Here is a 72089-nt window from a genome sequence, read left to right as displayed (position 1 = left end):
TTTCATGAGATAGCAATGCAAGGGCACTAACACAAGTCATTCTAATCACAGATTGAAAAACATCTTACCCAAAGACAGGTAACGAAGGAAGTATTGTGACCAAGAGAGCAAAGTTTCCATCATTCCAGAGGGCAAATGCTGACAGCCCTGCACTGTTCAACCCTGTTGAATGGCAATAACATGGGTTTTTCAAGGAATTGAATCTTAAAGAGTTGGAGCACTTTTCCAAGAAAGCTGAAATTTCGCTGTATGGTTGGAATTCATCAAATAGTCAAGGGCTGTTGTTAATTATGGCATTTCAGCTGTACGTGTAAAGTTCAAGGTAGTATTTTAATCACACATCAGCAAACAGAAAAAGCAAGCAAGTGGCATTTTTGTGTAATGTGTAATGTGTTTTTATACATGATGGAGAAAATCTTCATCCCAGCAGAATAAACAACTCAGGAGCTAAATAATGACAAATAACTTATACGAGAAATGCAATGCATTGGACATAGAAAATGTATGTCACAAACCAGAGGTTTTGAATAAGGAACTAGCAGAGGGCGATATCAGAAAGACTGTGGGGTGGCAGAGGAAGGGACTAGTCAACCATTTAAGCCCAATACAGCAAGAAAGGTGTGTTTAGGTGTCTCTGTTTTGCAGGGTTGAGGGAAAGGCCTGCTTATATATATATATATATATATATGTGTGTGTGTGTGTGTGTGTGTGTGTGTGTGTGTGTGTGTGTGTGTGTGTATAAATTGTTTTCTCAACTGATTTAGAATATTTTTTTCTTAAATTAGGCATATTTATTTAACCCTTTAAACTCGGATTAAAAAAATATGTATCAAAATATTAATAACTGCAGTCTTGACCAACACAGAAAAGGTATCGTTTTAAAGTGTAGAAGCTCTACTTTACAATGCAAGTAGGCATTATGACCAAAACTAAACAAGTGCTTTGAAATTTGCAGACAAATCAGAAGTGTTCCGTTTTTATGATTTATTAATAATTTTGCACTGTACATATTATTGTAATCTGTAAAATCATCAAACTGGTCAAATAGCCATATGTCATATGTTATTGGAAAGCTCTCAAAGAGTATAATACAACCAGCCTATTTGTTGTGCTCACAGGAAGAAATATAGCAAGTAATAGCTTAGTACATGTCTTTGACATACATATTACATGTAAACAGGTGTTGCTTATGTAATAGTAGCCAGCTGGTAGGTAGCTGTGCAGTGTATAAACCTCACTCCCCTGGCCTCAAGAGGCGCAATAGCGACTGACGCTATAGTCTTTAGTATAGGCTGTATAGGCCGTAGTATTTAGCCTCCTCGTTAGCGTGCCCGCCTCCCATGCCAGAGGCACCGGTCCGAATCCCGCTCAGAGCAGGTTGAGCAGGACCGGTTACAGTGGTGCTGTGACCCGGATGGGAGTGAGGTTTAGGGGGATGAGTGTAATGTTAGCTAACTGGTAGGTAGCTGTGCAATGTGTAAACCTCACTCCCCTGGCCTCAAGGGGCGCAATAGCGACTGACGCTAGGGGCTGTAGTATTTAGCGTCCTCGTTAGCATACCTGAGGTATGCATTTAAGGGTTAGATAAAATTTTTAGGTGGCATTTAAAACATTGAAAATGTATATCTTCAAGTGTTTTACGAAATTCACTGTATGATGTGTGTATATAACCTGTAATTGTTTTTATGTATATATATATATATATATATATATATATATATATATATATATATATATATATATATATATACTGAAAACTTGAATTACATTGAAATTTAGAAAGTATTCTCAATCAATTCTGAATGGCGTACAATCCTGTTGTTTTGCCCATTAACTTCAAAGCAAAAGCCATGGCAAAGTGGCCTTCAGAATAGCATTTATTTAAAGAGAAAAGCAGGTGGAAAACAGACACCATGCATGGTCAACACAAACATTTTGATATTTAAAAATGAACTAACAGATGATGAATGCGCGAACAAACTTAGAACACTGGTCCTTGGTTGAGCAAATGCAGATTAAAAGCAATCTGTGAGACCCTCAAATTATTTTCCAGATCAATATGGCTTTATTTAGTGTGTGTATTAAGATTAAAATTGTTTTTTAGAATCTAGTTTTCCAGCCATTATCTCCTCTCTAAGTCTTCTATTGTAATGAATACAAAATGATCTGGAGGCAATGGCCAATCGATAAAGCTCTGCCTGATCTCTCTGCTCCAGTGAGGTTTATTTAAGGTCAAAGCACTTACAGGGACAAGCGCCAAAGCCAGTGACCAAATAAACCTCCACACTTAGGTGTATTTACACAGGACAGTAGTGAGCAGAATATGTACCGAAGCTCTTTTGTATTTATGCCTGAAGAGAGAGCTATTGATTAGATTAGCCGGTGGAGAAATATAGCCAGGTCCACTGCTGCTCAAATGAATGCCTTAAGCAAAATTGCACTGTGATGCCCCTCCAAATTCTATGAACGTTAAAATAAAATGCAAGGTTTAATAAAACAGCCTTTATTTTTAGAATGATATAATAGTGTTAAACTATTTACAATTTAGTAATTGTAAAAAAAATAAAATAAATACATCACATGTAAAAGATACACTTACTTAGCACTTTATTGGTAACACTACAGTCCTAATAAAGTGCCAGACGTGGTTTTCTACTGTTGTAGCCCATCTGTCTCAAGGTTTGACGTGTTGTGCATTCTGAGATGCTATTCTGCTCACTACAATTGTTCAGAGGGGTTATCTGAGTTATGGTAGCCTTTCTGTCAGCTCAAACCATTCTGGCCATTCACCTCTCTCATCAACAAGGCTTTTCCGTCTGCAGAACTGTCACTCACTGGATATTTTTTGATTTTGGCACCATTCTGGGTAAACTCTAGAGACTGTTGTGTGTGAAAATCCCAGGAGATCAGCAGTTACAGAAATACTCAAACCAGCCCATCTGGCACCAACAATCATGCTACAATCGCAATCACTGAGATCACATTTTTTCCCCATTCTGATGGTTGATGTGAACATTAACTGAAGCTCCTGACTTGTCTGCATGATTTTATGCATTGCACTGCTGCCACATGAATGGCTGATTAGATAATGGCATGAATAAGTAGGTGTACAGGTGTTCCAAATAAGGTGTTCAGTGAATGTAAATAAAACATTAAATGAAATAGCAATAAATTAAAATAATAATAATAAAAAATATATAGGTCTAGGGTTCCCCCTCAAGCATCTTGCCTCTAAAATAAGGACAATAGGTGTCCCATATATGATGATCCCCTTGCAAGGATACCTTTATTAAAAAAAGAAAGGCAATTTTGTATTATCATGTACAAAATTTTATTGATACTGAGTGAGAAAAATAGTGATATTATAGACATGTCATTTTTATATTGTTATTGTACTAAAGCCAAAAGAAAATAATAAAGTGTTATCTGGAAAATATTTACTTTGCATTAAATTAATCAAAAACACCTTTTTATATCCACTATTAGAGTAACATTACAGGTACTGTATATATTTGAAAGGAAACAGTTTCAGTTCAATTCCAATTTATTTGTATACCACTTTTCACAAAAAATATTGTTCCAAAACAGCTTTACAGATAATATTGCCTTATAACCCCCAGTGAGCAAGTAAAAAGTAACAATATTAATCTCATGATTTCTGACCAGTCTTTAGAAAGCAAAATGAAAAAGTTATAATGTTAAATTATGTAAATGTCAACCTCATTACTTTATTTATTAAATTTTTTTCTCAACTATTATTTTCAGGTATTTCTGGTCTATCCCCAGTTTCAAAACTCCTGCCCCACGCAACTGACACTTAAAATAAATGGGAGAAATTGGAACACCCAATATGGCAGGTGCAGAAAAGGAGGTCCCGCCTTACAGGTAAAAGAGCCAATCACCTTTTAAATCAAAAATGTGCATGCGCACATTCTGTATGATCTGCATTTAGGTAGTGGTGGCCCTGAATATTGCAATTGGTTTGAGCTGATTAGTCGTCTCATTCTTGCCTCCTCTCTCTTTCTCCCTTTTGGCTCGTCTACTGAGTGAGAGAGGTGGCAGGGTGAGTGGGTGCACAGCAGATGATAAGACAGGGATTACATCTTGTAGCAGAGACCTGAGACACTATACTGTATAAAATGAGATGCCAATGTGGAGGTGTGGGAGAAATGACTATGAAATAGAAAAAAAGAAAAAGAAAGTGTGAGAACCATAGAGATCCATTCTTTATCAAGAACCTTGATTCTGCAAAGCTGTAGCTTTCAGTTTGTATACCCACTCACACCCACTTGACCACTCCAGAAAGCATTTCATTGGCTTAAATGGGTCAAAACTTTTCCTTTGTTGTAGTCAAACTAAAACAAAGAATATAACGCATGATGTTTTATAAGATGAATTTCAGGGAAGTACTGTCAAAGCCATCATTATAAAATGAATAGTTAATAATCTGGCACAGTCTAATGTTTGTCATCAGAATAACAGATAATTTGCATGTCCATTTTCATCACCATTACATTTTAATGGATTATATAAAATTATTCAAATTCTGCCCACATTTTGCAATTAATTAATCTGTCTGAAATCGGCTTGCTTTTCTGAAATGCTTTAAGCATTTTCTGAGAAAATTAATAATTTTTTCCTCACTGTCTGAAGTGGGAAAATATGATTTCTTGTTGATTAAAAGTGTTAATTTGGAGTGATTATTTATATAAAAATAATGCATTCAAAAATTAACGCAATTAATCATGCCCCCTTACCTGTACGTAAATTCTGTAATAAAAGTACATATTTTCCTACCATCAGAGCAGTTCATTCTTGGAGCACATGTAACTTTGTGTTTTTATGAGCCACATCAACAGGGGGCAGTCAGCATGTCTCAACAAAACGTACTAGCAGCACAGACACAGAATGAGAACCAGGACACGTTCTTTACAGCTGGAAGAGCAACAACAGAATTCAGGGATCTCGAGGTGAGATTTTCAAAGTTAAACTACTTTTAACTTGACATAGCATCCTAAAAATGTGGTGTTTATGATGCCAAAAACCAGTGAGATGCTCCAAAAGTGTCCGTCTGATGCACATGTACATAAACCGACAATTAAAATAGAACAGACGTAACTCATGAATGCATCCTGTGAGAATAGAACAGATTGACAAACTTAATTTAAATTGTTCAGTGATATGGGAATAAATATAGACCTATTGACTTATAAAGAAGTTTTTTTATTATTATTATTATCTAATGAATGTTTTCTTGTCTGCTACAATAATGAAATATATTTCAATCTGAATATATTTATTGTGTTGGCTTGACAATTAAAGCCAACATACTGTTATTCTACAAACTTTTTCAAAAAGTTTTTTTTCTAAATCCCTGAACAGAAACCAAACTTTTTAACAATAACTCTTCCTACAGCTTTCAAACAACATCCACCAAACTTGGTACATACCTTCAGACTGTTCTGGAATTGAGGTCTTTGTCTTTACTATCTAACCGGGATTACGGTTTTTGCACAGCAGACAATCAAAAATCTGAAAAATCCCATAGACTTACATTGATGGAATTTTCAAATGGGCCAAGACAATTCAAACTCAAATTCAAATGTAAACAAATCACTTGCAAGCTCAGCAGTGATCTTTTCAAATTATATGATAATGATAGTAATATAAAAAAATTGACATATCACCATCAGTTAGAGTAAACTATCTAACAGAAGAATTGTTTATTTTTATCACTATTGTTAATAAACTGAACTATTTATTGAACAGTGAGGTCCTTTTATTATATTGCTGTAGTCCCAATATTATGAAAGCAATAAACCCCTTGAAGCAATGCATTACAGTTATTTTACCACTGTTACAGTGGTTTTAGGCACTTCTTGGCTTTGTGTTGTTCCTAATAACACTGCTTAATCATAGTAAAATCATAGTAATACACAGTTTCTAGTGGTGTATTGCTTTAGTAGCCCCTTCAGACAGATCTCATATTGAAATTTGGAAACAGAAAGTTGACATTTCTTGAGCTAAACTGTGTTTATCGAAATTCAAAGCAATGCCCCCAGTGGCCGAAGTGGGAGCTGTGTTTGAACAGCAGAATTTTTTTTGAGTGCAAGCCATGCCCTTATTAACAAACTACTGGCAGGCTTATCTTACTGTTTGTCGGCATTGTATCCATTCATGATCTTTCTGGAGTCTAAACTATTTACAGGTGACTGCATGATTGAGATGACCAGTGAAAACTTTCCTGAGGTTTTAGTCGTGATTGCGGGGCGTGGTTTGCGCTCAAGTGGTTTTGGGGGAAAAAAATCACACGTTTGAACATATGGGCATGTTTGCGCTCCAGTTTTTGGGTGAAATGCCCATAGAGGGGGACAAAAAGCAAGTTGTAAAGAGAGTTCTTTTTAACTGTAAAGGATGTGTTTTTAACTGTAAAGGATGTAATACAGTGAAGAGGAATGCATATATTATGAACTGTACCCCTAATAGTCAGTGAAGTAAAATTTTAATCTTAGAGGGAAAATGCATCCTTCAAATCGTGCTCATCACTGATTATCCAAATGTGATTACTTCCTTGTTTCAACGCGGGATGAGAATCCAGGTGTCCCACGTTGCTGACACATTGCACTGTCGGTCACATCACAGGAGAAGGTTAACACACTTAAACTGATACAAAAATGTCTGATGTGAGATAGCGCTTATCTGGCTCTTGGGGCCGACGTCAGTGTACTGGAACATTCGGAGGCAACATTCCGACTTCTCGTGTGATCATGTTGACCCCTTAGCAAAAGTGTCCATTTAAAAACATCACTGCCTGGGATGACTTTGGGATTTTGAATTATTTACACACAGAGCCTCTTAATTCAGGGTCAAACATCTGTCAATCTTGAGCAATTTTCATTTGATAGGATTATGCATTCATCAACACATGGGAAGTTGACATGTCCTGTTGTGTGAAATGCTGTACTGTATCCAAAACTATTTTAAACAGCATTTTGCAAATTCTTATATAGCTTAATTTCTATGCATGCAGTTTTCAGTCCATATTAATTGAGAGACCACATGGATAATTTCGTAATTTGTACAGAAATTTGTGACACCGCATTTGTGACACCAAAAAACCAGTTAAAATAAACTAATCAAGGTAAAAAGGTGATTCCCTTTCAAGTCGGTAACTTCAATGCTGGGTCAGTAGCTGATGCTGTGGGAGCTCTTCCTAGGAGCTTTGATCTTGAAACCCTACACCATGACACTGATTTGATTAGCTGGTGATGCTCGGCGCTCCACCCCCATGTATTCATCTTCAAGAGCATATAAGCCCAGCAACACACCATCAGAATTTCCTTCTTTCAGGAATGTGTAGACATCTCTTGTGCTCTGGAACCCTAAACCAATGCTTTGCTGTTCTAATTTGCTGCTGGGCAGAAAGCAGAACTCCTCCCTATGTGCTCTAGCAAGAAAAGTGTATCCTTTAAACATATGTTATTGTATTGTTTGCATTGTGTGCTTTGTTTTGTTTTTTTCAGTGAAAAGAAACGAAAAGAGTAATTTGCTTAACAATGTCTTTTTAAAGATTACGTTTATGCAAATGTTTTCACAAGCACATGAAAACGAGTGATATATACCTCTGTCTGATGGGTATGAGCACTGTTTTCTAATCAGTGCTTGTTGAGACTGATTACGTTTCGCATCATGAAACACATGATGCTTGGAAAGCCGAAGTCACTACCCTGTCCTCCCACTAATGCTCCTCTGCAGCTCCCGAGGGGCCTTTTGAGTGAGACACGAGAGGATGGGATACAAAGTGTGGAGATTTAGAAGCGTTTGTCACTGGCTCAAGCCTTGGGTGCTTCCTTTGCCCAGGAAATTGGCAGGTCAATGGGTGGCCCAGTGTCCATGGAATGAAATCCCTGGCAAAAAAAATGTCAGGAATTAACTTTTCGCTTTTCCTGCCACTGTGAGATTAAGGCGCTTTGATGTCGCCTAACAGCCTAGGGTCCCCCATCACGCTTGGCGACACGGTCACCTTCGCCTCCGATTGGCTCTTCACTGTGTAGCCACACAAGCTATTGGAGGAGATCTAAGTCTTTTCCACCAGTGTAAATAAGAGCATTCAAGCAATGTTTCACTACCCTGTTGGCTAGTGTCCTTGTACCAAAGCCCTTGGCCAAGCGATCACCCTGCTCCCCTCCTTCCCACTAAATAAGATGTTTTGAGACATTGGACCACTACCTGGTATGGCCGGTGTCTCTGTCTTGGCATCAAGCCATATGGTTTATTGTTCCTCCACATTCCTTCCTATTTTTTGTATGAATGGGGTGGCTTTAGCAATGCCTTTGTACTACACTGTTGGCTATAGGGAACTGCCCTATCAGTAGCACAGCATTATGGTATATGGCTCACACAGCATCAGCTACTGACGCAGTGTTGAAGTTATCGACTCGAAAGGGAAAGGTTACCGATGAAACCTTGGTTCCCTGAAAGGAGGAAACAAGGCGCTGCATTGCTGTGCCGCACTACTGGTTTTGCTCTGTTAAGGGGCAGAGAGATGCGCTCTCCTTCCTTTAGTCGGAAAATCCTGATGTTGTGATGGTGGGCTCCTGCTTAATAGCCCACAATGTATGCATAGGCAGGGCTCCAGACTAAAAAAAAATTACTGATTGAATTACTATTAAATCATAAAGGAGCCAAATAGCTGTTTTTAGTAGCCAAATCAGATTTTCTCGATTTAGATTGGCTTTCTATCATGTTTCTGAACAGCAAAGAAAATGAAGTCAGCTGATAACCCATTCATCGAATGTTTAATAAATAGTATATATAGTTGAAAAGATAAGTTTGCATTCCCTTTTGTGTCATAAATGTTCACACCCTTTTCATAATTTATACAAATATAAGAGATAAAATATTTTTATTTAGTACTGCTCTTTAGAATCTACATTACAGATATTTGCATAAAGTATCATATGCAATAGTAGTGTGTTGTCTTCTTGAGCATCAATGGATGTTTGCACCTTGTGTAATAGTTGTGTACAAGTCCCTCAATTGTCCTATGTGTCAAAATCTTGATTTTATATATATATATATATATATATATATATATATATATATATATATATATATAATCAAACTTTTAGCAGTATATATATAATTTTAATTGTTTTAAAATATTTTAAAATGTAGTCTTTCCCAGACACAGAGACTACAAGAGTGCAAATTGAATGAAATCCCAGATGCAGTGTATTGTGCTACTCCAATCCCAAAAAATTATTACCAGAAGAAAAAAAAGTGGTACACAATACAGGATTTTAATTATAAGAAGCCCGAAATATGCATAGGACTCTTATTTTGAAATGTCTGTGCTCCCATTTGGGACCTCACTGATGGCTGATTTGCTGACAAAGTGAATCAGATTCAAACTGCTAACCTCAGCTCCTGAGTTCAAACCCTCAGTACTTTTCGGGTGATTCATATAAAAGATCCGGTTCAAAGGAGTCATTTGTTCAAGACTCTCTCACGCTGGGTTTGTTGTTGCGTGTGGTGCAGTGAGCTCGTCAGAAACAGAACAGGTGAAAAGTGGCGCGAGACACACTGGTTGTGCGCATTCTAAAAATATATTCAATAACTCACAAGATGATATCTGACGAAACTGCATATGAACGCACACAACCCGAATGTCGCCAGTGTGGACTAGATTTTAAATTATTGTCGCTATCAATTCATTTTGGTCACATTTATGACCATTTTAGTCACAGTCTGGAGCCCTGATAGGGCGGACACCAAGTGTCGCCAGCAAAACAAATTGGCTTGATGGTGTAGGGTTTCAATGTCAGAGCTCCTAGAAGGAGCCGCCACAGCATCAGAATCAACCAAACCAAGGTTATGTCAGTAACCGAGATGTTTCAAATTCAAAAGATTTTGTGACAAATCACAGCACCTAAAATATACAATTTTCCTTATGCTACAGAATGTCAACAAACCACATATTTTATGCTGTGAGAAAATACTAGACATGGTGGAAAAAATTGATTTTAGTTTCGCCGTTAGGCCTCAGGAATCCATGGTTTTCTATTTTCTACACCCTTAAATGGCTGACTTCAAGGGCTTTGGTGGGTAAGGGTGTGAGAACAGCATGCAACCATCTTTGCTAAAATGATCCATTTGGCATCAAATACACTCCGATATGATCAGACATGGTTTGAACCCTCCACATTAAAGCATTATGATGCCTCACAGGCAGCTCTATTCTTATTCCCCCCTCATATCAGGGATTCCATACTCTAATAATGTTCCTACAAAGAAACACTCCCTCCTTCTTAGCTCCCTCGCAGACCGGATCCGCCTCCTCTCAATACTCTCTGATTAGGTTTTTCATGTGCTGAAGACACTCCATAATGTGTGACTTATCACAATGAGATGGCACTGAGTGAGCCACCGCAGACAACTGGAGAATAAAAAAATAAAGCTGGCCGTCAGGCCCTGAGAACCTCATTGACATTCTGTTAATAAAAAAACATGCACATATGTATGTATGGGTACACCTGTATTAGAAGATAATCTTGGATGGACCACTGCACTCATTGACCTTTTGACTTCTGTAGCAGCATAACTGTATATTCAACTGGTTAAATTTAGTTTAATATGACGAATATAGAAAATGATGCGAGTCGCATAGACTTCACTTTTATGTTACTTTTGCATCCTTTTTGAAGCTTGAAAACAGAGTCACTATATCCACTGCCATTGTATTGAAAAGGACATCATGGGCATCAATTTGTTGTCGTCAAGAAGTGGTGAAACTCATGAATATTATAATATTATATGTGTGTTATAACAGGTGGCAATCCAGCTCTGAAGTTTGTTATTTTTAACATTATGATAAGTGCTCGACTGCTCATTATGGCTGCTGAGTGACAGCGGGCAGCGATGTTCTCTCGTGCATCCAGACGCATTCTCTACTAGCGCCACAGCTCATGCTCCTTTTCAGTTAAATCGCTTATAACACACATGAACAAAATAGAAACTCCTGATCAAGAACTGGAGATGTTTCTTCTGCTTTAGAGACTTAGCTGATGGGTGGGGACAAAATTGGCAAAGGCAAAAAGTGGTAGGGACATGTCCAACCTGTAAATTATGCCTCTGTAGGACATTCTTCAAAAAAAAAAAAAAAAAAAAATCCTTTTGTGTTTCACAGAAGAAATAAAGTTTTATGGGTTGGGAATGACATAAGAGTGAGTCAGTGATGACAGAATGTTCATTTTTGTGTGCACTAGCCCTTTAAGTAAGATCCTCAACACAGTGTCCACTACTTTATGCCATTACATGTTTTAAAACAGGCACAATCCCACAGTGATGCAGACCGCCAACCAAGCAGACAGCTCTGGTGAAGATGTTTCATAGTAATCAAAATATTTGTGCAATTTCAATGCATAGGGTATAAATAGGTAATGAGATAAATAAAAACCCTTCAGGCAATGTTCAGTTCCTGCAGCGCAATATCAATGAGCAATCCCTGCAGAACCATAATCACTTCATCTCAACTCCCTCTGGGAAATGCTTTTCTTGATAAAAATATGACAGGCCACTCATTCTTCAGATTTGGCTAGTCTGACCTTCACACACAATAGCTGACAGAGGAAAGGTAACCATAAAGCTGAGATATTACAAATAAAAGCAAATGTCAACACACACATCCTCTCTCACACCTACACGTGCATACAGTGCATGACTACTATATGGCCAAGAGTATGTGGACACCTGAACACCACAACCACGTGTGCTTGTTGAGCATTTAATTTCAAAAACATTGGTATTAATAGGGAGTTGGTCCTCCCTAGTAGCTTCAACTCTTCTCGGATGACTTTCCACTAGATTTTGGAAGACGGCTGTGGAGATTTTAAATGTATGAACATTCAGAAACACTCAGATGCCATCAGAACATTTGATCACTCTCAAACATGCAATCACATACATTTTGTGACTTTAACAGAACACTTTTAATGACTGTATTCCTTGTTCACAGTGTGAGCAAAGATCTGATCAGCAATAAACCCTCTAATTGGATTAGAGCAAATTAGCATTTGTATAGTCATGATGATAATCTTCTGATCTGGGCAATGCAGAGACATTTATCACTACCAAAGACAATGAACATGGAAAAATATAACATGGTGTCTACAATTTTCCACTGGATTATCAGATTACATCTGGGTGATTCTCTTGTAAACGTGTCCAGGTAACATTTCACATCAAAAGAAAAAGAAAAAAATAAGAAAAAAAAGCAATTGTAGACAATGAAAAAGAAAAAAACATTTTTTAAGAAAATAGTCAGCACACCGCATCTCCAAGGAATAAATAATTGAATAGGTGTAATTATATGTTTATGTAGTATGTTAATTGAGAAGTGAAAATGGAGGGAAATTTGTACTATATATACAGTATATATATATTATATATTATATACAGTTGTGCTCAAAAGTTTGCATACCCTTGCAGAATTGGTAATATATGTACCATTTTTAAAGAAAACATGAGTGAGCAGGCAAAACACATTTCTTTTATTTCTTATGGGATTCATATTCAACTGTAGGTTATAACAGAATGGCACAATCATAAAACACAACAATGAAAAAAATGAAATGACCCCTGTTCAAAAGTCTGCATACCCTTAGTTCTTAATACTGTGTATTGCCCCCTTTAGCATCAATGACAGCGTGCAGTCTTTTGTAATAGCAGTTTATGAGGCCCCAAATTCTTGCAGGTGGTATAGCTGCCCATTCGTCTTGGCAAAATGCCTCGAGGTCATGCAAAGTCTTTGGTCATCTTGCATGAACCGCAAGTTTGAGATCTCCCCAGAGTGGCTCGATGATATTAAGGTCAGGAGACTGTGATGGCCACTCCAGAACCTTCACCTTTTTCTGCTGTAACCACTGGAGGGTCAACTTGCCTTATGCTTAGGGTCACTGTCGTGCTGGAAAGTCCAAGAGTGTCCCATGCGCAGCTTTCGTGCAGAAGAATGCAAACTGTCTGCCAGTATTTTCTGATAACATGCTGCATTCATCTTTTCACAAGATTCCCCGTGTCTTTAGAACTCACACACCCCCAAAACATCAGTGAGCCACCACCATGCTTCCCAGTGGGGATGGTATTCTTTTCCCTAAAGGCCTTGTTGTCCCCTCTCCAAACATAGCGCTTATGGTTGTGACCATAAAGCTCTATTTTGGTCTCGTCACCCCAAATTACAGTGTGCCAGAAGCTGTGAGGCGTGTCAAGGTGTTGTCGGGCATATTGTAACCGGGCTTTTTTGTGGCATTGCCGCAGTAAAGGCTTCTTTCTGGCAACTTGATCATGCAGCTAATTTTTGTTCAAGTATTGTCGGATTGTGCTCCTTGAAACAACCACACCATCTTTTTCCAGAGCAGCCTGTATTTCTCCTGAGGTTACCTGTGGGTTGTTCTTTGTATCCCAAACAATTTTTATGGCAGTTGTGGCTGAAATCTTTCTTGGTCTACCTATATATAAAACTGCAATCAAAATTATTCAAGGCTACACAAGTAATTGTTTTAAAACAAAATTAAGCCATCACTCTACAATGGCACTTATTTAAGTTTTAAAATTTAAGTTTAGCATTGTAAGCAAAAATGTATTTCTATGCAAAAAATTTAATTAAAAATAAGCTGGCACAAAAGCTAATAGAGATTATTTCATTACACAAGAAAGATCATGGCTAAAAGTATATTTCCAAGGCACTTCAATTTCCAATAGACAAAGTTGGCAGCACCATTCATACATTTTTTAAATATGATACAACAGCAAACTTCTTGGGTGTAGAAGAAACCAAAACTTCACCAAGGGAAATATTGACTAGAATATTCAAGAAGGAAGTCTTGTGGAGTCGTGGAAGAAGGTTTTATGGACGTATGACACTAAACTGAAAACGAGTTTTGACCCATGGGTCAGCAGTACATCTGGAGTAAGAAAGGCAAGGTAAAGGCAACAAGAACGACACCATCCCCACAGTCAAGCATGGAGGTGGGTCAGTCCTGTTATGGGGGTGTTTTGCAGCTGCAGGAAATGGCTATGGATTCTTTCAGGTATCAGGCCATTTTGGCAAAAATGTTATGCCTTCAGTGTGTAAATTGAAGCTTGGTGATCACTGGACTTTCCAGCAAGAAAATAACACCAAGTATATATCCAAGTTGTCCAAAATCTGGTTCAGGGATGGGTCGTGGAATGTCCTTGAATGGCCCTTTCAGTCCATCATTAAAATCCCATTGAAAATCTTTGTTTGGAATTCAAGGAAGCAGTGGCAGCACAGAAACCAAAGAATGTCAATGAGCTGGAAGCTTTTGCTCATGAGAAATGTGAAAAGATTCCAATAGAGAGGTGACCGAAGCCTGAGAACACTTACCTGAAACATTTATTTGATGTTATTAAGGATAAAGGATGCTCCACAAATGATTGACTTTGGGGATTGAATATTTTTGACATTTGTGGAGAGAATTAGTTATTTTCATTTAAAAACGTGGGTAAGCTGAACACTTTGTTCTCAAAATTACTCAAATGTGTATTAAAAACGTACTTTGTTTATTGGGGTTTCAGTTGATGTGTTTTAATTCACATCACCAGAATGTATTGCTGGTCAGGTAATTGAAAAATTTTGATTGCAACTGTATATATGTATGTACAATATAATATATATATATATATATATATATATATATATATACACACACACACACACACACACACACACACACACACACAGTATACAGTTGAAGACAGTTCACATACACTTATGTTTAAGTCATTAAAACTCATTTTTTAACCACTCCACAGATTTCATATTAGCAAACTATAGTTTTGGCAAGTCATTTAGGACATCTGCTTTGTGATGACATGAGTCATTTTTCCAACAATTGTTTACAGACAGATTGTTTCACTTTAAATTGACTATGTCACAATTCCAGTGGGACAGAAGTTTGCATACACTGTGCCTTTAAGCAGCTTGTAAAATTCCAGAAAATGATGTCAAGCCATATATATATATATATGTTTAATTAAAATAAAATAAGAATGCAAAATACTCTTAATGATACTAAATATAGGCATTAAATTCTTTAAGCAATACACAATTTCTTATTCACCTCTTTTTAATTTTGGGGTGAAATCTGTCCCCAACATGTTCTTGACAGGTTTCAACAGATTCACCCACTTAGTTCTTTAGGAATACCACCTTACTTACACCAACTAGTACAGAATGACGAAATAATAAAAGACAAGGAGACAAAGAGAAGCAAGTAAGCAAGAAAGAAAGACACTGATTCAATCATTCCTGCTTCGACTGTCGAATTCTGATGTGGGTTTTCCTCAGGTTATCTCTGATTCAGCCTCCTGACACTTTTGCTCAGGATCAGAGCAGAGTTTTCAAGATGGAATAGACGAGTCCAATCAGAACACTAGCATTCAAGATACACCCTCCAGAGCTCAGCCTATCACCGTACTGGTTCAGCAGCTGCAGAGCGACGCCATTGGTCCATCCAAATCCCAACTATGACCAGAAGTGAGGAACAAGAGTCAGTCACCATATTGGTGCTTTTTTGGACTGGATCTTTACATTTTCTGAAGAAAATGTGAAAGGTGCTTGCTTTTGCAGAACTTACCACCACAGTGCTAACCTGTCATTTACAAACTAGCCAGGACATTGTTAGGTGATTGCCCTGTGGTCCAAGGTGGTTGTTAGGTGGTTATTGGCCAAAACCAAAAATCCCATCCTTAAGGTTTTATTGTGTGTATTTATTATTTTTTCCTTGCTAACTGCAAATTCAGTTATTATGCACTAACATATTTACAGGAAATTGCACTTATACCATTTGAGACTTTTCACTGCAAAACAACACAGAAAAAGGCTTCAAATGACATTGCAATTTTTGATAAAAGCAGCAGGAAATTCAGTCATTTTGGTCACCAATAATCAAGATAAATTACAGCAATATCCTGGTGGGACTTCTTAACAAACACTACTAACAACATCTTAAAAGCACATGCTATTGAAGTTCACTGCTGATTTAAAAATTTTTAATGATACAAATGTACTCTGATCTTGGAATTTCAATATCTGGGCTCAAATTATTTTTCTCTTCCTTCTTTACATTGGTGAAGGAAATGAGATTCTACATTTCAAGAATGGTTCTGCTGGGTTGAAAAACTCTAATTTAACCCTAATTCCTACAGAGATTAAAATGTCTCAGAAAAACGGTGCCCAGCTCGGAAGCGGAGTAGAAATTTGAATATGTTAATATGAACAGACCATTAATACCTGAACTTCATACTCGCCACCTCCTCCGGGCTTTCCATCACCGTTGACATCATACTGTAAAAAGAACATGGGGTGAAGAGAATGGGTGAGCAAAAGAGAGAGAGTGAGCAAGAGAGAAAGAAAGAGTTAGGTAATGCTAAGTTAGAACATGGTTAAAACAGGATTCCTAAACACATTAACTGTTCTGAAAAATGGATAGTCCTTAAACCAAACTCATGACATATGTGGCTACTCCAACCAAGGTTTGGCTGGTTAGCATGGTCAAGTTAGACCCTGCTGGTAGATGCAGTAACAACACCATTTTAAGGGCAGAAAGCATCTTTTTTTTTTTTTAATTGACAGCCATTCAAATGTAGCCATGTATTCAGATTAATATTTTTTTTTCCAAGCAAGATATAAATCGCAAATATTTTATTACATTATAATATAATGTATGTTTTCCAGTGATACATTTTTAGAAGGCTTCTAAAACTGTGAAATGGATTCTTATTTTTCCCTGTCTGCTGCCTTTGAAATCACAGGATAGTCGCTAGTGAAGGGCTTGGGACTCTGCGCACAGTGTTTTCAGTCTTTAGGCAGACCACCTACGAATTGCTTAATTATTGCACATTAAGCTGAGATCAGAGAAAGTATTTTCCATCGCATCAAACTAATGAAAGTATAAGAACTCAAAAAGTGATGTGCAGTTGACCTTCTCAAACATGGCCTCATATATGGCGTACGCCCGCCAGTTGGTCTGAATCCACCATTGGGCCAGATCGAAAGCGAGCTCTTTAGCGTGGGCTGAATCGAGCCCCGAGAGCCCTGAAGAGAAGAGATGATGGATGGGGTGAGAAGTGGGCTGGTCATTTAAATGGCAAATTCACCAACTACTGAGCATCATTAATCACATCTTAATAGCCTCTTCCCAAACTCACAGACAAGATGTGGCAGCAGGTAAATTGAATTTTGACAGGAATAATGTGATTTAATCCACACATTTAACAAACTGAAGTCTGTCTATTAGCATTGCTTCTAAGTTATAGTGGCTGATGTGTAAAATGTGTATTTGATGCTGTTGTATTTGATATCTGCCAGCTTGTACCTTTGGATAAGCAGTAAACCACTGGCCCAAGTTGTATTTTCAGAAGTAGGAAGATAACCAAATGGTTATTTTAAGGATATTTAAGGATCATGCTGTGTTTCCATTTTTAAGTGGTGTTCTCTCTCAGTTATTTGGTTCTGGGATCTGACAGATGATATGCATTTACACTGCATGCCCAATTATTAGGCAAATTGTATTCCTTAGGATTAATTATATTGTTGAACAAACACAATGCTCTCAGTCAATCCAAAATGTTATTGAACCTCAAACCTGAATGTTTAACAAAGAATAAGTGAGTTTTGTCTTTCTCAGGGGAATATATAAGTGTGCACAATTATTAGGCAACTATTAGTGCGCACAATTATTAGGCAAATAAATTACAAAAAGAATTCCTCCCAACTCAATTGTTTATTCTCAATTTTTAGAGTAGGTGCTACAAATAATTAACACAAAATGACAATTAAATAACATTTTTGGCCTTTCAAAAATATTCAGTGACTAATATAGCCACCCTTCTTTTCAATAACTGCCATGAACCTTCCATCCATGGAGTCTGTCAGTTTCTTGATCTGTTCACGATCAACTTTCGCTGAAGCAGCAACCACAGCCTCCCAAATGCTGTTAAAAGTGGTGTATTGTCTTCCCTCACTGTAAATCTCACATTTGAGAAGGGCCCACAAGTACTCAGTAGGAATTAAGTCAGGTGAGGAAGGGGGCCAAGTCATTATTTGGGCATCTTTGAGGCCCTTGCTGGCTAGCCAAGCAGTGGAGTACTTGGATGCATGTGATGGAGCATTGTCCTGCATAAAGATCATGGCCTTTCTGAATGCTGAGGAATTCTTCCTGTACCACTGCTTGAAGAAAGTACTTTCCAGAAACTGGCAGTAGGTTTGAGAGTTGAGTTTCAGTCCATCTTCAACTCAAAAAGGTCCAACTACCTCATCCTTAATGATAGCAGCCCATACCAGTACCCCTCCTCCACCCTGCTGACACCTGATTCGAAGTGGTGCCCTGTGTCCATTAGTGATCCAGCCATGGGCCCATCCATCTGGTCCATCAAGAGTCACTCTCATTTCATCTGTCCATAAAACCTGTCTTCATGTATTTCTTTGCCCAATCTTGATGCTTCAACTTGTGAATATATTCAGTGGTGGTTGTGTTTCAGCCTTCTTGACCTTGGCCATGTCTCTGAGCACTTGACACCTTGTACTTCTGGACACTCCAGGTAGGTTGCAGTTCTGGAATATGGTAGCATTGGAGGATCATGTGTTCCTGGTAGCTTCACGTTTAATTCTTCTAAAGTCTTTTTTGTGCCTTTTCGTCTCCATGCGTTTTTTGCACCCCGGTTGACTATTCGGAACAAAATGTTTGATTGTCCGTTGGTCATGCATCAATAGTTTAGCTATTTCAAGAGTGTTACATCCGTCTGAAAGGCATTTTACAATATTTGACTTTTCAGTGTCAGTTAAATCACTTTTTTGGCCCATTTTACCTGAGGTAATGAAGCTGCCTAATGATTATGCACACCTTGATATAAGGTGTTAGTCACTTTCACCACATCCTCCCTCATTACATAAATGCTTATTGGATTCAATCATTTTCAGGTGATATATATTTAAGTTTATATGGTTTGGAGTTGGAAAATATGCATGGAAATAATGATAAGATCAGAATACTCACTTGCCTAATAATTGGGCACGCAGTGTAAATTGCTACTGTCAGTCGATTAAAAAATTGAAACACGATTAATCACATAATTTTTCATAGTCAATGCGATTAATCGCAGATTTTGAAAATGCTTACATTCCACTCTATACAGTGCATTCAGAAATTATTCAGACCCCTTAATTTTTTCACATTTTGTTATGTTGAAGCCTTATGCTAAAATGCTTTAAATGATATTTTTTTCACATCAATCTACACTCCATACCCCATAATGACAAAGCAAAAACCAGATGATAACTTTGCAAATTTATAAAAAATAAAAAAAACTTAAATATCACATTGACATAAGTATTCGGACCCTTTGCTATGACACTTGAAATTTAGTTCAGGTGCATCCCATTTCTCTGGATCATCTTTTAGATGTTTCTGCACTTTGATTGGAGTCCACCTGTGGCATATTCAATTGATTGGACATGGTTGGGCTCCACCGATCTGGGAGTTATGGCAGAGTGGCCAGACGGAAGCCTCTCCTCAGTGCAAGAAATCAAAAAATCACCTAAAGGACTCTCATACTGTGAGAAACAAGATTCTCTGGTCTGATGAAATGAAGATTGAACTGTTTGGCCTCAATTCCAAGCATCATGTCTGGAGGAAACCAGGCACCGCTCATCACATGCGCAATACCATACCAACCGTGAAGCATGGTGGTGGTAGCATCATGTTGTGGGGGTGTTTTTCAGTGGCAGGGACTGGGAGATTAACAGGGTTGAAGGAAAGCTGAACACAGCAAAATACAGAGATATCCTTAATGAAAACCTGGTCCAAAGCACTCAGGACCTCAGACTGGGCCGAAGGTTCACCTTCCAACAGGACAGTGACCCTAAGCACACAGCCAAGACAACACAAGAGTGGCTTAGGGACAACTCTGTGAATGTCTTTGAGTGGCCCAGCCAGAGCCCAGACTTGAACCCAATCAAACATCTCTGGAGAGACCTGAAAATGGCTGTCCACCGACAGTCCCCATCAAACCTGACAGAGCTTGAAAGGATCTGCAAAGAAGAATTGCAGGAAATTCCCAAATCCAGGTGTGCAAAGACTGAGGTTTTAATCGCTGCCAAAGGTGCTTCAACTTAGTACTGAATTAAGGGTCTGAATACTTATGTCAAAGTGATATTTCAGTTTTTTTCTTTTTAATAAATTTGAAAGGTTAACTATAATCTGGCTTTGTCATTATGGGGTATGGAGTGTATATTGATGTGAAAAAAAAAAGAATTTAAAGCATTTTATCATATGGCTGCAGCATAACAAAATGTGAAAAAAATTAAAAGGTCTGAATACTTTCTGAATGCACTGTACATATATTACATTTCTTGTTAAAATGCATTTATTTCCTTTTTTAGGAAAGAAAAAAAAATTAAACAATTAGAGCTGTCAGAATGAATGCGTTAACACATGCATTTAATTTTAAAAGTTTTATGCGTTACTTTTTCTTAATCGCGATTAACTTATTTATCATTAATGAAGCACAAACCAGCAAAAACACTGGTGGGACTAAGGCGAAAACTTTGCGATGTGTCCGCCTGTAGTCATTACACTGACGCACACACCACAACACACACACACACAACAGCGATGGGAAAGAACCTCTTAATGCTATTTGTATGTACAAAGCAAGACTTGTGACAGAAAGCAAGTGTTTTGCACCCTTTGCAAGGTGCAATTTAATTACCACAGAAGCAGGTTAAGTTTGAACTATGATGAAAAACGCAGAATGAGACATTGTCTGCAAGCGCTTTTCATGTGGAATTCAAAACGATGCTTGACGCTGGAGTTGACGCCATTATGCAAATCATGAATGCGGCTGCACAATTGCTGTCTGCTGGCTGATTAACATTGTGGAGAACAGCGTTTACAAGATTTAATGCCCATTGCAATGAATTTTCAACCTATGTTGGGACTATTTATTTCAATTAGTCAACATCCCACTTAGACTTTGGGAAACGTTTAATGTTACTTAAATTGGTGCTATTTTAGTACATTTATATCTTCATACTGTGGAAGGCTTTGTTTGGAAAATGTTAATAAAACACTATATTGTAACATATTTTTTTGTTTTCTTTCCTAAAAAAGGAAATCAATGCATTTTGACAAGAAAAGAATTGCGTACTGTATAGGGTCAAATTTCAGCACTTTCCAAATCTGCGATTAATAGTGATTAACTACAAAAAAATTATGAAATTAATCGTGATTTAAAAATTGTAATCGACTGACAGCACAGTAACAATATAATGCTTTATTAACATTTTTATTTTTATTTTTTTATTTGACCACAAATCTTTTTTCTACCCACTTTTAATGTAATGTTACAAGTATAAACCTAAAAAAAAGATAAAGATTTTCAATTCAAATCTATTTAAAATCATTAAAAACAGAATGCAATTGTAATAATGTCAAATTTGGTAAATGTTTACTTTTTATATATATTTTTTAATGCTTTTTTTCTCTGAAATTTCCAGCAGACCACCTAGCACTCCCTTGCGGCACCCTGGGGGTCCCCAGACCCCAGTTTGAAAACCACTGACCTAGGTGTCTTCAGTCAAAAAGAAAAGTCATTTTAGAGTCAGAGCAAGACGTGATGTTTTTATGAAAAATTACGATTGGAAAAATTATCATCAATGAACATTGGGGATATGATATCATCCATTGATTGGGTATTGATTGGCCGTTACATACTAGAATGGAGTCAGGTGGTTGTAAAGGAATTTCAATAGTAAGAGGAATTTGTGGCATAAGGCAAAAACTCTTTCAGAGGTGGAACAAGACATTACAATTTGATAAAAGATTATGAAGAAAATAAATAATGTAATGTAAATAAAATAAAATACAAATATTTCCTTTTAAACAATGTTAACCAATTAATTGTGCATGGTAAGGAGACCTTATACCTTTTATAATCATGTGTTGAAGAGGAGGCCAGGCATTAGGCATGTCCCACTGCTGCCCACTCTCACTCAGAGAGGTGGGAATCCCATTAGGATAGTCCAAACCTCCACTATCCTAAACAGAGTGAGAAAGAGACAGAGAGTCAGGAAAGGTATTGACAAAAGTAAAAAAATATTGTGCATAGAGTGCCATCTGCTGATGAGCAATGAGTTTTACTTAAGTTACACCATTGCTACCCCCCTCTGTTTGCAAAATCTCATGTTTCCTGTGAAACCTAAATATACATTTTTCCTGGTTATCTAAAGGTCTTTACAAATTAACTGGTGAAACTGTGAAGTGAACAGAAGTGTTGCTCAAGAGGGTTTATTAGACAAAGAAAATAACATTTTAAATTACTCGCAGTGTGTAAGAATAGTGCTAATTTAGGCAGAATTATGTCACGTGATGAGACATCTGGAGTCTGTATGTACTAATACAGTGAGTTGCACATGGTGTACACAGTCTAGGGGACTTCTTGAAATCTGCCCTTTATATTACATTTGATATATAAATGTTAGAAAGGTTAAAAAATTTAATTTGAATGGGACAATATTTTTAAAAAGATTTATTTCTGACACTGATCAGCAGTAAAGATGTTTTTTGATGTGACAGACTCACCCTCAGGTATTGTACAGCCTGATCAGCCATCCCAGGTCTAGAGTAACAGTGTGCCCAAATAGGTGCCAGGTTAGATGGGTAGAAGGCTAAGTGTCGAGTCTTGGTTACTAGGCTGAAATCAAACCAGGCTCCTTTCTCTGTGTCCCACAGTAAACTTTCAACTGCCTTAATTCTAGCAGAAAGTGCTTGCTCATATTTCACTGCCTGGTGCTCATTACCTACCAGAAACAATCAGGTCAGACAATGTCCTAAAGCTGTTGACCATATACCACGGCCTTTCAACATTACCTACAGGAAGCAGAGCTTAGGAAATATCCTAAAGCACTTTTGTTTAATATACAATACAACAAGCACCGAAATACAGATGCAGTTCAATGTGTCTGATAATGTTTGCTAACTGCTATGCCACGGTCACAACTGGACCTTTATATTTCGCTTTTTTTAAATGTTTTAAAATAGATGTGTTAATTATTACATTAAAATTAGGGGTTTTGTGTGCGTGTTTTTTCTTATACCCAGAATCCTGTTGAAGGACTCTAATAGATGCTCATTGCGGCACATAATGGCATTGAGATCAACAGGCAGGATGGAGCTGGTCTGTGTGTCATGCAGAGTGCCATTGTTTAGACCCTTGCTGTCAATATACCAACGAGAAGAGAAATCCCAGCCTGATTCCGCTCCGGTTTTCAATTCTATCCACAATTTCTCCTGAGCATCTACAATACACAAACATATTCATGCACATACAGGTGCATCTCAATAAATTAGAATGTCGTGGAAAAGTTCATTTATTTCAGTAATTCAACTCAAATTGTGAAACTCGTGTATTAAATAAATTCAATGCACACAGACTGAAGTAGTTTAAGTCTTTGGTTCTTTTAATTGTGATGATTTTGGCTCACATTTAACAAAAACCCGCCAATTCACTGTCTCAAAAAATTAGAATATGGTGACATGCCAATCAGCTAATCAACTCAAAACACCTGCAAAGGTTTCCTGAGCCTTCAAAATGGTCTCTCAGTTTGGTTCACTAGGCTACACAATCATGGGGAAGACTGCTGATCTGACAGTTGTCCAGAAGACAATCATTGACACTCTTCACAACGAGGGTAAGCCACAAACATTCATTGCCAAAGTAGCTGGCTGTTAACAGAGTGCTGTATCCAAGCATGTTAACAGAAAGTTGAGTGGAAGAAAAAAGTGTGGAAGAAAAAGATGCACAACCAACCAAGAGAACCGCAGCCTTATGATTGTCAAGCAAAATCGATTCAAGAATTTGGGTGAACTTCACAAGGAATGGACTGAGGCTGGGGTTAAGGCATCAAGAGCCACCACACACAGTCAAGGAATTTGGCTACAGTTGTTGTATTCCTCTTGTTAAGCCACTTCAGAACCACAGACAACGTCAGAGGCGTCTTACCTGGGCTAAGGAGAAGAAGAACTGGACTGTTGCCCAGTGGTCCAAAGTCCTCTTTTCAGATGAGAGCAAGTTTTATATTTCATTTGGAAACCAAGGTCCTAGAGTCTGGAGGAAGGGTGGAGAAGCTCATAGCCCAAGTTGCTTGAAGTCCAGTGTTAAGTTTCCACAGTCTGTGATGATTTGGGGTGCAATGTCATCTGCTGGTGTTAGTCCATTGTGTTTTTTGAAAACCAAAGTCACTGCACCCATTTACCAAGAAATTTTGGAGCACTTCATGCTTCCTTCTGCTGACCAGCTTTTTAAAGATGCTGATTTCATTTTCCAGCAGGATTTGGCACCTGCCCACACTGCCAAAAGCACCAAAAGTTGGTTAAATGACCATGGTGTTGGTGTGCTTGACTGGCCAGCAAACTCACCAGACCTGAACCCCATAGAGAATCTATGGGGTATTGTCAAGAGGAAAATGAGAAACAAGAGACCAAAAAATGCAGATGAGCTGAAGGCCACTGTCAAAGAAACCTGGGCTTCCATACCACCTCAGCAGTGCCACAAACTGATCACCTCCATGCCACGCCAAATTGAGGCAGTAATTAAAGCAAAAGGAGCCCCTACCAAGTATTGAGTACATATACATTAAATGAACATACTTTCCAGAAGGCCAGCAATTCATTAAAAATGTTTTTTTTTATTGGTCTTCTGATGTATTCTAATTTTTTGAGATAGTGAATTGGTGGGTTTTTGTTAAATGTGAGCCAAAATCATCACAATTAAAAAAACCAAAGACTTAAACTACTTCAGTCTGTGTGCACTGAATTTATTTAATACACGAGTTTCACAATTTGAGTTGAATTACTGAAATAAATGAACTTTTCCATGACATTCTAATTTATTGAGATGCACCTGTAAATGTCACACAGAGAAGCTGATGAATATCTAAGTCAAAGTTTATCTAAAACTCATTTTGGGGCCATATTGCTATTGTAAGGTTTACAATCCAAACTATTCCTTATTTAATTGGTAACACTTTACAATAAGGTTGTATTTGTTAACAACATAGCTGCCAGTGGCAGTTATTGGGGTCCAAGCACATGTAAAGAGTACATGGCCAAAATAGCCACATTTGAAAGGAAAAAAAAATTGTGGATGCTGTTTTGGTGTCAAATTTCACCTTAGTTCACCTTAGTATGTTGTGTTGTACAGTTGTGTTTTCTTAAGTTATTAAGAAATTTTAAAAGAAAAATATTAGAAATATGTCCCCTCGTATTGGAAATTGTTGAAATTTGGCACGTGCCCTAAGAATGTCGTGTTGTCCAAGTGTACTTAGTTTTGTTAAATTTGGATGTTGCATTCCAAAAATACAGGCCAATTTGTCATGGACCACACCCAAAAGCATATTGCCTTATATTTATACCAAATTTAATGTAAATTAGACAAGCGGCCTAGTACGAGTTAGAAAAAGTAGGATTTTTAATAAAACCAAAGGAAATATATATATATATTTTTATTCTGGCCCTTATGGTTTGAGTTATTAGTGAAAGCGTAAGTTAGCTAAACATAGTGCTGCCTTATTAATCTTGATTAATGTTCTTTCACAGTCATCGATGAAACTGCATACATACTGTTATGTGCAACATTATGTGTCTGTGTTTGGGGGGGGATGCTCCACCCAGGATGTGCAAGGGGTTGACTGTGGACAGAAGGGGTTCACCTCTGTTTCAAGTGTGGTTTTCCAAACAGTTACAGAGTGTACAGTGTGGCTGTTGTTGACAACAGCCTTAATAAACAAACTGTTCATGAGATCGGCCTCGTGTGTCTTCATTGCGATGCTACAATACATTTTAAATCCCTTTTCTGTAAATGCCTCATATAAAATGCCATTTTCAGAGGTCTCTTTACTGGCAATTGGTGAAACCAGAAGTGGCTATGACCACACTCACTAAACTGGAAATCAAACATGGGTGTCGTGTGCAACTAGCTAATTGGTAGTCGCTGTGCAACATCGCTCTGCATTTGCGTAAAGTCAAACTTTTCTCAACTTTGTAGCTTCTCTTGACACGCCCACATCCTGTCATCAATGGCTGCTAGTGAAACCAGAAGTGGCTATGACCATACTCACTAAACCAGGAATCAAACATGGCTGTCACATGCAATTAGCCAATTGGTAGATTCTGTGCGATATCGCTCTGCATTTGCAAAAGCTTAACTTTTCTCAGCGTTGTTGCTTCTCTTTAGACACCTACATCATTTCGCCAATGGTTGCTGTCGTTCATTGTCACTGGAAGTCGCCAGCTCTCATAGAAAATGAATGGTCTCCTGTTGCTTTGTGGCTGCGAGTTGCTGACCATGTGAATGGGGCTTAAGACGTCTATAAGAAAATTACCTCTATTATGATTGGCTAAACCATTTTGTTAGTAAAATAAATAAAGCCCTCATCAAGCTGCTTTATAAGTTACCATATAAACGTGGATGGTTATATGTTAATGTACCCATGTTTGTAAATTATATGGTTTCCACAAATGATCTGGGTCGACCAGGAAGGTACTTTAGCTGTGAGTTATGAATGTTACAGTACATCTACATACTAGTACATTGAACTTTTGAAAATACTGTTTTCCATGATTTGATCCTTTTAGTGTTCATTTTAGGATCTGGTTTTTGGTGAGTCATCATTGGCTGGTTTGAACTGCATGAAGGTGGTGTTTCTTAAATTAAAGACAAAGACTGCTCAATTTGGGTATCTACAAAAGCACTTGAATTCATACCTGTCGACAGGTCTTTAGCCAGCTCGACATCATCACTGTAGGACTCGGGTCTGTGGATAAACACAGGTTACTGTCCTCACAAAATCACACTTTAAACACAATTCCGGCTCATATTTCATCCTAAAATCAAAAGAAAAAAATTGGAGAAAGAAAGTGAAGCCTTGTTTTAGGACCTTTAAGATTTTTGCATTGTGACATTATTATCATAAAAATTAAGAACATTTCCCCCCAATTCTCATTACTGTGATGTAAAAAATCTCATTCTTAGTACCATAATGCAATAAAAATGATAAACTATTCGTAAAGTTAAATATTTATGCATTTTGCATACCTTCTATTTTATATTGCTTTTAATAAACAAATATTGTGTCCAGACAGTATTACAGTTATGAGAATCTAGTGCTAATTTTTATAGAGAATAATGAAAATTACAAATGAACTCAAAAGTAAAAGATCCAGATGCATTACAGTAGCCTAATGATAATTCAGTTGTACAGTAATGAAAATATGATCAAATGTGCTTAAAGGAATAGTTCACCCAAAGATGAAAATTCTGTCTTTTATTTACTCACATTCATGTCATTTAAAGCTGTATGACTTTCTTCTGTGGAACACAAAAGGAGATGTTAGGCAGAATGTTTGCCTTAGTCACTATTCACTTCCATTTTATGGATAAAAAGAGGCTAACATTCTGCCTAACATCTCATTTTGTGTTTCCTGAAAGAAAGTCATGTGTGTTTGAAACAGGCTGATTACATGAAAGAATGTATTTTTTAGGGGTGAACTATCCCTTTAAAGGTGTGCTCAGTAATTGTTTTATTTCATCGTGGACATCTACTGGCATGGATGCAGCATCATTCAAATGCAACAATTTTCAGTTACCAATGCCATTGTAGAAATTCACTATTCACTGTCAATTGAATCCATTAGTGAAAGTGTCCAACAACAGTGTGGTTACTGAGATTAAATGAATAGTATTCTGCTGGTCATGTAATCCGAACATGGCAGCCCCCATGGGGAGACCCTCTCCATGTAGAATAAAACAGTGTTTATAAGGTTACACGAGATGAAGACTCCAGTCATATCAGTGAGTAGTCATGATTTTATACATACATTTCAAATTTACTATTAATTTCTTTAGAAGTAAAGCTATTGTAATGAGGAACAATTAGTATGACAAATTGCTTGCTATGTTCCTCATTTGTAAGTCGCTTTGGATAAAAGCATCTACTAAATGACTAAATGTAAAATGTAAATGTGAATTACTGAGTGTAACTTTAATTGCGCTGCAAAAAAATCTCAATGGTCCTCAAACTAGGCTTCATTTCCTTTATGCAAAACATTACATCTTTCTTTTGATTTTGGGGTGAAATTTAAACTAGACATGTTCTTGTAAGGATTTGTGAGCTTCACCTTTATACACTGATGAGCCAAAACATTATGACCACCTGCCTAATATGCTTTTGGTCCTCCACATGCCGCCAAAACAGCGCCAACCCGCCGAGGCATGGACTCTATAAGTCCCCTGAAGGTGTCCCGTGGTATTTGTCACCAAGACATTAGCAGCAGATCCTTCAAGCCCTGTAAGTTACAAGGTAGAGCTGCGTGGATTGGATTTGTTGGTCAAGTACATCCCAGAGATGCTCAGTCTGATTTGGAGGTCAAGTCAACACCTTGAACTCTTTGTCATGTTCCTCTAACCAATCCTGAACAATGTGTGCAGTGTGGCAGGGCACATTATTCTGCTGAAAGAGGCCACTTCCATCAGGGAATACCATTGGGAATACCATTAAAGGGGTGTACCTGGTCTGCTACAATGTTTAGGTAGGTGGCACATGTCAAATTGACGTCCACATGAATCGCTGGACCCAGGCCTTATTTGGAGATGATCAACGTTATTCGCTTCACCTGTGAGTGGTCATAATGTTTTGGCTAATCTATTAATGAGAGGTCGTACCTGGGCCCGCCTGCCTGTACATTGTAATGATTCAGGATATGTGTCACTCCACTTAACTCCACAGCATGTGAGCGATTCTGCATCCAAAAACTGTACTCCTTCTCTAGTGCTGGCAAAACTTGCCTGAACACACATACATACACACACACAGACAGAGAGAGCACATGCAGCGTAGAGTTGATGAGAGCAGATCAGCTCAACACCTCAATATTCAAGAAACCTGCAGGAGAGCAATTTTGTAAAGAAGTTAACCTGAGCCCCTGGAGTCACGAGTTCGAATCCAGGGCATGCTGAGTGACTCCAGCCAGGTCTCCAAAGCAACCAAATTGGCTCGGTTGCTAGGGAGGGTAGAGTCACATGGGGTAACCTCCTCGTGGTCGCTATAATGTGGTTCACGCTCTCGGTGGGGCACGTGCTGAGTTATGCTTGGATGCCGCAGAGAATAGCGTGAAGCCTCCACATGCACTATGTTTCCGCAGTAACGCGCTCAACAAGCCACATGATAAGATGCGCGGATTGACGGTCTCAGACACGGAAGCAACTGAGATTCGTCCTCTGCCACCCGGATTGAGCGAGTCACTATGCCACCACGAGAACTTAGAGCACATTGGGAATTGGGCATTCCAAAAAAAAAGGAGTTTACCTGAGGAAGTCTTTGTCTCTGGTGAGCTCATAGAAGCTTTCCACCATTAGGGGAAGGAACGGAGGCTGACTCCGCCGTGCATAATAAATTCGGCCTCCGTTTGGGACAAAGCCGTACCTGAATGGAATTGAAGGGAAATAGAGTGTATCAGAAAGCAACATTTAGACTACATATTCTCATTCATTGATAAGAGAAAGCCATAAAAAATTTGGAAATGAGCACACTTTTCCACCAGGTACATGAAGTTTAGGATCATTCCTCGTGCTGTTTCAGTCATCTCAGACAAAAGGAGACCATTTATTACCCAATATGAGTCCCTGAAAAACAAAAACAGAATTACCTTGATTCTTACATATTCTAGTGTAAAATTCACCACCAAGATGCCCGGATGGTATTATGCAGTTTCTAAGTTTTTCTGAATGCTTGCTAGGTGGTTGCTTATTGGTTGCTTACTGGCCAAAGTCAAAATTCTTTGAGTTTTCTCGCCCCTAGATAATGCTTGGGTTCCTTCTTTAGCGTAAGTCTATGGGACTTTTCGGCCGCTTTATCGTCCATCAGGCGAAAAGTCAGATTGCTCAGAAAAGGAATAGCACACCTCACCACAATAAACCGAACAATTCGAGGTATCGTTTAAGTGCATATCACCAATTGTGTGGGACAAGTTACGTAGGTGCCACATTTTAATATTTAGGGTGAGATGTTTGTTCAAATGCTGAAAATATTGTATTATGTACTGTATGTGTTTAAGAGAGAGACTAACCAGTAATAGAGTTCCCTGAAGCGTCCACCTGGCACAACAATGGGGTGCGGGGTGTAAATTTGTGAGTACAGCTCAGGGTGGTCTCTGACATCATCACGGATCTGCCCAGTCACGAATATAATAATAAAATAAATAGAAGTTAATTGCTCATTCATGAAGACATTAAACAAAACCAGAGATGTGTTCCAGAAATGAAACAAAACGTTACCTTTCGACCTAATGACTTCCACAAACCATGCAGTTCTTCAGCCCAGCTGCGATATTGTGGGTCAGAAATTCTGGACAAGATTTTTGGGCTATGAAAAAAGCAACAACCGGCAATCTGGTTTCAGTAATTTCAACTTTAAAGGAAAGGAAACCCCAAAATTAAAATTCTGTTATAATTTTGTTTTTTATCTTTTTTCTGGTGAAAGAAATGCATAAATTATGATCAAAGCCAGAATAAAGTGCATATAAAGGATGCAAATAAAGGTGTTTTTGTTTTCTTTAAAATGTTGGACTCACAGCATGTAGTAGCTAGGTGTAATAATAAAATAATGATGCTGCTACATTTCTAAGATTTTATTTGTCCTGTTGTTTTGTTCCAAATCATGGTCAAAAATTGTCTTTTTGACCCCCCTCTACAAAATAATGGATTACTCAGTAAATATTGGTCAAATATTGGCATTTAATAGTTTGGCTTTGATGATTAGTTATGTGTATCATCCGTCAGAAAAAATAAAAATAAAAATCAGCTAGGGAAGTTTCTGAAATTTGGTTAAAGCTGCACTCTGTAATTTTTTCCTCATTAAAAAACGTTTAACTCCTAAAGACATGAATTGTAATTTTGAAACATATGTATAAAATCATGACCACTCACATAAAATGAAAACTACAGTCATAACAGTAACCTTATAAAAGCTGTTTTATTCTACATGGAGAGGGTCCGCACATGGGGGTGGCCATGTTTGAATCACATGACCAGCCGAATACTACTGGCTTAATCTCAGTAACCGTCCCGTTCTTGGACACTTTCACTCATTGATTAAAGTAATCATGGCTGACTGTGAATACTAAATTTCTACAATAGAATCTGAAACTGAAAACTATTGATTTTAAATTATGATGCATCCAAGTCACTAGGTGTCAGTGTAAGTCCAAGAGGACACAAAGACAAAAGTTAGTGAGTGCACCTTTAATTTTGTAAGGAATAACCCTTATGACTTTCTTTCTTCCGAGAAACTCTAAAATAATTAATTATGCAGATTTTCCTGGCTGCTCTTTACCATGTAATGAAAGTAAATAGGGACTGGGGCTTTCAAGGTCCAAAAATGACAACAACAAAAAAAAGCACCATAAAAGTATCATAATAGTAATTGTTATCATTGTTTCTTGTGTCTTATCATTTATGTCAAACATGATGCAATAAATGGCATCAAACATGGCATAATGATGCACCATATTTAAATGTATGTAAAGATGAAAGAGATTTGACAGCTATGGTGGAAGGGAAGATTTTGAGTGAATAATGAATTACATTTCAGAAGAGTTTGCAATATAGCACACACATTTCATGGATTACTTTTGTGGTATCTTTACGGTGCTTGTTTGTCATTTTTAGAGCTGGAGAGCCCCAATCCCTATTCACTTTCACTGTATGGAAAAGAGCAGCCAGGACATTCTGCTAAACCTCTCCTTTTTTGTTCTACAGAAGAAAATCAGTCAAATGGGTTTGGAATAACATGAGAGTGTTTTGAGGTGACTATTCCTTTAATATACTGTGTATCATGTCAACAATCCATTAACCCACACAACGTGTTGTCTTACTTAGAATGCCAGTCTGTAGGAGTCCACATCTCAAACTCCTTACCCGGCTCTTCAAAGTATTTCTTCAGGAACTTCATTAACTCTGACGAAGAGACGGTCCTGTTTGGGAACCCTGAGGTCAGATTAGCAAAAGCCTCCCCAACGACCTCTACAGGTAAGCAGGGGAAATAGCAGATAACGCATGAAATCTGCAGACTGCAAGCCTAGAGCTTTTTAGAAGTGGACATCAGAACAAATCAAACATCTGAGCCTTACCAGGAGCTGCAGTCAGCTTCATATCTACAAAATACTTGTTATCATCAAACAGTTTAGCCATTTGCACTTGTCTCAGGACTTCTCCAGTGCAGTAGATCTGACTGGTGGCAACAAACAAACATGTCATTGCAACTTACAGACACAGTTGGTAACAGAGCAGTTTGTGCCCACATCTTGAATGGCACTCACAGGTCAAAGATCAATAACTTTCCTCTGCTGTTCTGCTTTCATAAATGTTCAAAGCTCAGCTTTTCAGCATTCAACACTCCACCTGCTTTGTCATTGCTTCAAAGTTCAGCAATAATGAGAATACCATCTGGTGGCTGTTAGAGTCTTCTATAAAACGGAGAGGACTATCTTCAAAGCTTGTTTTACATCAAAAGCAAACTTCACAAGAAATACTAATAACTTCACATAATCCAAGCACCAAAACCTGTCACATATAATATATTCAACTCAATATTTAATGTTTAAATGTTGCCTTCCTGGTAGATATTTCAGAAAAGGCCTTCATTTCAGTAAAAAGACCATAGTAAGTTTGATATGGGAACTAACCTGTCACAAGGTGCTGGGAGCATATTTCCATATGAGAAAAGCAGGATGGATGAAAAAATCTGCATTATTAGCCATTGCATTTTGTTGAATAAATTATGGTTAGTCAGTAAGCAACAGTGAAGTGCAGCCTATGTGAGCTCTGTTTATGTATTAATCAGTGGGTCAAAGGTCAGTTTATAGCACTAGTAGTAAAACATTTGCAGAAGACACTGACTGGCCCATATGAAGTTGTGAGGTCTCAGACCATGCATATTAATATTACAAATGCACATCAAAGTTCACATGATGGCAATGAAATCCCATGGGATTCACATGGGATTTCATTGCTATCAAGTGAACTTTGATTTACACCAACTGCATTGAGGCAATAAATTAAACTCTAAACACTGTCATCTAGTGGATCACATTGGTTCTGACATGTATCAGGAGAGGATAAGATGGAAATTTAGTGGTAACATTGTTTAACACTCATATTCTGGTAAGATTGACTTGCTCTTCTTTGTTTTGGGTCCCAGAGACCCAAGTACTATACATGCTAAAAAATAATAATGGTATTTTCTAAATTACATTTAGCAGACACTTTTATCCAAAGCGACTTACAGTGCCATTATTACAGGGACTATCACCCTGGAGCAACCAGTAGGAAATGTGCAGGCAGGATCTTACGACTTAAATGGTTGGCATCACATACATTTTTTGTAATTTTATTTATTAAATTCTTGATTTAAAAAAAATATTTTTTTATTCATTTTAGTTTTATAATTTGAAGTGTGTTGCGAATTGAAATATTTGTTACACTTTGAAGCAGTTTGAAAAGTGTTGACTCATTAACGGTTACATTCTAGCTGTCAATATTTTTGTCACCTTGACATGACTAAAGTTTAAAGGGCTCCAAAGGCCTTGTAATTTGCCTATGGGTTTTGGCACAGTGTTGCACCACAACATTGTATGTATGTGTGGTGTAGTGGACTAAAGCACTGAACTGGTAAGCAAAAAGTTGTTGGTTCAATTCCCACAACCATTGTGTCCTAGAGCAAGGCACATCACCTGCTCTATCTTCATGGTAAATGGACCATTATCTTAATGTTATACATACATAATGTTAACTTTCAATATGAAACTATATTACACATGAAACTCTCATATATCACAAGACTGATACAAAATTACTGAGAAAATAATGAAAAGTGCTTAAAACAATGTACAAATGATAGACCCATATATCACACTTCTTTAGAATTTTTATACAAACAGTCTTGAACATAGCAATGAATCAGTTTAGTTCTTTAAAACAAGTTATACATTTAATTTGATCTGCCCAATTTGTTTGGATTTAGTCAATAATTGATCCCAGTGTATTTAATAATTCCTGAGGTAATTTACTCACACCATAAGAGCGCAGAGACATAAGCGGAGGTGTCTTTACTACAGCGCACCCGCTTGGCACCTCCACTTAAAAGGGCACATTTAGATTTGTGAACAAAAGGGGCTTGCGCCCCTGTAGCCCCCGTTCTGTGCATGTCTGTTGCGCAGAACAGTAAAAGGAAGATAGAAAATGCTTTGAAATGAAGAAAACAGTGCTCAAGTGGGTGAAGAAATTGACAGGCTTAACGTATCATTTTATAACCAGAAATCTTGTAAGGCTTTAAGTCAAATGACATTTATACTTTATACTAGAGAGACATACAGTGCATCCGGAAAGTATTCACAACGCTTCACTTTTTCCACATTTTGTTATGTTACAGCCTTATTCCAAAATTAATTAAATTCATTATTTTCTTCAAAATTCTACAAACCCATAATGACAATGTGAAAGAAGTTTGTTTGAAATAGTTGCAAATTTATTAAAAATAAAAAACGAAAGAAAATCACATGTACATAAGTATTCACAGCCTTTGCTCAATACTTTGTTGAAGCACCTTTGGCATCAATTACAGCCTCAAGTATTTTTGAGTATGATGCTACAAGCTTGGCACACCTATTTTTGGGCAGTTTCTCCCATTCTTCTTTGCAGGACCTCTCAAGCTCCATCAGGTTGGATGGGGAGCGTTAGTGCACAGCCATTTTCAGATCTCTCCAGAGATGTTCAATCAGGTTCAAGTCTGGGCTCTGGCTGGGCCACTCAAGGACATTCACAGAGTTGTCCCGGAGCCACTCCTTTGTTATCTTGGCTGTGTGCTTAGGGTCATTGTCCTGTTGGAAGATGAACCTTCACCCCAGTCTGAGATCCAGAACGCTCTGGAGCAGGTTTTCATCAAGGATGTCTCTGTACATTGCTGCATTCATCTTTCCCTCGATCCTGACTAGTCTCCCAGTTCCTGCTGCTGAAAAACATCCCCATAGCATGATGCTGCCACCACCATGCTTCACTGTAGGGATGGTATTGGCCATGTGATGAGCGGTGCCTGGTTTCCTCCAGACATGACGCTTGCCATTCAGGCCAAAGAGTTCAATCTTTGTTTCTCATGGTCTGAGAGTCCTTCAGGTGCCTTTTGGCAAACTCCAGGCGGGCTGTCATGTGCCTTTTACTAAGGAGTGGCTTCCGTCTGGCCACTCTACCATACAGGCCTGATTGGTGGAGTGCTGCAGAGATGGTTGTTCTGCTGGAAGGTTCTCCTCTCTCCACAGAGAAATGCTGGAGCTCTGTCAGAGTGACCATCGGGTTCTTGGTCACCTCCCTGACTAAGGCCCTTCTCCCCCGATCGCTCAGTTTGTCCGGGTGACCAGCTCTAGAAAGAGTCCTGGTGGTTCCAAACTTCTTCCATTTACGGATGATGGAGACCACTGTGCTCATTGGGACCTTCAATGCTGCAGACATTTTTCTGTACCCTTCCCCAGATCTGTGCCTCGATACAATCCTGTCTCGGAGGTCAACAGACAATTCCTTGGACTTCATGGCTTGGTTTGTGCTCTGACATGCACTGTTAACTGTGGGACCTTATATAGACAGGTGTGTGCCTTTCCAAATCATGTCCAATCAACTGAATTTACCACAGTTGTACTCCAATCAAGTTGTAGAAACATCTCAAGGATGATCAGTGGAAACAGGATGCACCTGAGCTCAATTTTGAGTGTCATGGCAAAGGCTGTGAATACTTACGTACATGTGATTTTTTTGTTTTGTTTTTTCAAACAAACTCCTTTCATGTTGTCATTATGGGGTATTGTTTGTAGAATTTTGAGGAAAATAATTAATTTAATTCATTTTGGAATAAGGCTGTAACATAAAATGTGGAAAAAGTGAAGCGCTGTGAATACTTTCTGGATGCACTGTATGTGTCCAGCTAACATTAATATCTGTTCATTTCTGAGTATCTTTTCAGTCACGGTTATAAAAAGTCGCCTTATGTTTGGGAATGGGCGCTCAGTCTCTGTACATTGAGAGAGAAATCTTGTTAAACAAAATTGTTAACTGACCCAACGCCATGTCCAACCTATACTTGGGCTCCTCTTACTAACCATAACTAATCTTACTGCGCTTTCCTACTTTCGCCTGTTGTTGTCTCGCTGTCAAACACGACGTGAGAAACCATTGAATGTGGTGTGAGTATACAGTCTGTGTCTCGTTTGGGAGGATGCGTCCTCCGGAGGTCGCATTTATCGGCCCGCATACGTCAGAGGCTGTCTCGTTTCAGAAAAGCGAGTAGGACACTCCGAATGCAGCCTTCGAATGCGACCTTCTTTCACTGGAATTCGGAGGATGCATGAGGTGTATCCCTCTGACCATTTTTGTCATGTGACGTCAGAGCAACATCCGTTTTGTAATTCATTATTTGTAAGCTTTTATAGATTTAAAAGCATGATTTTGACACACCCCCTCCTGAGGCGCACCTATGCCTTGCATTTGTTGCAAACCCCATTTTTGCGCCCCTGGTGACAAGCCATTGGAAATGAATAGATTAGACTAGAAAATACAGAAATATTAAGTATTCAGGAGAATACCAATCCTTTAAATGAGCACATATTGTATATGATTGTGTGTTTGCACACAAGAAGTCCTCGGACATACACACACATTGTCTTTCCATGTACACTTTGAGGAATATTTCAAGATCTACTTGTATTATATTGTGTTTGGGCTCGTTTGAATCAGGATTGTCTGCTTTAAGTTTCAATATGTCAATGTCTATGTTATATGTGTGTTTTAGGAAGTAATAAGGAAAAATGTGACAGACATGTTTATTTTATTTATCTGTGTCAGTGGGAATTACATACACTAATACTCACTGCAGTTTGGCCTCTGAGTGAAACGAATTTGCTCATTGCATTTTACTAATTCAGACCTTTCCTACAGTATAACACACAGCTCTCATGTTTGTTTTTACCAACTCTGAATATAATTTTTGTGATAATGTGCAAATTGAGAACAAAACTAATTTGTCTACAAATTAAAAAGCATTAAGAATTCAGCTATATGCATTGTAAAGTCAGATTCTAAGATTTAAAATTATACCCATTTTGTTTAGGTTTTTTTTTTTTTAGGTTGTTAGGGTAACCCATCTGATTGCTATGCAGTTACCACGGTGATAATTAGCATGGCTCCTGGTTATCCTGAGTGAAATAAGTCAACCCAGAAGTCTCTATGATTTTCTGGTGCAGAGATATGTTATGTTACTTGGTTGCTAGGGTAAGCCCATGTGGTTGCTAGGCAGTTACAAAGGTGATATTTAACATGGCTCCTTGCTATCCTGAGTTAAATAAGTCAACCCGGAAGTCTCTACAGCATTCTGATCCCGAGATACTGATCTTAGTGATTTTGAATGGAAGTCAATGGTGTTTGGTTGCTAGGGCATGGCTAAGTAGTTCCCATGATGACAGTTGTAGACTGATTTCTCACCCAATTAAAACAAGCCAAATGTCATGTCTCTAGGACATTCTGATCTGAAGATATCCTTCTAAGCCATTTTGAATGGAAGTCAGTGGGGATGGCTGCTAGGGTGCTCTAAACGGTTGTTAGGGTGTGGCTAAGTAGTTTTTAAAGTGGATACATGAAGACTGATTGCTCACCCACGTGAAATAAGCCAACTGCCATGGCTGTAGTATGTTCTGATCCAAATATATCCCTCTCAGCCATTTTTAATGGAAGTCAATAGGGCTGGTTGCTAGGGTGTGGCTAGCCAGTGACCAGAGAGATTCTTACTGGCTGATTACTAATCTGACTGAAAAGAGCCAATCCCCAAGTGTCTACAACATTCTGTTCTGAAGATATCCTTCTGAGCCATTTTGAATGGAAGTCTAAGGGGCGGTTGCTAGGGTGCCGTAAATGGTTGCTAGTGTGTTGCTACACCATTTCCAAGATGATCCTTAAAGACTGATTGGTAGCCTGACTGAAATGAGCCCGCCCCCATATCTCTATGTGATTCTGAATGGGAGATATGATTTGACAACTTTCTTGCATTGACTGCCATAGTAGGGGAAAAAAATTTTTTTTTTCATGGGTGAGACCCTTGCCATAGTATGCCAATGGGAAATTTTTGGGAAGTTTTTTGCCCCCCAGGGGTGCACCATACCCCAAATCCCTTAGAAATGTCATAGCAATAGGCCGGTTAATTCATGGGTCTCCTACAAATGGTGCGGGACAAGTTAGGTGCCAAAGTTTTATACGGAATAAGAATAATAAGTATGTGAGATTACAATAGTGATCTTTCTCAAGCCAACATAATAAGCTTAAATAGTAGATCAGTATGTTGGCTTTGACAATTTTGGCTATTTGTAATCTAATGTGAGATTACAATAGTGATGCTTTGCAAGCACCACTAAGTTTAAACAGAATCAGTATGTTGGCTTTCAAGCCAACATAATTATAGATTATAGTACATAAACTTAAATTTTAAACGTTACATTTTTTTATAATGGATTTTGAAAATGTATTATTGCAAGTCTGGGTCTGGAACAAGGATACAACAATACACTAATTTGTCAAACAAAATGGGGAGTGAGAAATGTTTTAACAGATTTTAACCTAGAAATTCACAGGGCTGAAAACACCCACAGTTGAAGAAACATGTTTTGTATGCTCTAATTTTCTTATGAAAAACAATTTCCTTCATGTGTGAACACTCCTGACATCAATCTTGCACAGTATACAAATTAAAACACATTTAAGTGGAACTTCAGTGAGCTTTATTTTCAAACAAAAACCACAGATGTTAACCATTGCATTTACACATCACAAAACCTCAATCTTTAAAATGTAGCATCACTGAGAACAATGCCAATTGAAATTGCCCAATTTCAAAAGAAAAACAAAACTCAAACTTTTGATTGAATAAATTTGGTTGGTCTTTTTTAATAAAAACGCAATATCCAATAGATTTTCACTTAAAGAAAAAAAAAAAAAAATCCAAAATCTAAAGGGCAAAGTTTAGAGATCGAATTTTCCTTACCCAGAACTCCTGAATTGTTGATTTCAATTTTTTAATTCCCAATTCTCTCCATTCCCTCCCCCCTACCCACCCACAAACCCAGACTGATGTATCCAAACACTGCGAGACTGAACAGGCTGATTATTGTAAACTGGCCAAGTGTCCAGAATTAAGAAACAGATACATCAGGGCAGCAAAACACCCTTCCCACCCACCCAAAAATTAAAAAAAAAAAAAAAAAAAAAAAAAATATTAACAAAACCTGAAGAATGAGTGGATTTTGAAGATGAGATTATTCCAGGTTTTAAATAGGAACAGGCGAGATGTTCTCCACCTCATTCTTCTAAAGTAAAAAATGAAAAATAAAAGAACCAAAACCCCAACCACTTCGGAAAAGGCCAAGCACATACAATCACATGCTGATTTACAACAGGTCATGAACAAACTGATTTTCACAGCAAGTGGTTTTTGAAAAATAAACACCAGGCTGCTGCCAAAGAGCCCATAAACTCGTATACTCCTCTCTAGAGCAGATCTTGCAATCAAATAGCCCCCAAAAGAAACCAAGATGACTAAAAAGGTGGGGCATCTATGTGCACACAGAGAGGTAATGTGCTATAGAGAAGAGCATACAAGCTTAGATTCAAGCAATGCTACTGGGAAAGTGTTGCAAATTTTCGAAAAGGATAAGGGGGTCCCCAAACACCACAGTAACTTTAAATTTTGCTCATAATGTGTTAAGTACAACCTTTAGCTTAAAATGTTGTTGGAAAAACTAATTGTGACACTTCCCAGTAAACAATGCTGATCCAATTTATAAAAGAAACATCTCACCTGTATTTGATTTTTGAAAGGGGACACGTTAATCCGCACAAAGTAAAATTAATTTCAGGTCAATTCTGTGCCAATTATCACAAAAGGCAAAATTGCATCCCTCCCAACTCTTACCCACCCCATAAAGATATAACCCTCAAACATTTAAGGGTCAAAACATCCAACTTATCCAAAAGCAGCAGATGGGCTAAAGTGTCTCAAACAAGCCACTGTCAATCCCCAGCAAAAAAATATTGTCACTCAAATCTTGAAAGGCTATTAGTGTTTGGGGGAAAGGGGAGATAAATATTCTGCTGCAAAGAAAGAAAAAAAAAAAAAAATCATTTGGTTATCAGCACCCATGAAATACCCATGTCCCTGCCACAGTATTTCCAAACCACCCCCCCTCCCCCCACCAAAAAAAAAAACCTTCCCAGTCGGTCTAAACACTTCTGTTCTTACAGAGAAAGTGCCCTTAGCACAAGTGCAGCCCGTATTATTGCCCAACCCCTGAACTAAAGTTCAAACTAAGTGCAGCCCACAACACAAAGGTTTAGATTCTGTTAAGTCTGTGCAGCATCTTATTACAAAAAGGCCAGTTGACTTACTGTGCACTAGATCTCTTTGCCGCTACATTATGACAGTCCAATGTTTATAATTCTTGGCATCCAGTTTGTTTTAGATTTTTGTCCATTTTTCCTTTTTCCAGTGAGGAACATCCAAGTCCTTCAATCCCTCCCACCCCCAATGGTCTGTTTAAAGTCATCATGTCCCAGTGCCAATGGCAGTGAACACAGACCCATGTAACAGCTACACATCTCGCTTATAAATTCAATATTTTGTACATTGCCAATTTGAGCTGCACTGCAGCGAGTAGCACTATTACATGATGAAAATATTAAATTACCTCTATGATAAGTCACCCCGGCTAGGGGACCCTGCCGAGTGCCTCAAGTCAATTTTACAAGCAAAAGGTTGGAAAGCAAATAAGCCTCATGTTTTCATTCTTAAGAGGCCATTTGAGCAACCAACGTCAGGAACTTTGTCAACACTGGGTAACGAATGAGATTTAATAATTTAGAACACACAAGTGCAAATCTGAACGACTGCACCACCTGCTCAAACAATATTCTTGAGAACAATGTCTCCAAGCTCATACTCTAATAGACTCTTGAACAAAGTTTGGGGATTTAAAAAAAAAAAAAAAAAAAAAAAAAAAAAAAGGTCCAATTTTATATTGGTATAAACTTGGCTTTACTTTCCCAACTGGGGGGGAGGGGAGAAAAAAAAAAACAAAAAGGGAATACGCAAACAAAATAGTGCCATCCAGTGCTGACAGAACCCTATATTTAAAAGATCTTTTCAACAACTTCTAATGGTCACCCAGCCTCTTTAGCTCATTTTAAAACAATCCATTAAAAAAAAAAAAAAACTAAAGTATTTACAAAATGTTTACAATGTGCCCAGATCTGTATAAATGGCACATTTAGGACAGAGTGCCTACCCATTAAGAATGCGAAACTGCACTGAAGTCAAAAAGAAAAGGCTGGTCTGAGTCTGGTCAAGTCCCTCTTAGTGTTGGCCCACTGAAGACAGAGGGGGAAAGAATTATGGGTCTCTAGAGGCATGGCATGTTCCATGAGCAGTTGAAGGAAAAAGCCACTGAGAGCCTTGCGGGACTTTTGAAAGCTTGCCACAGGAACATTAGCCTCATATCACTGCAATCATGCTGGTCACTGATATCGTCGCAGTTCTCCAGGGGGTTTCTCTTCACACCATAGTCAAGTACGCCAAAGGCCGCACAATAACACATGCTGCCTCACCGCTCTTTTGCTGCAAAATCCTGTTCTTTATAATAATTGCCCTAAAACTCTAAAGGGTGGCAGTTGCAAAATGGATCTCTTGATGTCAAATGGGAGGGGGGCTGACAAGCTATGCAAAAGCTTGAGAAAAACAAGATGATCTAGTCTCAAAAAGTGGCGAAAAGAGAAAATCAGGTTATTACTTTTTGAACAAGTTAAACTGCTTGTTAAGGCACTTGTTTCAAATGACTAGAAACATGAAGATGCAAAAGGGATAGAGTGAGTGCAGGTTGAGGATGTGCTTGCAGGCGATGAGTTGTCACTTTTTTTTTTCCCCCTCGGTTGATAATTCAGATCCTCGTTTCCCCTCTTTCCCTCCTCATTAAGTGATTGAAAGTCTTCAGGGTGGAATAATTGTGCAGCAGTCCTGTATTAGGCCACAAGTCCTTCACGATTATTGGGCAGTCGCAACATCACATTCCTTGCGGTGGCACCAGACAAGAAAACAAAAAAGTGGGAGAAAGAGGAAGACAGATGGAAGATAGTTGAAGAAAAGAGAAATATTCCCTAGACACAGTAGGGAAGGAAAAAAAAAAAAAAAAAAAAAAAAAAGGGGGGGATAGGGGGACAAAGGATTGGTGATCTGAAAGAGGCAGAGAGAGAAGAAAAAAGTCTTATCAAACATCTTAGCAACAAACTTTGATTATTTGATAGCAGTTTGACATCGAGTGCGTTTATATGCACACTCACATCGATTATTCTTAAGCCAAAAATGTGCGATCATGTAACCACCTTAAATGATTTTCCTTTATCGGGTTAAGATACATGTGCAAAAGATCCAATAATGCAAGAAAACCACAAGTCAGGTTGACATTTTGACATATGAAAATAAGCACTCAACACGTGAACACTGAATAAACAGTCAGAAAGCAGGTAAAGGTGTTTTCATGCAGAGTGAAAAATTGGGCAGACCAGTGGCCTATACCATCAACCTAGTTGTACAAACACAGGGTTGAAGGATTGGTTAACAAAACCAAACCAATCAGGGTTAATTGGTACCATAATGCTGCTCATCAACTCCAGCTTTGAACATGAGTGACGTTTGCAGCGAACAGCCAATTGAGTGACACATGGAGAGGGAGAGAGAGAGATATTTGCGAGTCAGTGGGATTTAGCTCTCCTGATAAAGGCTGATCATTACAAAAAAAAAAAAAAAACCTTTACACTGCACTAGAGATCACCGTGACATCATGAAAACATGATTTACACAGTAAAAGGTATCACTGTACAATTTAGAGCCTGACCGATATGGGTTTTGAGACAGATACCGATTTTAAAAAGGGAAAATTCATCAAAATGGTGGCCGATAGTTAATTTTAGAGCTGGAATGAAAACAGACCTTTTCTGTGGATTTTTCACCGATATGACTATGCAAAAGGTACTCAGAAGGCTGCTTTCTTCAATATTTTTTTTTTTAAATCAAAGAATGATATTATTATTATACATTGTCAACAAATTCTAGAAATGAACACCGAGAAAATAAAAATACAATAAATAGCTAAAACATCAGTACTGTTTAGTATCAGCCAAATGCTGACTATATTAATGCTGCAGACAAAAGAGCGACAGCGGTGTTACACCATATTTCTGCTATGAAAGTTTCCCCTGAACTTTGTAACGGTGGAAAACCAGACTTTAATATTACATTTTATAAATGCAAATGACAAACTGTGAATCCTGAACAAAAAAGTTTGGCGAATACATTTACTCATTAGCTTCCACTCAGCTGACAACAATGAAAGTAACTGTGTGATTAGCTAGTTAGCTATAAAGCTCGTTGTCACTGAGAGTAAAAGACTGACATTGTTTTTTTTTTACTTTCCAGCATTGTCTCTCACCAACTAGGTTATAACATAGCGTGAAATCAACACTCAGACACAATCCACCACCGCACTGTTGACTGCTGAGCTGCAAAAAGATGCTCTGATGTTTACTTTTCAATCTGTTACATATATCGGTGAAAGGCTAATATCGGCCGACCAATATAATCGGTCGGACACTAGTACAATTATAAAGAAATTAAAGACAGTAAGAAAAAAACACTGCGGTTGATGCAAGAGCTAACAGGACTTCTGGAATCAAATATTGAAATTTGAGAAATATAACAGCTGATATATCAATCCGTAAGTGAAGTCATGTGTCCACAAAAAGCACACAGGCTTAATTTTATAATCTTAAAAAAAACAAAAAATTGTATTAATTTAAATTGAAAGCTCAATCATTTAATGCAGGCTACTACTGAATAATTAAAGTGAGCATTTGGAATACTCTATGCAATAAGTAATTTGTTTTTTTTTTAAAAGACGTATTTTGTGTACTGCTTATATTGAAGTTCATGTGAAACTTTTTTCCTCTCTAGCCTGTGAAAGAAATGAGTAACATTCATCCATTTCGCTATTTTGTAGCAAGATTAAGCTTTTAATATTTTAAAATGGATCACTAATGGCAGGTATTATATTAATCCATTTTACTAGCCATTTTATAGATAGAATATTAAATCATGTTTATATTGTCATGGATTTTTTTTATTTTATGGCTAGAGTAGTAGGTAAATTAAAACCAATTATAGTGCATTTAAATAAAATACAAGACTCCATCTGCCAAAAATTTTAGACTTTCAAATAATTTATCACGAAGAGTCGATTTTGTGGATTAAGGATTGTTTATAAAGTGGCTTAAAGAGACGCTGGAATGACAGTATCTGTTAGCACTCCGTTACCCAGAACGGACCTGCTATGGAGCAGGTTAGCCGTGTAGCGCAAGTTACTATGGCTATGAATGTCGCTAAAAGTCGACCAGCCTTCATGGTACCAAAACACCCAGTGCTCACGAAACAGGCTTCATGGTACAGGCCTCAGGTTGTTTCACACTAAGCTCTGAGGGAGTTTAAGATTTCCCGTTTCAGTGGCATACCCAAAATTATAGGCTTAAAAGTCAAGAGTTTTGTATATTTAAGAAAACTCTTCAAATATTTTCATGATATAGATGATGAATTTATCAAGAAACTGCAAAACCACACCTTTTCTGATTTTATATTATATCTCAGGGTGTAAATGGAGGTAGCTCCGAAAAACTGCTCGTTTTGTTCCCAATCATGTCAACTAACTGTACTTGTGTTGATACAAAACAAAAGTTAAAAGCATTACAAAAATAATTTATCCTAGTATCCAAAAGCCTCTCCAAACAAATAAAACAATTGTACATAAGAACTAATTACACATGCAAATACAACAACTAAAGGTATACTCTCTCAAAGCACGTAGGCATGAGTAATGAGATCTCATTCAGTTCCATTCTGTGTCATTTGAGCCATTATCGCGTCTATCATGTACTTGGTGCCATCTCCTGGTGGCCATTAATAATTAGAGTGAACGATCCTCTCTGCCATATTTAGATGGCTTCCACCTCTGGTTGCAGTACTACATTTCCAATGAAGTCATCTGATCCAGGAAAGCCAAAGTGTTTTTAGCCAGATAGCACATTATGTGCTTCGTGTGGATTATCTAATGATCTATGCATTCGATTATCTTGTGTGTGGGCTCGTTTTAAAGATAAACACCAAGTAATGCTGTGAGATTTTAGGTTTTGCTTATTTTTCATAAAAGGTAAAGTGAAAATGCAGCATAAGCAACACCTGTTTACATGTAACATGCATGTCAAAGAGATACTTGGCTATTACTCGCTATATTTTTCTGTGTGAAACAAACAGGCTGGTTATATTCTATTCTTTCAGAGCTTTCCAACGACATACGACATGGCTATTTGATCAGTTTTATGTTTTTACAGATTACAAAAATCTCTGAAGTCCAAAATTACTAAAATATTCAAACAGAACACTTCTGATTTGTCTGCAAATTTCAAAGCACTTGTTCAGTTTTGGTCATAATGCCTACATGCATTGTAAAGGAGCTAAGCTTTAAAACAATACCTACTGTGTTGGTCGAAACTGTAGTTATATTTTGATTTCTCTGCAGGGCCCAACAGAGCTTAAAGGTTAAGCAGTTTATGATCTTACCCCAGTAAGAGAACACTGTTTAAGATGTTGATGATCACACACATTGTCAAGTTAAGCATAATCAGAGTTAGATCGCACACACTCAGTGAAACGTAAAATTTTTTCCAAGGAAAAGACCTTTAAAACAATACTTCTCTACAAAGGCTTCATGCATTGAAGCTTGTACTGTTAGCTCTAGTCTTGACTGAACTCACCTCTTTTGCTCACAGTTTAACCTCTTCGCCACTCTCACTGTGGTACTCGGCCACATATAGACTTTTGTCAATACTGCTGGGAATGGGCTTGATCTCAGTACCCAGCTGTTCTTCAATACCTTTCAGGTTAAAGCGGTCATCATATGTGATCAAATTAATGGCAAGACCCAAGTGTCCAAATCGACCTGTGGGGAGAAGGCAAATGTCATGAACACTATTGCCTTATCAAAAGTCTGTCTACCAAACCGTGGCATTTCTAGATCGCAACGTCGCTCGAAGCTAAATCACATGGAAGTGTGTGCACGTGATGGGACGCTCAGGTCACCGAGAGCTTCCTACTAACCAGATCTGCCAATGCGATGGAGGTAAGTCTCTCCAAGTTTGGGGAAATCAAAGTTGATCACAACATTCACAGCTTGTATATCAATTCCTCTTGTGAAGAGATCTACACAGAGAAACATTTCAAGTGGTCACAAAATAATGTTGATTGAAGGTAAAGGTGCAGAAAATTGGTTTAATATTTACAAGAACTTAAGGGGCAAAATTACACTTTCGTCCAATTTTTCAACACATGGTTCAGGAGAATCAAATTCTGTTTTAACAGAAGTGACTGTTTGAAAACCAGGTACAGTGATGTGGCTGAAACAAATATAGATTTTAAAATCTAGTTTAATAAAATTCTAGTCTGACTTTAACCAAATAAAATCATTTCCTCAAAATCAATTACAAACTAGCACAATCCAATAAAATATGCGCCAGAGACAGTGCCTATATTAGTGAAGGCAAAAAACACAAAACAGAAGTAACTACTCTGACAAAGACTGCTAACTGCCCTTACCAGTGCAGACGAGATTTCGACATAAGCCGTTTCTGAAATCATGGAACACGCGGTTTCTGTGTTCCTAAAATAAAGTGAAAACATGCATTAGCAAACTACAATATGCAAGGACAAGAAAAAATACTTAATGTTAATTCTGGATTGTTAAAATGTAGGATTTACCAGCCCAAACAAATGGAAATTATAGTTTTTATACATTCTAGAGAAAAAACATTTGCTCCTTTACAAACTTCTGCCAACAGAAATGTGTTAACACGGCAGGCACCTTTTACACCCACCTGTCTCATCTTGGCGTGAATGTAGAAACAAGAGTATCCCAGCTGAGAGATCTTCTTGGCCAGGAGCTCCACTCGCTGGGATGAATTGCAGAAGATTATAGACTGATTGATCTGGAGCTGAAAAAAACATTTACAAACACAAACCATCAAAAACTGATTATACACATTGTAGTCTACAGTTCAAAAAGACATCCAAAATACAGGTATGAAAAGCTGTAAAAGTATGCCATGCAAAATGCCACAAAGGCTTTTACCCTGGAGAAGAGAGTATTAAGGCAATGGACTTTCTGCCTTTCAGTCACATAGGCGTAGTACTGGGTAACCCCCTTCAGGGTCAGCTCCTCCATCAGGTTTATCTCATAGGGCTTCTGCAGATGAGAGTTCTGTAGTTAAGGGGAACAAGAGCATAGAATTAGTCATACTTTCCAACACTGAGAACATCAGTGTGCGTCACATAAAATGAACATGGCACCAGCAAACAAGACAATTAAAAGGCGATATGTTTAATTGTTTAGATGGTAAAACACTTTCCCAGCCTTATAAGCAAGCCAGTCGTAGGCCGATTGTAAACACTGTGGCGCTATTAAACAACAAGTTGAGGCATGACTCTTTAACAAATGGCAGTTATACAATTACCTCAGCATAGGATTAGTATAAAAACTAATCACTTCACTATCTGAATCAGTGGGCTTACCATGAACTTCTGCACACTCAGGGGGAAGGTGGCAGAGTACAGTAGAATTTGCCTTTGCTTGGCCAAGCAGCTCAAAAGTTCCTCCATCATCTTAACAAAGTCCTGTGACAGGAGCTTATCTGCCTACTCAGCAACACATGGATAATAAAAAAAAAAAAAGTAAAAAACTTTATGCAATTGTCATACCACAAGTACTGAAGTACTTTATGTAACTGCAACCATATTACAAGCCAATCAAAAAAAAGTTCTTATTTCACACACCTCATCCAACACGATCATCTGTACTAGGCTGACTTTGGCCACTCCCTTTTTGATGAGGTCTAAAATTCTTCCTGGAGTGGCAATGACAACATGCACTACACAAAAGGGAAAATTGTAATCCATGTGTCCAAGGCTTTTGTACAGAATAAAGCAGCTCAAATAATATTGGTGGTAGGGGTTTGGGAATTAAGTCCACATACCCGTTTCGTCGAGTCTCATAATGTCATCACGGAGGTTGGTTCCACCTGTAGTTGCCATGACCTTGACCCCACCCATGTGTTTGCTGACCTGGATACAGATCTGACTCACCTGTAGAGCCAGTTCTCTAGTGGGCACAATGACCAATGCTGCAAAGTCACAAGTATTCATATGCTTAGCGCATGAAGCCACTTAGTGAAAATTAAAAACGTAAACACCGCTGCAGTCTGTTATCACCTTGAAGATGCCAAACCCAACATCTCCCCATTAGTTAGGTCAGGCGAATCCAGTTACCTTGTATGCTGTCTTTCTTCAGGTCAATGCGTTCAAGTAAGGGAATGAGGTAGGCGCCACTTTTTCCTGTGCCGTTCTTGGCTCTGGCCAGAATGTCCCTCCCAGATAACGCAATGGGAATGCTCTCCTCCTGCAGGAATGAGTGGGAACACAGTAATGAGCAGATGGGCCTGATTAAACAGACTTCTGTCATACAGGAGATACTGAATGGTCACTGACAGACAAGATACCATTTCTGAACACAGTCTAAAGTCAGTTTCTCTAAGAGAAATAAATGTTTAAATTGCACATTTCTAAATTCAGCAACAAGGTTTGGCTGCTTAGCTTTTGCAACAAGCTTGCTTTTCCATTGTGTTCCGCAGAAGAAAGTCATACGAGTTGAGTAAATGAGCAGGGCTCCAGACTAAAAACAACTTCGAAGCCACTGGCTTCTAAACTGAAACATTAAAAACAGCCATTTGGCTCCTTAGTCACCAAATCACAGAATTGCTCGATTTAGATTGCTGTTCAGAAACAAGACAGAAAGCTAAAGACATATTACCCATTAATCTGAGGTTTAATAAACAATATATTGAGAAGTTTGCATTCCCTTTTGTCTCAAACGTTTTATACAAATGAGAAAATATTTTTTATTTAGTACTGCTCTTCAGAATCTACATTACATAAAGTATCATATGCATATAGTAGTGTTGCCTTCTTGAGCATCAATGAATGTTTGCACCTTGTGTAATAGTTGCGTACAAGTCCCTCAATTGTCCTAAGTGTCAAAAGCTTGATCTCATTCATCTCACACACGCGTGTAATGTTTATATTAAATTGTTTTAAAATATTGCCTTAGTCTTTCTTTACGGATACTGGATGGCCCAGACACAAGTGCAAATTGAAAGAAATTCCTGATGCAGTTTGTGCTACTCCAATCCCAAAAAATAATAATAATAATAATAATAATAATAATAATAATAATAGGTACAATACAGGACTTTTAATTATAAAGAAGCCCGAAATACACTTGTGACTCTTATTTTGAAATGTCTGCACACCCAGATGTGAGGACACTGATGGCTGATTCGCTGAGAAAGTGAATCTGATTCAAACTGCTAACCTGAGCTCCTGAGTTCAAACCCTCAGTTCTTTTCAGGTGATTCATGAATGACACGGTTCAAAAAGAGTCGTTTGTTCACGACACTCTTGCCCTGGGTTTGTTGTTGCATGCAGTGCAGCGAGCTTGTCAGAAACAGAACAGGTGAAATGTGGAGCGAGACACTGGTTGTGTGTGCTCTAAATATATTCAATAAAACTCACAAGATGATTCGATGAAACTGCACTTGAATGCGCACAACCCGACAGTTGCCAATGGTGACTAGATGTTAAATTGGCGCAATCAATTATTTTTGGGTCGCATTTGTGACCATTAGTCGCAGTCTGGAGCCCTGAGAGAATGTTTTCACTGAACCACCCCTTTAACAGTATGAAATACACTACCTGCCCCCCCAAAAAAAAAAAAAAAAAAAAAAAAAAAAATTACCATTTGAATTTAAACAAGCAGATACTTAATGATTAGATCATTATTGCAGTGATTAATAAGTTTCAGCTGGCAACAATTCTTTTAACCCTAACTGATGCAGTGTGTAGCTTCTCATTTCTTAAACAACCATGTTGGAAGACGTATCCCGTGGTCGTGGAAGATCATTGGCCTGCAAAGAAAACTAAGGAGATTGCTGAAATAATGAATTGGGTTAAAGGAATAGTTCACCCAAAAATGAAAATTTGCTGATAATTCACTTACTCTCAGGCCATCCAAGATATATCTGAGTTTCTTCCTAAAAATCTTATTCTGTTTTGATGATTTCATTTCAGGCCTCCTCTAAACGACGCAAGCTCGTTGGTAAGGTCACGCATGGAGGCAGGAAGCACGTCATTGTTTACAAGAGAAACTTGCAGCGCACAGACCAAGTGCCATTCAAACCAAAAGTCCAAAATGATATAAAATAACTTCTAAATAAAAAAAACTGCATTAAATAACCAACCCTTATTTCGGAGCAATGCCGTTGCGTTATTTACTTGTGCTTTTTCTTTAGCAGAAATAAATAGGCTATATGACTGTCAGGAATTCAAGCCACACAAGTTGTAGTTAATGAAACCAAGTGCGAGAGCATTTACTGAGATTCACACAGTGAGATCAATGGTACAGGTGATATCACACAGAAGAGAATCCTCAAACTGAAGAGGGATTCACAAGGTTGATGTCCACAGAACTGAAGAGGTAACAGGAGAAACAGCAGGGTAAGCACTAAACAGAGCAAATACAGACAGCGTGGTCAAACTAGAGTCCTTTGTGTGAGACTTCACAGTGAAGTGGCGTGAAGGTGAGTTATTCATGCAGGCAGTGATGAGTGAGTGAACTGAGTGAAGGTGTGGTGAATTAGAAATCGGAGTGATGAGGAGCGGAGCGCTGAGGGAGGTGCAGAGCCCAAGGGAATCGTGACAAAGTTCACACATACGAGTTCACTGAAAAAAATATATAAACCATAAGCCAGAGCTTCAATCGCTCATGATCATGTTTAGGCAATTGATGAAAAGTTAATATTTTTCCAGGCGTGCATTTTCTTTGGGGCTTCTGAAGGTTGAAGCACCCAAGATACACATGCCAAACAACCATTTTGAACAATACACTTATACAAATCTACAGCAAAGACAACTAAACTTTTGTACAGTGCTCCTCTTGTAAACAATGACGCGCTTCCTGCCTCCTCCATGTGACCTTACCAACGAGCTTGTCATCCCTTTCATGAGCGCACGTCACAGATGTACGGAAGCAAACATTTGTAGAAGTATACAAGTATTGTTTTGTTTAAACAAATAAATCGTTTGGGTTCAGAAGAACTTTGTCGACTGGAGTCATGTGGATTATTTTGATGCACCCTAAATATAAATTTTGGACCATCAAAAAAAAAAAAAGTACAATTCACTTGCATTGTTTAGAGGAGGCTTGAAATGAAATCCTAAAAATCTTAAATTCTGTTCTGTTCAACTCTTGGATGGCCTAAGGGTGAGTAAATTACCAGCAAATTTTCATTTTTGGGTGAACTATTCTTTTAAGAACTGTCCAATGCTTTATTAAAACCTGGAAGGATAGTGGTGAACCATCAGCTTCACAGAAGAAATGTGGTCGGAAAAAATTATATTTTATTTTTCTTAATCCACAGTAGAACTCACGGCTATGTTTTAAAGTGAAAGTAAGAGCATTTTTACAAGCACAATGTGCCGAGAACTTACAGGACTGGGACTAAACAGCTGCATGGCCACAAGAAAGCCAGTTGTTAGTGAGGCTAATCGAGAGGAGAGAAAAAAGTCAATTTGTAAGGGAGCATAAAGATTGGAATGTGGAGCAATGGAGAAAGGTCATGTGGTCCGAGTCCAGATTTACCCTATTCCAAAGCGATGGGCACGTCAGGGTAAGAAGGGAAGCACATGAAGCGATGCACCCATCATGCATAGTGCCCACTGTACAAGCCTCTGGAGGCAGTGTTATGATCTGAGGTTGCTTCAACTGGTCAGGTCTAGGCTCAGCAACATTATGCGGCAATAAAATGAAGTCAGCTGACTACCTGAATGTACTGAATGACCAGGTTATCCCATCAATGATTTTTTCTTCCCTGATGGCATGGGCATATTCCAGGATGACAATGCCAAGATTCATCGGGCTCAAATTGTGAAACAGTGGTTCAGGGAGCATGAGGAATCATTTTCACACATGAATTGGCCACCACAGAGTCCTGACCTTAACCCCATTGAAAGTCTTTGGGATGTGCTGAAGAAGACTTTACAAAGTGGTTCGACTCTCTCGTCATCAATATAAGATCTCGAGGGGGCCTGGGTAGCTCAGTGGTAAAAGACGCTGGCTATCACCCCTGGAGTTCGCTAGTTCGAATCCCAGGGTGTGCCGAGTGACTCCAGCCAGGTCTAAGCAACCAAATTGGCCCGGTTGCTAGGGTGGGTAGTGTCACATGGGGTAACCTCCTCGTGGTCGCTATAATGTGGTTCGGGGACAATTAATGCAACTCTGGATGGAAATGAATGTTGTGACGTTGTATAAGGTTGAAACAATGCCACGACGAATGCGCTGTAATCAAAGCTAAAGGCAGTCCAACAAAATATTTAGAGCATGCAACATTTTTTTTGGGCCAGGCAGTGTAGAAGAGTTTTTTTTTTTTTTGACTGCTGCAAGGAACTCTAATACAGAGTGATCATTCACATGGTATTTACTCAGCTGATATTAGGACACTTAGAGATATTAGGCATCGAAAGAAAGAGCATTTGCTTGGCTGATTAAATGTTAGTTCCCCCTTGTGTAAATTGCAAAAAAAACAACAAAAAACGTGACACATGACAGCTTTGTCAATGGATGGAGAATTTCAGTTGTCAGATTTGTTTAGTGAACGGAGTAATTGATGAGCACGTTTACATGTTAGTTCTTACAAAGATTATGCAAACGGATAGCTCTCTCCAAGCATATTTTACCTCTTTGGCCACCAATGTCTATATATTTGTAAGTGGTATAAATTTGGTCAAAAATGTTTTTGCCCCTTACCTGTATAGGTGACGGTTTCTCCCAGCCCATTTCAAAGATGCCCATAAGCAGCTCTCGTTTCAGGCAGTAATCTTCAAACTCGTTTCCCTTGGTCGACGTCACATCCTGTGAAATTTCACAATAAATGCATTAGTTCCAGACAGCAACAAGAACTTTAAAAAAGGATTCCGTTTCATAAGCCATCATCAGATCATGTTGTTACACATGTACATCTACTTACTGAAGTTTTCATGCGCAAATCCTTTGGAGGAAGCTTTAGATTCTTCTTCCAGTCATCCCCAGCCCTAACAGGAATTATATACACCAAATTATGCCAATCATCTTAGCACTTATTGTACGACATGCACTTCTTTGCCAGGACTTACTTGATAATGGTGTTGGCTGTGGGTGCTGGCAGGGAGTTGCCATTGATGACTGTACTGGAGGCCTTGACCTGGGCAGGCTGCATTGTTTGGGACCCCCCTCCACCACCTCCAGGGCCCCCTGCTGGCTTTACAGAGCCTCGCATTTGACCATTCTGATTCGACAGTCCCAGAATCACTGGATTCTCCATTCTGGCTGTACTCATGACTTTAATATTCTCTCTTCCAAACAGTGAGCAACAATAACAACAATGGAGATACCTTTATCCTGATGGGCTTGCAAAACAATTTGCAAGTTGCTCTTCCCACAGCTTACTAAGCATCCAAAGCACACAAAAAATGTAAAGCAATATTTTCAAGCAGTTCCTTGTTCCTCAATATGCAAGTCTCTTGTGGAACATTTTAATATGAATGTCACTCAAGCAACTGGGTCACAGATTTTAGAAGCAGGAAGATTAGCTTCAATTATCCTTCCACAAATCAATGAATCCCTCCTTTGCAAAAGTTTCAAAGACCAGGGTCCACGAAGCCGGTGCAAGTCTTTTCGAATTTTCTGTCCATTCCTTTCTCATCTATGCATCGACAACAATTTCAAAGGTTTTCCGCCTGTGTGAGAAAGTAAAAACTTCATTTAAAAAGATGCTATAACTGTGTTTAGAAAGGGCTTTACAGAACACAAATGCACATAAACATTCACCAAGTAAAAAGGTGTGCTTTGGAATAGCCTACTTTTTAAAGAGCTAATCAAATCAAATGCTTGTAGGTCATCTGGGAGCAAGTCCCGCAGCTTGGGAATTGCAGTTGCATGAGCCGAGTGATCTTGTTATGGGCATATTATGGCGAAAGAGCATCTTCAATGTCAATCAAAACCACAGAAAGTGACAAATGCAAGTAATTTAGCAGGTGTGCTATTAATGCAGCACATTTCCATTATTCAACAGGAAGATCTGGACTGCACATCTTTGCACATGCCCAAACAGATTACTCGGATGATATTAAGCATTGAAAGAAAAGCGTTTGCTCGGCCGATTAAAGTGTTAGTGTCCATTTGTGTAAAGTGCACACACAAAAAAAAAAAAAAAAAAAAAGTCAATGGATAGAGAATTTCTGTCATAAAGGTTTTAGTGAACGGAGTAATTAAGCACATTTACATGAACGTCCTTACACTGATTATGCTTAATAGGCCAACAAAGTGTGTGGTCATTTAAATGCATTAAATGGCTTTCCTTTATCAGTGCATGGTCACAAACCATGCAAGAATAAATTGATTAGACACGTAGATTTTTGCAACGTGAAATCAGGGTAATGGGCATGTAAACACCTTAAGGGGCGGTCACACGATGTTGAGCACATGACAATGAAACACCAGCAGGGCTTAACGTTAAGGAGTTTTTCTACTGGCCCAGTCGGGCCAGTGCTTCAGACTTTTATTTGCCCTGCCAAAATTTTCACTGGCCCCAAAACAAAAATGAAATAGCTGATACATCTTGACTTAAAAATATCGTGTCCAAAGCCATTTTATTTTTTTTTTTATTTTATTTTATAATACACACACGTCAAAAGTTCTGAAACATTTCACATTTTAGAATAGTGAAGTCATCAAAACTATGGAATAACAAATGGAACTATGGGAATTATGTTGTGACTAAACAAAATCCAAAATCAATCAAAACTGTGTAAGATTAGTTCAGATTTGTTTACGGATTCATTCAGATAACCGTTTTTGTACATCACACTTAGGTGGCAGCAAATCAACATCTTTCATGTGTTTTGGGTCATTAAAACATTGATAAAAGCAAATGACAACAAAGCATATAATTTTGTGAACTGCTGTGCATAATCAAGGAATATACATTGTAGTGTCAGTCACTTTTACTCTTAATTAACCCAGCTCCTTTCTCTCCTTGTTAAACGGGATTACCGAACTAAACAAGTGAAATGCCTCCTCTGTCAATCTGTCATAAGACACTGATCCTCGCTCATTCATGAATTGAATGAGGAAATGGGGCATATTAGTTCAGTGGCTCAAACCAATTATATGCTCCTTCACAGCCCACACTCCAACGCTATTGGCTCACACTACAGTCACTCTTTACATGTGGGAAAATCAACCAAAGTGCCTCAATTCAAACAAGTGCAGTGCTGCAGCTGTTTAGAACAGTTACATGCTGATTGTAAAGTCACAGAACTTCAGGGGGGCTGAAGCCCTCCTAAAAAAGGCCTAATAATGCCAATGGCTGCTGCTAGGACACTTGGAAATGAGGGAGGACAGTTCTAGGAGAGCGTGCTCTGTGTCTGCACGCACGTGCGCTCAGGAGACTGTTCCTCACCACTTCCAGTATATCATGCACTCGCATGTCTTTGAAAGCTAAATATAAATCACGCTCTCTCGTCACCGAGTGCTCAGTTAGAAGACTTTGTTCACTCCGTGTATTTTTTGTGCTCGTTCGCTCGTTGTCTGCTAACAGTGACGTTACAAATGCAGCACTGGCCTGATCGGGCAAGTGACAGTTCTTGCAACCGGTCCGAACCTCTCTCACACTGGCCCATCGGGCAGTCCTTATTGTCGAGCCCTGACCAGGATATGATGTTATGCAGGAAAGGCTTCTGGTGTAAGTAAATAATACAAATAATATTTTATTTAAAATGTTAATATATCGTCTACTTTCCAGCAACAATAAAACACGCAGCTCTGAAATGGCCCATGTATTCTTTGTAATGAGCCAAGAGTTCAGCGTGTGACATTTCGATCTTCTATTGGTCATGCTTCCTCTCGTCATACGGATTCGCAGGCCAGAGTTTGCCAAACTTTAACTGTACGAAATTTCTTCGCATGAACTTGCGTTTCCAGTCTCCGGATGCGTTTGAATGGAAGTAAACAGAGTGAAGTAGAATGAAAATGAAAGCTGTTTCCTGCGTTTACATGTACACAACATGTCAGCTTCTTAAGCTGAATCAAAGAACGTGCTTGTTAATGCACTCATTGAATTGTATTAGTAAGTACATATGGCACTATATTATTCTCTGTATATTTGGATATAAGCCAGTGAGAAACCCATATTGGTCAACCACTACAGTCAGCTTGTTCATAAGAACGGAAATTGTAGATTTGCAGCAGTACAAATAGTTAGCCTAACAAAGAAAAACATTTAGAACACATGAGAAAAGGCCTTACTGTGGCAGAGGTGACAAGGCTGTTCAAACACCCAAAATAATTTATAACAAAGCTGTCAAAAACAGTCCCATGAAGGAAGACATTAGACTGCCACGATATCATAATTTTCACACCGGTGCGGTGTTCACGTTCAAACCAACTAACTTTAGTGGACGCTAAGTGGTACTATGGGGTAGGTGTGTGCAGCGAAGCCATTCTGTATTTGTATCTGTTTATGACAAAATTCTGTATCCGTCTCTGTATTCGGATAGAACCGAATGTGGGCGGGGCTTAAACCGGAAGTGCACCAAAACTAAATGACCATTTTAAATGTTACTTAGTTTACAATAAGATATGCCTTGTATATGCCTTTTCAGAATAATAGTCTAATAATAAAACTATAAAATAAATTTAATTATTTTTTTCTTACTAGATGAAGCTGAATTTGTAGGCTACATTAACTGTGGAATTTGTTAACTGTGGTTTCTCCTGGTATTTCAGATATTAATATCGGCATGAAACAATTTTTGTTTGTCTGTGCAGGTATAACAACATTATTCTGAAGGCAAGAGGTGTCAATCGAAAGATGAAATGTCAAGCACACATTTTGCAGCAAATAAATACAAATTCAAACATTAAGTGAAAAAAAAAGAAAGCCTACAAACAGGTCAAAGTCCCATAAATCAGGAATTATGATAAGACACCATTACTTAGTCATTATTCATCATTATTAAATGTCAAATTTAAATAGCGCCTTACCAGAGGTAGCAGTTTAAAGAAAAAAAAGAGCATGTTTCAGTTCCTTTGTATCTATCCTCCAAACAGAGGAATACTACATGGAGCATTTAAACCTTTCGGAATAAAGTCTTAACCAGATAATTACCTTAAATAGCTGATGTGGACATAAATGTGGTCAACTTTAAAAAGACGGAGAGACGGGCTCCGACATGAAATCATCACTTCAGGTCAGGAATTTAACATCACGCTCAGGTTTAGGCTATAAATAAGTACATGAGAATCACAATTGTGAATCGTGATACTTGTACGCTTTCCGCTTTTTGAAATGTCTATGATGTCGTATCTTGTAAATGTTACACTTGAAAAGAGACCGCAAACAGAGTCGAGACTGTGCCCATCCAATCTGAAATCACAATGAGCACATTTTCATTCATAATGTTTACACTTTAGAAATATTGGCTGCACAGATTCATAAATTCATTGTAATTTTGTATGTTTATTTAAAACGTCCCTTTATCCTTGTGCCTCCTGGATAATCAGTCCTAGAAATATATTATTCGGATGAATCAGTTATTCGTTTTGAAGAGCAATTAAAATTTGTTCAACTTTTTTGAACGATAGCTTTTCAACAGTTGTGAAGGGCAACATCTTTTTGGCATCGAACCTACTTCATCCGTGCATTCTCTCCATCATGGGCTGCCGGTCGGGTATTTAGTTGCCCAGGCAAATACATCACTTATTGTGGGTTGTTGTGGGATTACTGTTGGTGTTTTATTACCCTTCATCCCAGGACCCAGTTTAGCTGCTTTGGAAGAGAAATGACTTTGAATGTGTGAATACATTTCTGTTCCGTTCCCTCCTAGGGCTGGGTGATATGCAAGAAATTTGTTCACGATATTTTTGTTAAAAAAAAATCCAATCACATTCTTTCTTTAGTGATTTTGCATTGAAAAATAATAATAAAATAAAAAAAAAAAAACTAAAATTTAAACCAAAAGACATTTCTAAATTCAAATTGCACTTCAAACAAAAGCAATTAAAATAAAGTGGTCAAAAAAAAAAAATTACTAATACAAATTAAAATCTAAAAACAATTCTAAAAGTAAACAATTATAATGATAATCACTAAAATATAAATCATGGTTCGAGGTGAATGTTTTTGTATTATTTTGTGATTTAATCAGATGTATAGTCTAATATAAAGTGACCCTGTAGAGTTGCTCTCAAAACAAACTGCTTTGTGGAAATAAAGCAAACTGAACTCAAAGCACCTCTGAGTTGAGACGGTCTGAGGTCATTTGCGGCACTCTCATAGACAATACTATTCTTGCAACAAAAAAATAAATAAATAAAAAAAAAATAAAAAAAAGTTTCATTAGACTGAAACAAAGAAAGAACGAGAACCCTTTACATGCGCGTGTTCCACGAGACACGCCTCCGAACAAACAGCGCATCAGACATGCGCATAGACGGCTTTTCTGTCATCTGTTCTTAATAATATAATAAAGTGTGTTTCTTCAAGCACGTGTCTGTGTGTCTAACGGCAATACTTGTGTCATTCTGAATCCGAGATGTCTTAGTTACCCACCATGCACATTATATTCACTACCTGCAATTAAACGTCTTCTGTCTGTGCGCGTACTTTGCTGCCTGTGTAATTTGATACGTTGGAAAAGAACATCTGGCTTCAATGCGTTATGTTCATTTATCATGGGTCGCAAACTCTTCATTAGGCAACTTTTCTTTATTTAAGGCTATTCTATTTATTAGGCTATTGTATTGATATTGGAAGTTCCATTTATAATGTTTCCTCCTTTTACCCGGTATAAAATACCACACCGGTGTTGTCCCTTGTACCAAGTAAAACCGGTAACACCGTGGCAACCCTAGAAGACATGCACATTTTTGACATACTTGTATACAATATCAAACTTTAGTGTCTATTAAATGCCACATCTAATGATAGCAGCAGCAGCAGCACAACGTCAACACGACAGGCCTCGGTGGAGAGTAATAATTTGCCTGCATTTGTTAAGAACTCAATTTAATAATAATAAATTATTATTATTATTATTAAAACTATTGATAGTGTTGCTGTGAAACAGGTGCAGCTGTGAAATCGTGTTACATTTAAAAAGACACGGCAAATGCAGTTTAGCTCAAGATAAGGTTAATCGACGGTCTGAAAGAAATCGTTTTTAAGACACAGAAAACCAATTAATATAAATAACCAAGTATAATAAATGTTATGTCTTTCAATAGCGATATTGTTACATTTTACTGTCTTTTTTCCACACAACGTGAATTTCGCTGGCACGAAGCTAACGCTAACGTGAGCTACGCAGCTAAAGCGGACGGCTCGATGTTCGTCCCATTTGAACAGACAAGTAAAACTAAATAATAAACTTAAAAAATAAGCCCATTTCGATATGTTTCGTTTTTTTCCGACAATGAAATCGCTGAACGTTGCGGGAAAAATAATCTCACATTGCTCGAGCTGGTTAGCTCACGTCAGAGCTCGCGAATACACACACACAGGCCGCACGCGCATTAAATCTAGCAGAGATTCACAACGAACGGTCAAACATTACTATCCTAAACATTTAACGGTGTATAATTAACACTTACCGCCGTTTTAAGCGATTACCTAAACGCTGTTACTGAGCCAAGATAGAAGGGAGTAAACACAACGCCACAAAGAACCCCACAAAACCGAGGTCAAATCGGACTCAACATTGCCGTAGTACATATCAATTTGACTTTATATGTACTCACCTACTGTGGCTGAAAATAGCTCCGTGTGTTTGTATTTGTGAGTTTTAGGTGTAGAGCTGTGACATATATTTAGGGGTGTAAAGCGAGTGTGTAAGATGGCTCCCAGTCATCTTTAAACCCTCCCAGAATCAGTCACATGAGTGTCCTGTCTAATCCACAAAAACACCAACAATATCTGCTTTATTTATTATATTTACGTGATTCAATGCCGTTTTCTTATCTTAAATGAGTTTAAATATGTTGAACTGATTTTTAATAATATATTTGTACTGTGTAGCTCTTTGCATCGCAATTTTTTAATTTTTGCATCATTGTAGGCGTATGAGCTCATCAAAATGATATTTTATTCTTAAAAAATATATTATAATTATATGGCAAAGCTCATTTCTTACCGCGAGTATGTTTTTGTGTTGGCTCTTGGCAGAATATGGAAACCCGATATCAAATGACACGCAGAGGTCATTTATTAGGTCAAGTTCAATATGTTTGGGGTTGACTAATTGGTAAAGGTATGTCTTCATGTGATTAAAAGTGGACTGCCTCTTATTAGGATCCCTCAAAGTGTAGAAACGTCCTATGCTCTTCTTTTTGACATGTATTTCTTTTTTCATAAATGTTGAAGAGGTTTGCCATGCACAAGGTAGGAATCCTTTGATAGGGACACCTGTAAGGTTGAGAGGTTGTTAATTAATGGCTGAGGAATCTTCACTGACCAATTAGACTAACAGAGACTGGCATGTAGGCATACAATACCCTGATAGCATACATACAGGTGCATCTCAATAAATTAGAATGTCGTGGAAAAGTTCATTTATTTCAGTAATTCAACTCAAATTGTGAAACTCGTGTATTAAATAAATTCAATGCACACAGACTGAAGTAGTTTAAGTCTTTGGTTCTTTTAATTGTGATGATTTTGGCTCACATTTAACAAAAACCCACCAATTCACTATCTCAAAAAATTAGAATATGGTGACATGCCAATCAGCTAATCAACTCAAAACACCTGCAAAGGTTTCCTGAGCCTTCAAAATGGTCTCTCAGTTTGGTTCACTAGGCTACACAATCATGGGGAAGACTGCTGATCTGACAGTTGTCCAGAAGACAATCATTGACACCCTTCACAAGGAGGGTAAGCCACAAACATTCATTGCCAAAGAAGCTGGCTGTTCACAGAGTGCTGTATCCAAGCATGTTAACAGAAAGTTGAGTGGAAGGAAAAAGTGTGGAAGAAAAAGATGCACAACCAACTGAGAGAACTGCTGCCTTATGATTGTCAAGCAAAATCGATTCAAGAATTTGGGTGAACTTCACAAGGAATGGACTGAGGCTGGGGTCAAGGCATCAAGAGCCACCACACACAGACGTGTCAAGGAATTTGGCTACAGTTGTCGTATTCCTCTTGTTAAGCCACTCCTGAACCACAGACAATGTCAGAGGCATCTTACCTGGGCTAAGGAGAAGAACTGGACTGTTGCCCAGTGGTCCAAAGTCCTCTTTTCAGATGAGAGCAAGTTTCATATTTCATTTGGAAACCAAGGTCCTAGAGTCTGGAGGAAGGGTGGAGATGCTCATAGCCCAAGTTGCTTGAAGTCCAGTGTTAAGTTTCCACAGTCTGTGATGATTTGGGGTGCAATGTCATCTGCTGGTGTTGGTCCATTGTGTTTTTTGAAAACCAAAGTCACTGCACCCGTTTACCAAGAAATTTTGGAGCACTTCATGCTTCCTTCTGTTGACCAGCTTTTTAAAGATGCTGATTTCATTTTCCAGCAGGATTTGGCACCTGCCCACACTGCCAAAAGCACCAAAAGTTGGTTAAATGACCATGGTGTTGGTGTGCTTGACTGGCCAGCAAACTCGCCAGACCTGAACCCCATAGAGAATCTATGGGGTATTGTCAAGAGGAAAATGAGAAACAAGAGACCAAAAAATGCAGATGAGCTGAAGGCCACTGTGAAAGAAACCTGGGCTTCCATACCACCTCAGCAGTGCCACAAACTGATCACCTCCATGCCACGCCGAATTGAGGCAGTAATTAAAGCAAAAGGAGCCCCTACCAAGTATTGAGTACATATACAGTAAATGAACATACTTTCCAGAAGGCCAACAATTCACTATAAATGTTTTTTTTTTTTTTTTTTATTGGTCTTATGATGTATTCTAATTTTTGAGATAGTGAATTGGTGGGTTTTTGTTAAATGTGAGCCAAAATCATCACAATTAAAAGAACCAAAGACTTAAACTACTTCAGTCTGTGTGCATTGAATTTATTTAATACACGAGTTTCACAATATGAGTTGAATTACTGAAATAAATGAACTTTTCCACGACATTCTAATTTATTGAGATGCACCTGTATATCACCGAGATGTCTATTTGGTGTGTGTTTACATCTGGAAGACGTATTTTTAACATTATTTGCTCCTCTGCAATACATCTGTAAGATCTGATCTTTTTAAGATGTTCTGCATATGATTTTGAGATGAAAAGATCTAAAAACAGACATCTTGGAGATGTACGTGTGCTATCTGGGTAAAGTCAGAAAATTGTAACCGGTTATCACATTTACACTATAGGGAATCCTGCATGTCTGGCTGTATCAGGAGCAAGTGAGTGACATGATGAACTTGTGGTAAAAGTTAGATTATCTAGAAGCACACTGGGCGATGTCTGCCCTAGTTAGTGACCTATAAAAAGGGCCGTAGCAAGGAATTCTGGCCCCCCTCCTGATTGTATATTGGTCTGGACCCCTTTCATAAAAAAACAAAAAGTGTGTTAAAAAAAAAAGTAAAAGTTTAAAATGTGTTGTGGGCCCCTGGAATCGTTACAGCCTTTCACTGTATAAGCTACAGCCCTGCCTGGAAACTCTCCAAAAAGCCCAACCTATTCAGAATGTGTCCCTTGGCATAGCTAGTTAGTTTTTTAGCACATTACTGTGAGGTTGCAAGGGTGTTCTGGGCGGTTGCTAGCTGGTTGCTTACTGGCCCAATTCAAAAGAGTCCACCGAGTTTGTAGAGACTTGTGTCTCTGCAGAACAAAAATGGGTGTTTCCCAATCAGTGTGTGTGTTTTCAAACTGCTTTACATGATTTGCCTACTACACTGAGATTCCCTACTTTCATTGGATAGTTGAGAAACGCCCATCCTGGTTTGTAAATGCCCACTGATTACTACATTGAGATTCCCTACTTTCATTGGATAGTTGAGAATTGCCCATCCTGGTTTGGAATTGCCCACTGATTACTACACTGAGATTCCCTTATTTCCTTAAATAGTTGAGAAATGCCCATCGTGTGTATTGGAAACGCCCACTGATTACTACATTGAGATTTCCTACTTTCATCTGACAGTACATTAGAGATTACCAAAATAGATGAGAAACACCCGTTTTTATCATTTATTTTTGCACAAAATACATTTATTTGTAATATTTGTATTATTGTCTTTGTTCTTCGTCTTACATCTATTCACCTTTATTCTCGACTAAGTGTGTCTAATGTTCACCAAACTCATTCAGGTGATGTCTAATCTCTTCTGTGTTATCCTCCAATATATTTATTCCTGTTGTACATGACAAAGTACAGAGAAACAGCAGGGTTACTAAATCTGACAGTACATTAGAGATTACCAAAATCTGTTACCCCTTTTTATTTTCAACTAAGTGTGTCTAATGATCACCAAACACATTCAGGTGATGTCTAATCTCTTCAGTGTTATCCTCTAATAGATTTATTCTTATGGTATATGATGAAGTATATAGAGAAACAGCAGGGTCATCAAATCTGACAGTACATTAGAGATTACCAAAATCTGTTACCCCTCTTTATTATCAACTACATGTGTCTAATGTTCACCAAACTCATTCAGGTGATGTCTAACAAATATTCTGGAAGTACCTTTGGATAAAAGTTTCTGCTAAATAACTCCTTACTTACTAATGAAAATGATGTAAAAATTCCAGGGTGAAGAGTGAACATGGAAGAGTGAGAATTATTTTTCCCTTACACATGTTAGATTTTACAAAGAGGTCTGGCATGTATACCCAGGGGCGTAGATTCCAGTTCTTTAAACTAAAATGTTCTTTAAAAGATTGAGCAGGGCTGACAACAATTTGATGTTCAATTATTATTAGAGCTGCATTATATTAAAGTCTTCATTTGTTTTGTATTGTTTTTCAGTGTACGTTTATCTTAAACCTTTTAGCCTATTCTTTTTTCAGGTGATGTAAAGAGAGTTGAATCTAACCTAAATTATAAGCAACTCAACTTTACTTATGAAATGAAACTGAAGACTCCTCTGTTCAAGCTCACCAGACTCAAAGTCCACAAATGAAGCCTCCCGAGGGAATCTGAATAATAAAAGCAATACAAATTCTTAGCAGGAATAAGCAAAGGTACAATATAAATGAAAAAATAAAATCAGCTGAGAAATTTCAGCAGTACTGTAGATGCCATAAGCGGCATCTTCAATTAAAGAGGGGTAACAGATTTCGGTAAACTCTAATGTACTGTCAGATTTGGTGTCCCTGCTGTTTCTCTATACTTTGTCATATACCATAAGAATAAATCTTTTAGAGGCAACTCTGAAGAGATTAGACATCACCTGAATGAGTTTGGTGAACATTAGACACACTTAGTTGAGAATAAAGGTGAATAGATGTAAGACGAAAAACAAAGACAATAACAAAACTATTACAAATAAATGTATTTTGTGTACAAATAAACAATAAAAACAGAATAATACAAGTAATTAAGAACAACAATATTAAAAGTAAAACACACAATGGTATATGGATTGCTTGTCGTAGCATGTGTCTTTAAGAAATCTGTTCACATTAAACAGCCCCCTCTACGTGCGTGTTTCTCGTGTCACTTGTCAGCGCGCGGTGAAGCTTGCTGAGCACGAGCACCGGACGCATTCTCACACGGAAACTTACTGAACAGCAGCCTCAGGTCACAGATTTCGATAGGTCACCGATTTCGGCACAACACCGGCAAATCTTATGAGAGGCCATTCACGACATATTTCAAACTCTCTCACGCACTATCAAACTCTCTCACACGCACAATCATACTCTCTCGCACGCACTATCAAACTCTTTCACATGCACTATCAAACTCTCGCACGCACTATCAAACTTTATCTCACACGCACTATCAAACTCTCGCACGCACTATCAAACTTTATCTCACACGCACTATCAAACTCTTTCGCACGCACTATCAAACTCTTTCACATGCACTATCAAACTCTTTCGCACGCACTATCAAACTCTCTCGTATGCATTATCAAACTTTACCTCACACGCACTATCAAACTCTTTCACATGCACTATCAAACTCTCTCGCACACACTATCAAACTCTCTCGCACGCACTATCAAACTCTCTCGCACGCACTATCAAACTCTCTCGCACACACTATCAAACTCTCTCGCACGCACTATCAAACTCTCTCGTATGCATTATCAAACTTTACCTCACACACACTATCAAATTCTCTCACACGCACAATCAAACTCTCTCACATGCACTATCAAACTCTCTCACACGCACTATGAAACTCTTTCACATGCACTATCAAACTCTCGCACGCACTATCATACTCTCTCGCACGCACTATCAAACCATCTCACTCACACGCACTACCAAACTCTCTCACTCACTATCAAATTCTCTCACATGTGCTACCAAACTCTCTCCCACACACTATCAAACTCTCTCACACAAACTATCAAACTCTCTCTCACCTGAGAAGCTTTGGGTGTGTGGTGTGTGTGAGAGAGAGAGAAAAAAAGTCAGATTTTCACGGTTTCTGATTGGTTGAGCGCCTTCGTTTTTCCCAGTTCAAATACTGGAAGCCAATCACGTTACTGGCTTCACTAATATAATAATTTTGTATTATAACCGGTGTTTTTATAATGTTTTGCTTTATCGACGTTCTTGTTTTGGTTGTGGGGGTGAGGTGAAACAATGATGTTGCAAATTTTTTGGGGTTTGCTTTAAGTTGCATGCGAAGCATACAGAATGAAATGCAATCAGGACCAGACTGTGTGGCTTTGGAAAGACTACATAGGGAACTGCAAGGTCACACAAGGACAGTTTCTCTTATTCTTTCAAGAATTGATCAGTCAGAGGCAGTTAGTGGAGAGTCTATAAGAGCATTGGAGGAACTTCATTCATGTTTTCGTGCCATCCTTACCACCTTACAAAATCGACACAGTGTTCGAGAAAACTGTCACAATCCATTACCCCCTACTATTTCCCATGGAAATTCCGGTTGTCCTCGCTTTGATTTATCTCATCAGCAAATTACCTATTGCATATCACTTGGCATGAGCTCGCAGAGAATAGCATCGTGTTTGGGAGTCAGCATGCGAACACTCTACCTACACAGATTACGGCTTGAGATCCCACCACAAGATTACTCAACGATATCCGATGATGGATTGAATACGGTGGTTGCCGATATTCTTCATACTACCCCAAATGCAGGGGAACGGTATGTTCTAGGAAGCCTACAGTCATGCAAGGTCCGAATACAGCACTGGCGTGTCAGACGATGTCTGCAACAGTTTGACCCAATCGGACGCTCCTTCAGACGCCGTCACACAATTCGTCGATGTGTTTACAGTATTCAAATTCCCAGCGAATTATGGTAAGTGAAGCTTCGTGACTTTAAATGTGTCATGCCATACTTTCATATTATCACTTTCTCTGATGTCCACTTAGCATCTAAGTGACCCTTTCTATGATTTCCCCCCACAATACATGTAAACTCTTAATAGTACGGTGCAACCCCTCGAATATGTGTTCAATAAAATAAACACTTCACTTATAGCGTTGGGAAGTCCAGTTCACTAGTGAATTGGTTTGTTCGGACAGAGAATGTATTGTAAATAATTAACTAGCTCAAAAACGAATCACTGGTACACTACAGTCCCAGTGCAAAAGTCACGTTTTTAAGCAAATAATTTAGTTAATTGCTGCTGTTTGTCAGTGTTTTCAACTGTTTTCACATTTAGTACAAGTTTATATTTACCCTAATTGAGATCTCCATTGTTTTGGTGCAACTCAGTACTGTTCTGAATCAGTGTGAATCACTGTGATCTCAGTCTTTTTAAATGTATAACATGCATGAATATTCAACATCATATAATATCATGTTATCTGCAATCAGATCTGTTTCAGAGGAGAGATAATCTGTTCCCCATCACTGAGATAATTTGTTATACCTGTGTACAAACCTAATTCAAATGAGTTGAAGTTTGCAATTATTTGTAGTTTCTCAAATATAAACATTTGGCTTCACCTGGGACTTGCAGACAAATTATTATTATTATGATTATTATTTACAGGCATATTGACAGAAACCACAAGCTCGTGAGATGAAGGATGGTTTTTCACGGATGTGTGGATGCTTTTAGTCGAACCATCATATACTTGCGCTGTCTAAACAATAACCGAGCATCAAGTGTTTTAGAACTTTTTCGTGAGGGTGTAGCTAATTTTGATTTACCATCAAGAGTTTGTTGCAATCATGGTATGGAAAACACAGGGATCGCTCGTTACATGTTGGAGAGAAGAGGGCTTAACAGACATAGTGTCATCACTGGTTGCAGTGTACACAATCAGAGAATTGAGAGACAGTGGGCAGAACTTAATCGTGTTGTAACATTTCATTTTTGTAATCTATTTACATTCATGGAAAACCATGGTGTTCTAGATTCCACTAATGAGTTTCATATGTTTTGCTTACACTACACTTACTTGCCAAGGATTCAGAGAGCTGAGTTTAGAGCTCAAAGGAACCACCATGGCTTATCTACACAGAGAGGACAGACACCCCTGCAACTGTGGCAGACAGATGTTCTCAGTATGGCAGGGTTCCCGAACACTGCTGTTGAAGCTGTTTTCCAAGTTGATGGAGATTTTGGAACTGATGATGATGGCGTTCTTCCTGTGTTGGAAACTAAAAATAATGTTGTTATTCCAGATAACAATTTCCATATAAATGACACAACTGTAAATTGGATTCAACAAACAGTGAACCCTCTTCACAACGATGGTAACCATGGGATAAATGTATTTTTACAACTTGCTGGTTTTCAACAGTCCTAGTAGGCCAAAATGGTGAATGACCACAGGTGTACAAAGTTTGAATTATGGGTTGTTAATAATGAAGCGAACGATTGTTAATCAGATTTCCCATTTAGTATTTGATGAACTATTGATTTGCAAAAGCTGAAATTCTTAACAGATGTTTAGTGTGTGTATATATATATATATATATATATATATATATATATATATATATATATATATATACATAAAACAAAAGATTCTAGCAGTCAAGTCAACTAAGTGTGCTAACATGCACAACTTTCAATCACCTAGTTAATAAACCTCTACCTTATTTAGAAGGTAGTTCATCCCAAAATTACAATTCTGTCATCACTGACACACCCTCATGTTCTAAACCTGTACAATTTTCCTCTGTGGAAAGAGATGTTAGGGAGTATGTTAGTCTCAAATCACCATTTACTTTAATTGCATCTTTTTAACTCTCGATTTATAAAGCAGAGTCAGACACGCTGTGACACCTTTTGGAATGTTCAATGGAAATAGTAGTAACATTTTATGAACCATTAGGTATTAAATGCCAGACTTCATGCTGTGATGCAAGGCATTTTATGTTCCATACTACTTAACATCTTCAAAAAATGAATAAATAAATATAATTGTGAGAGTTTGATAGTGCGTGTGAAAGTTTTGATAGTGCATGTGAGAATGTATGATATTGTGCGTGTGAATGCTTTGATAGTGCGTGTGAGAAAGTATGATAGTGTGCATGTGACTGCTTTAATAGTGCGTGTGAGAGAGTATGATAGTGTGCGTGTGAAAAGTATGATAGTGTGCGTGTGAATGCTTTAATAGTGCGTGTGAGAGAGTATGATAGTGTGCGTGTGAAAAAGTATGATAGTGTGCGTGTGAATGCTTTAATAGTGTGTGAGAGAGTATGATAGTGTGCGTGTGAATGCTTTGATAGTGCGTGTGAAAGAGTATGATAGTGTGCATGTGAATGCTTTGATAATGCGTGTGAGAGAGTATGATAGTGTGCGTGTGAATGCTTTGATAGTGCGAGTGGGAGAGTATGATAGTGTGCGTGTGAATGCTTTGACAGTGCGTGTGGGAGAGTATGATAGTGTGCGTGTGAATGCTTTGATAGTGCGGGTGAGAGAAAGTATGATAGTGTGCGTGTGAATGCTTTGATAGTGCTAGTGGGAGAGTATGATAGTGTGCGTGTGAATGCTTTGATAGTGCGTGTGAGAGAGTATGATAGTGTGCGTGTGAATGCTTTGATAGTGCGTGTGAGAGAGTATGATAGTGTGCGTGTGAGAGAAAGTTTGATAGTGTGCGTGTGAATGCTTTGATAGTGCGTGTGGGAGAGTATGATAGTGTGCGTGTGAATGCTTTGGTAGTGCGTGTGAGAGAGTATGATAGTGGGCGTGTGAATGCTTTGATAGTGCATGTGAAAGAGTATGACAGTGTGCCTGGGAATGGTTTGATAGTGCGTGTGAGAGAGTATGATAGTGTGTGTGTGAATGCAATGATAGTGCGTGTGAGAGTGTATGATAGTGTGCGTGTGAATGCTTTGATAGTGCGTGTGGGAGAGTATGATAGTGTGAGTGTGAGAGAAAGTTTGATAGTGTGCGTGTGAATGCTTTGATAGTGTGAATGTGAATGCTTTGATAGTGCGTGTGAGACAGTATGATAGTGTGCGTGTGAATGCTTTGATAATGCGTGTGGGAGAGTATGATAGTGTGCCTGTGAATGGTTTGATAGTGCGTGTGAGAGAGTATGATAGTGTGCGTGTGAATGCATTGATAGTGCGTGTGGGAAAGTTTGATAGTGTGCGTGTGAATGCTTTGATAGTGCGTGTGAGAGAGTATGATAGTGTGCCTGTGAATGCTTTGATAATGCGTGTGGGAGAGTATGATAGTGTGCGTGTGAAATCTTTGATAGTTCGTGTGAGAGAAACTTTGATAGTGTGCGTGTGAGAGAAAGTTTGATAGTGTGCATGTGAATGCTTTGATAGTGTGTGTTAGAGTGTATGATAGTGTGCGTGTGAATACTTTGACAGTGCGTGTGAGAGAGTATGATAGTGTGTGTGTGAATGCTTTGATAGTGCGTGTGGGAGAGTATGATAGTGTGTGTGTGAATGCTATGATAGTGCGTGTGAGAGAGTATGATAGTGTGCGTGTGAATGCTTTGATAGTGTGCGTGTGAATGCTTTTATAGTGCTTGTGGGAGAGTATGATAGTGTGCGTGTGAATGCTTTGATTGGGCGTGTGAGAGAGTATGATAGTGTGCGTGTGAATGCTTTGATAGTGCTTGTGGGAGAGTATGATAGTGTGCGTGTGAATGCTTTGATAGTGCGAGTGGGAGAGTATGATAGTGTGCGTGTGAATGCTTTGACAGTGCGTGTGGGAGAGTATGATAGTGTGCGTGTGAATGCTTTGATAGTGCGGGTGAGAGAAAGTATGATAGTGTGCGTGTGAATGCTTTGATAGTGCTAGTGGGAGAGTATGATAGTGTGCGTGTGAATGCTTTGATAGTGCGTGTGAGAGAGTATGATAGTGTGCGTGTGAATGCTTTGATAGTGCGTGTGAGAGAGTATGATAGTGTGCGTGTGAGAGAAAGTTTGATAGTGTGCGTGTGAATGCTTTGATAGTGCGTGTGGGAGAGTATGATAGTTTGCGTGTGAATGCTTTGGTAGTGTGTGTGAGAGAGTATGATAGTGGGCGTGTGAATGCTTTGATAGTGCATGTGAAAGAGTATGACAGTGTGCCTGGGAATGGTTTGATAGTGCGTGTGAGAGAGTATGATAGTGTGTGTGTGAATGCAATGATAGTGCGTGTGAGAGTGTATGATAGTGTGCGTGTGAATGCTTTGATAGTGCGTGTGGGAGAGTATGATAGTGTGAGTGTGAGAGAAAGTTTGATAGTGTGCGTGTGAATGCTTTGATAGTGTGAATTTGAATGCTTTGATAGTGCGTGTGAGACAGTATGATAGTGTGCGTGTGAATGCTTTGATAATGCGTGTGGGAGAGTATGATAGTGTGCCTGTGAATGGTTTGATAGTGCGTGTGAGAGAGTATGATAGTGTGCGTGTGAATGCATTGATAGTGCGTGTGGGAAAGTATGATAGTGTGCGTGTGAGAGAAAGTTTGATAGTGCGTGTGAGAGAGTATGATAGTGTGCCTGTGAATGCTTTGATAATGCGTGTGGGAGAGTATGATAGTGTGCGTGTGAAATCTTTGATAGTTCGTGTGAGAGAAACTTTGATAGTGTGCGTGTGAGAGAAAGTTTGATAGTGTGCATGTGAATGCTTTGATAGTGTGTGTTAGAGTGTATGATAGTGTGCGTGTGAATACTTTGACAGTGCGTGTGAGAGAGTATGATAGTGTGTGTGTGAATGCTTTGATAGTGCGTGTGGGAGAGTATGATAGTGTGTGTGTGAATGCTATGATAGTGCGTGTGAGAGAGTATGATAGTGTGCGTGTGAATGCTTTGATAGTGTGCGTGTGAATGCTTTTATAGTGCTTGTGGGAGAGTATGATAGTGTGCGTGTGAATGCTTTGATTGGGCGTGTGAGAGAGTATGATAGTGTGCGTGTGAATGCTTTGATAGTGCTTGTGGGAGAGTATGATAGTGTGCGTGTGAATGCTTTGATTGGGCGTGTGAGAGAGTATGATAGTGTGCGTGCGAATGCTTTGATAGTGCGTGTGAATGCTTTAATAGTGCGTGTGAGAGAGTATGATAGTGTACGAGTGAATGC

At 38.4% G+C, this 72089-nt stretch overlaps 2 protein-coding genes across 7 annotated transcripts; both read right to left on the bottom strand.

Annotated features, from left to right (window-relative positions):
- Positions 1 to 13885: 13885 nt before the first annotated feature.
- LOC127455713 (trehalase-like) lies at positions 13886 to 32956 on the bottom strand. Of its 6 annotated transcripts, none has more exons than XM_051723778.1 (15): positions 32820 to 32956; positions 32265 to 32600; positions 32010 to 32157; positions 30412 to 30499; positions 30204 to 30304; positions 29668 to 29760; positions 29444 to 29560; positions 28801 to 28923; positions 26844 to 26893; positions 23177 to 23377; positions 22662 to 22879; positions 22007 to 22118; positions 17004 to 17116; positions 16313 to 16366; positions 13886 to 15544 (listed from the first exon to the last, which is right to left on the bottom strand). In XM_051723778.1, exons 2-15 carry the CDS (start codon positions 32389 to 32391, stop codon positions 15407 to 15409), a joined length of 1683 nt encoding a protein of 560 aa, XP_051579738.1. In that variant the 5' UTR covers positions 32392 to 32600; positions 32820 to 32956; the 3' UTR covers positions 13886 to 15406. The 6 variants fall into 6 exon arrangements, with proteins under 6 accessions (XP_051579738.1, XP_051579737.1, XP_051579739.1 ...); XM_051723777.1 differs by having other exon boundaries at positions 32265 to 32365; positions 32820 to 32950; XM_051723779.1 differs by lacking the exon at positions 32820 to 32956 and having other exon boundaries at positions 32265 to 32365; positions 32454 to 32526.
- A 5963-nt stretch (positions 32957 to 38919) lies between these two features.
- On the bottom strand, positions 38920 to 60375 carry LOC127455716 (probable ATP-dependent RNA helicase ddx6). Its single transcript, XM_051723788.1, has 14 exons — positions 60252 to 60375; positions 53588 to 54190; positions 53443 to 53506; positions 53223 to 53327; positions 48632 to 48761; positions 48340 to 48486; positions 48140 to 48234; positions 47879 to 48001; positions 47439 to 47567; positions 47185 to 47301; positions 46907 to 46970; positions 46412 to 46513; positions 46069 to 46253; positions 38920 to 42442 (listed from the first exon to the last, which is right to left on the bottom strand). Exons 2-13 carry the CDS (start codon positions 53788 to 53790, stop codon positions 46078 to 46080), a joined length of 1455 nt encoding a protein of 484 aa, XP_051579748.1. The 5' UTR covers positions 53791 to 54190; positions 60252 to 60375; the 3' UTR covers positions 38920 to 42442; positions 46069 to 46077.
- Positions 60376 to 72089: the final 11714 nt, after the last annotated feature.

This window comes from Myxocyprinus asiaticus, chromosome 18 (genome assembly GCF_019703515.2).
Source record: "Myxocyprinus asiaticus isolate MX2 ecotype Aquarium Trade chromosome 18, UBuf_Myxa_2, whole genome shotgun sequence".
Taxonomy (NCBI): Eukaryota; Metazoa; Chordata; class Actinopteri; order Cypriniformes; family Catostomidae; genus Myxocyprinus; species Myxocyprinus asiaticus.
The sequence above is the reverse complement of the archived record's forward strand: the minus strand, read 5'-3'. Positions and strand labels throughout refer to the sequence as shown.

Coding starts and splice junctions, on each gene's coding strand:
- LOC127455713 (XM_051723777.1), bottom strand. CDS start 32,899: ATGCAATGGCTAATAATGCAGATTTTTTCATCCATCCTGCTTTTCTCA. Junction 29,761..30,203: donor TTCAGGGAACTCTATTACTG/GTTAGTCTCTCT, acceptor TTTGTTTTTCAG/GGACTCATATTGGGTAATAA. Junction 17,117..22,006: donor TCAACACATGATTATAAAAG/GTATAAGGTCTC, acceptor TCTTCTCTTCAG/GGCTCTCGGGGCTCGATTCA.
- LOC127455716 (XM_051723788.1), bottom strand. CDS start 53,790: ATGAGTACAGCCAGAATGGAGAATCCAGTGATTCTGGGACTGTCGAAT. Junction 48,235..48,339: donor TATGAGACTCGACGAAACGG/GTATGTGGACTT, acceptor CCTTTTGTGTAG/TGCATGTTGTCATTGCCACT. Junction 47,568..47,878: donor TGAGTGTGCAGAAGTTCATG/GTAAGCCCACTG, acceptor CCTTAACTACAG/AACTCTCATCTGCAGAAGCC.